General features: G+C 41.5%; 2 protein-coding genes across 5 annotated transcripts; one reads left to right on the top strand and one right to left on the bottom strand.

The window, feature by feature from the left end:
- Nucleotides 1-22,730: 22,730 nt before the first annotated feature.
- On the bottom strand, nucleotides 22,731-37,796 carry LOC106824484 (zinc finger protein 266-like). Of its 4 annotated transcripts, none has more exons than XM_070491931.1 (7): nucleotides 37,168-37,796; nucleotides 34,500-34,647; nucleotides 27,090-27,175; nucleotides 26,353-26,479; nucleotides 25,631-25,792; nucleotides 25,023-25,105; nucleotides 22,731-24,529 (listed from the first exon to the last, which is right to left on the bottom strand). In XM_070491931.1, the coding sequence occupies exons 6-7, from the start codon at nucleotides 25,023-25,025 to the stop codon at nucleotides 23,174-23,176; spliced, it is 1,359 nt and encodes a 452-aa protein (XP_070348032.1). In that variant the 5' UTR covers nucleotides 25,026-25,105; nucleotides 25,631-25,792; nucleotides 26,353-26,479; nucleotides 27,090-27,175; nucleotides 34,500-34,647; nucleotides 37,168-37,796; the 3' UTR covers nucleotides 22,731-23,173. The 4 variants fall into 4 exon arrangements, with proteins under 4 accessions (XP_070348032.1, XP_044608663.2, XP_070348031.1 ...); XM_044752728.2 differs by having other exon boundaries at nucleotides 25,631-25,714; XM_070491930.1 differs by lacking the exon at nucleotides 34,500-34,647.
- A 6,407-nt stretch (nucleotides 37,797-44,203) lies between these two features.
- Nucleotides 44,204-53,288, top strand: LOC106824487 (olfactory receptor 7D4-like). Its single transcript, XM_070491932.1, has 2 exons — nucleotides 44,204-47,779; nucleotides 51,148-53,288. The coding sequence occupies exon 1, from the start codon at nucleotides 45,596-45,598 to the stop codon at nucleotides 46,634-46,636; it is 1,041 nt and encodes a 346-aa protein (XP_070348033.1). The 5' UTR covers nucleotides 44,204-45,595; the 3' UTR covers nucleotides 46,637-47,779; nucleotides 51,148-53,288.
- Nucleotides 53,289-54,565: the final 1,277 nt, after the last annotated feature.

Raw genomic sequence — 54,565 nt, 5'->3', positions numbered from 1 at the left:
ACTTCTATTATAATTTTTAAAGAGACATCTAAAACCTGATACAGTAATATTGAGAAATAAAAGGAAAACAATATGCTATAGCTACATAAAAATCCATCAAAATAGATTTTAGTGGAATGCACATTCTTTTTTTTTTTTTTTAAGATTTTATTTTTCCTTTTTCTCCTCAAAGCCCCCTGGTACATAGTTGTATATTTTTAGGTGTGGGTCCTTCCAGTTGTGGCATGTGGGACGCCACCTCAGCATGGCTTGATGAGCGGTGCTATGTCCGCACCCAGGATCCAAACCGGTGAAACCCTGTGCCGCTGAAGCGGAGTACACGAACTTAACCACTTGGCCATGGGGCTGGCCCCAAGAATGCACATTCTTATGCATCAAAAGTTACAGATAATTTTGGAAAGGTTCAATTCACCAAAAAACTATAACAATTCTAAAATGGTATGCACCTAATAACATGACCTTACAAATACAGCAAACAAAAATAGAATAAATGAAAGGAGAATTAGAGAGCCAAGATTAAAGTGGAATATTTTAATACAGCACTCTCTGGACTAGATAGTGCAGAGGAACAAACATTCAACAGCCATCAAAGACTGGAGCAAAACAAGGAACAAGCTGGACCCATAGACTCATATAGCACTACTGATTCTAAGGATAAAATACACATTCATTTCAAGCTCACATGGGACACTTATGAAAACTGAGCACAAACAGGCCCAGAAAGCATTTCTCAAGCATTTCCAAAGATTAATACAATTGTCTAAGTACAATGCAATTCAGTTAGGAATCAATAACAACAACATAATAAATACATGATATGTTGGAAATACAGAAACACATTTTGAAAGAAACTACCTGTCAAAGCACAAACTGTAATAGAAAATAGATATTTATAACTGAAAAGTCAAAAAAAAAAAAAACTTCGTAACCAAACTGTGTTGGAGATTCAGCTACAGCAATATAAAGATAGTCAAAGCCTAAAATGATTACATAGTAGGAAAGAAAAAAGTCTGAAAAATAATGGGCTGTGCATTTCATTTTAGAGGTAGAAAAAGAACAACAAAATATAGTCATGCATTTCTTAATGATAGGGATACATTCTGAGAAATGCATCATTTTGTCATTTTGTCCTTGTGCGAACATCACAGAGTGTACTCACACAACACTAGACGGTACAGCCTACTACACACCTAGGCTATATGATATTAATCCTATGGGACCACCTCTACATATGTGTGACCACATATGTCATATATGTGGTTCATCATTAACTAAAATGTTGTTATGCAGTGCATGACTATAAACACAACAAAACTAGAATGAAAGTAAAAATAAAGATAACAAAAATCCACAAAATAAAACGTTCAATGGATTGAAATGTGTCCCCTCAAGATTCACCTCTTGAAGCCCTAATCCACGAGGTCATGGTAGTTGGAAATGGGGGCTTGAGAGGTAACTAGGTTTAGATGAGGTCATGAGGGTGGGACTCCCAAGATGGTATTAGTGCCCTGATAAGAATTTGTAGCCAAATTCAGTGGGTTTGTCTCTCGGTCAGTGCAGAGCCAAAAAGCACAGCCAAGGCAGAAGTAGGTGAAGAAAAGTCTTATTGCTGTGCAAGCAATGGAGAACAATGGGGAGAGCTCCCAAAGCAGTGTCTCTCTGAGGTCAGTGCTGGTGGAGACGTTATACACGAGGGAGCAGAAGATACAAGGTTTATTTGTAACAATTGTGTACCAACTGTGTTCATTTAAGGCACATGTGTAGCTCGTATACATGTTGTTACATACACCCCATGATCTAAAACTGGCTGTTTGGACCCTCCCAGAGGAGGAGAATTTAGGATGCAAATGCGTTAAGGTAACTTTAGGATAACTGGTGCTGGACCAATTGCCAGAGGTCCTCCTGCAAATGTGTGAGTTTCTCTGCAAGATACCACATCTGAAAAATGGGGACAGTAACTTCTGAAATAGAACTCATAGTTTCTTCTTGTCTGAAAAACATATGAGCTGTTAGTCGTTGGTTGTTGATCAGATCCTCAGTAACCCTTCTTTTGCCTGGTTCCCTGGTTGCAACACCAGGGAGCTTGCTGGCTTTCTCTGCCATGTGAGGACAGAGAGAAGGCATCATCTACAAGCCAGGAAGAGAGCTATTGCTAGGAACTTACCTTGCTGGCATTAGATCTTGGAATTCAGCCTTTAGAAAGTGAATTTTTGTTGTTTAAGCCATTGTTTCTATGGTATTTTGTTATGGCACCTGAGGCTACTAATATAGAACACAAACCAGATATACAGTAGATTAATCAAAGCAATTTTCTTTGAAATGAATTAACAAAACCAGATAAATTCTGGCAGGATTAATATAAGAAAAATGAAGAGTCATGAGAAAATGAGAGTAAGAATGAAAAAGGGGATACAAAAGGTATATACTTACAAAAGCCACAAATACTAAAAAGATAAGAAACTATAAATTTTAAAATAGGAAACTTCTTGTAAAACATAACTTGCCCAACTGACTTAAGATATATTAAAAAACTTAGCAGTCCTACAAATGTAAAGAAATTTTAATCCTTGCTTTTTTTTTCTGCTTTTTCTTCCAAATCCCCCCCCCCCCCAGCACATAGTTGTATATTTTAGTTGTGAGTACTTCTAGTTGTGGCATGTGGGATTCTGCGTCAGCATGGCCTGGTGAGTGGTGCCATGTCCACTCCCAGGATTCGAACCAGTGAAACCCTGGGCTTCCCAAGCAGAGTACGTGAACTTAACCACTCGGCCATGGGGCTGGCCCCTAATCCTTGCTTTTAAATTATTCCAAAATATGAAAACAAAACTAATAACAACAGCAAGAACTAATCCAGATTCAGATGATTTTGCCAGGAAATTTTGACCTATATAAGAGAAACAACTCTTCTAGTACAGAAATTAAGAGTTTAGAAATGGGGGAGATACTCGTATCTTTATATAAAAACCAGGGAAGAATAGAGTAAGAAAAGAATACGACATGCCAATCTTACTCAAAAAGACTTGTAAAAAACTTCTGTAACATATCAGTGCATAGAATACATTTAGGTATAAAAAAAGATAATCAAGGCTGGCCTCGGCGGCCTAACGTTTAAGTTCAGCATGCTCCACTTCGGTAGCTTGGGTTTGGTTCCCAGGCACGGACCTACACTGTTGGTCAGTGGCCACACTGTGGCAGTGGCCCACATACAAAATAGAGGAAGATTTGCCACAGATGTTAGCTCAGAGTGAAATTTCCTTAGCAAAAAAAAAAAAAAAAAAAGAAGGAAAAAGAAAAGATACTTCATTATGTTGTTCAGTTTTTCTAGAATTATAAGGTTGCTATAACATTTGATATCAATTAACTCACTATATTATTTATTTATTGATTTACTCAAATTTAGATGTCTATCATAGGCAGATACAGTTCTAGAAACTTGAATGAGATCAGCGAACAAATATGATCATCTCAGAGGAATCAGGGGAAAGCATTTAATAAATTCAGAAGGCAATTGTGAGAAAGCAAATTCTCAAACTATGAAAAGTAGGATAAAGACTAAATCTTATAAAATCTACAACAACAAATACAGTGAATAGTAAAAATGGAAGGCATATCCCGTCAGCATTAGGCAGAAAACAAGGATGCTGCTTTTACTAACTCTAGTCATTAAACGGGAGGTCAGTAAAGCAAGGAAAACATAAATTTTTTAAGTGTTGAAATGGAAAAATTAAATAACCATTAATTACAGAAGATATTATTGCCTCTGCAGAAAATTCTCAAGAATATTTTAAACATCAATATTTTTAAGACAGTTAACAAGGCTGCTAGATAAAATTCAGTATACAAAGATCAACTGCATTTTATATATTGACAATCAGAGCAACTTAATTTAAAAAGTGTACCATTTACAAGTAAGAAAATTACAAAATGCTTAAGAATAATCTAATCAAAATATGCCGAGTGTTTTTTGGAGAAAATTGTAAGATACTGAACTCCTTTGAGGAGAATTTATTTTTTTACCTTGTCTTCATCTTTTTTTTTTTTTTTAAAGATTTTATTTTTTTCCTTTTTCTTCCCAAAGCCCCCAGGTACATAGTTGCATATTCTTAGTTGTGGGTCCTTCTAGTTGTGGCATGTGGGACGCTGCCTCAGCGTGGTTTGATGAGCAGTGCCATGTCCGCGCCCAGGATTCGAACTGACGAAACACTGGGCCGCCTGCAGCAGAGCGCGCGAACTTAACCACTCGGCCACGGGGCCAGCCCCCTTTGAGGAGAATTTTTAAAAATGGGGAGAAATACTTTGTACATGGATTGAAACTCCAATACAGAAAACACTCCAATTCTCCTTAAAATGATTTGTTTAGAGTTTCAGCAAATGTCTAATAAAAAATGGACCTAGTATTTTTGGAGGAACCTCAGAAGCTGATGTAAAATATATACAGATCTGCCCACAACTTACTAATCACAAAAGAAAAATAGGAACTGCACAATGCAAACATGAGACATGTGCACCACTTTACAACAGGTGATCAAAACTAACATCACCAATGATGGGAAAAGTGAAACCACAGGCCTTTCTGTAGTGATACCCTTGAAATATACATCTCTTTTGTGGTATTCAACCCAAAATTCAAAACCTGAGTCTAACTGTGAGGAAACTTCAGAGAAACCCTAATTGACAAATGCTCTCTAAAGGAAATGGCTGTGTTCTTAAAAATGGTCCATATCATAAAAGAGAAAGAGAGAATAAAGAAATGTTTGAAATTGATTAAAGAAACATGACCAGTAAAAACAGTACATCACTCTGCACTAAGGGGACATTTTGCAATAAAGGACATGGGACAGCTGATAAAATAGGAATATGGACTACAGATCAGATAATATCCTTGGTCTTGGGAAACGTACTGAAAATCTTAAGGGGTAAAGAGGCATGATGTATGCAACTTACCCTCAAATGATTCAGGAAAAAAATCTCAAATATGGGGAGAGGGAGAGAGAGAATGAATGAGAAAGGAAAAATAGCAAAATGTTAAAAATTACAGAATCTGGGTAGAGCTATACTGGAATCTCTTATACTAGTCTACCAAATTTTTCTCTATGTCTGAATTAAGCTCAAAATTTTAAAAAGGAGACAAGAACAGACAGGACACTCATCAAGAAGAACAACTACACAGGTGAATAGCCCTATTGGGCATTAAGAAATATAGTCAAGAGCCAGCCCTGATGGTCAAGTGGTTAAGTTCGGTGCTCTCACTGCTTCAGCAGCCCGAGTTCATTTCCCAGTGGTGGAACCACAGCGCTCATCTGTCAGTTGCCATGCTTGGTGGTGGCTCACATAGAAGAACTAGAAGGACTTACAACGAGGACCTACAACCATGCGCTGGAGGGCTTTAGGAGGAAAAAAAAGGAAGATTAGCAACAGATGTTAGCTCAGGGAAGATCCTACCCTGAAAAAAAAAGAAAGAAAAGGAAAAATAAATATAGTAGAGTTAATATAATAAATACACATGGTATTGATGCAGAGATTAGACCAACTGACCAAAGAAACACAGCATTAAGCCCTGAAACACCCGGATAAATACAGAATTATTTCAGTGGCTGATCTGGCCCTGAAGTTCAGCAGGGAAAGTTGAGCTTCTCAATACATGGTCCTCTGAAAATGTTATATCTATTGGAGGAAAAGTTAAATTAGACACATATTGATGCTATACACAAAAATCAATCCCAGATGGATTAAGGACATGCGTTTGCAACAAAAGCTATAAAAATTTTGACAAACAAGGTAGTAGAACATACTAATAACATAAGAGTAAAAGAAAATTTCTAAGATAAAGGAAAGATTGAATAAATTTGGCTATGCCCAAATTAAGAAATCCTCTTCTGGAATTTAAAATTATGGACTAAGAACAGTTTAGTGGATACCAGGGGAAAGGTGGGGTGGGGGGTGGGCACAAAGGGTGAAGTGGTGCACCTACAACACGACTGACAAACATTAATGTACAACTGAAATTTCACAAGATTGTAACCTATCATTAACTCAATAAAAACAAAAAAGAAATCCTCTTCCTTAAGGAAACATAAAACTGAAAACACATAAGGTAGAAACTACTGCAGCCCTGTAACTCACAAATGATGTGTTCCACTTTGTCTAATAAAAGCCTTAAAATTCTTTTTAAAAAGACGAATGATTAGAAAAATCAGCAAAAGACATGACCAGCTATTTCTCCAAATAGCCAAAATATTTGTAAACATGTTCATGCCATCAGCAATCAGGAAAAGTCAAATTAAAACCACAATGAGGAATCATTTCAAAACCACTTTGGGAAAACATTGCAATTAATGAATAAGTTTGAACATGCACAAAGGGAATGAATCCAATTACAAAGTCAAAAATCCATCATGATAGCTTACATAAATAGTTCACGAATTACCCAAGGTAGGTAATATCTTGTCATGGGATATGTACATAGGTAGTAAAACCTGTAAAGAAAAACAAAGCAATGGTGTATTTGTGCCTGGATCTTAATTTGTAAAGGTAACAGAGTGAAGATACAAACAGATTAATGCCATCAAAAGAAAAGTGTATTATTTACAGTCCCAAGAGAAGGGTCATGGGAAGTCACGCAGGGCTCATGTGGGAGCACCAGAGTCAGTTAGGAGGCAGAAGCAGAAGTGAGGGGAAAACAGAGGTCACAGACTTTATTGGGGTGCCCACTGGACAGACAAGGCAGGGCAGAGTAAACAGCTTAGGATTGGCTAGTTTGAATATTTCTGCAGTCTTTGGGGCAAAGGGAGGTCCAGAGTTGTCTGGTACCTGGTCCTGGGTTGATTGAGAGCAGGGGAACTATTGGCTTGGTGTGTAAGAGTCGGATAAAGAAGGTGGTTGGACATGTTTTCTTTCAACTGCTTGGTGTGCACATGAAAGACAGATGCCAAAGCATATTTCTTACTATCTTTAGGAATTAGCTAGCTCTGGGAGGGTCAATCTCTCACCAGCCAACCTGATCCCAAAATCTGAAAGCATCATCCTATACAGCAAATTAAAATCGTGAATAATAAAATTGGTACTCTGATCATTTGACACCATACTAAGGAAAGTGTAGGGTGATGAAAGTAGAGATTTTTAGAAGAGGGCATAAGTTGCCCTAAACACCATAGAAAACATTTCATTATAAGAGTAAGAAGGGGGAACATTGGTAGGAGAATAAGGAGTCATTGTGGGCCAGCCCATGTTCATCTTTTTCATTATGTATGGCATTACTCAAGAAAAAATATCTGAAGTTTTTGTTGGAGTATCTAACAATATCTTGGTGGAGTCATAAAATGTGTTAAAAGTATGAATCTGACAATAATCAAAGTTGGCAAGTCTTGTAGATATGTTGTTAGAGGGTACGAACTAAGTTAATGAAGTATATGAAAAGATTAGTGGTTTTGTGTGTAACACAGGGGAAGTGTTTAGAGACGCAGGGCAGAGGTCATGGTGGAAGGCTGGAGGGGCATAGCAGGAGAAGGCACTGGGAAGACAGTGGTCCTCTTCCCAGGGGGTCAAGGGGTTGACTGATATGAGTCAGCTATCTCCTGAGGAAAGCAGTAATTTTCATTAATTTTTAGAAACAGACAGGAGTAACCTCTATCAGATTTCCCCAGAGGTGTGGCAGGGCAGGGATGTAGGTTCTGGTGGAGAGCAGGGAGCACACCAGGATCATGGGCTAAGCAGCAGGCTCAGAAACATAATAGAATCCGTAGACATGAAAGGAAGAAAAGCAAAATTGTCCTGTGTCTAATTTGTGCCTTAGGTGAAGGAGTCCAAGAGTATCACAAACTGGGTGAAGTCTTCTCCAATGGCAAGGTCTTGTGCTGGGGTAATGTCATCTGAAGCCATATCATTGCTAACAATGAGCTTCTGGGCCACGGTGATGTCATCTAGGATGTGGGACTGGGGTATCTTCTGGGATATGATACCCCACTCAGGTTGATGTGGGACTCAGCATTTGCCATGTTTGGTTGAAACAGTGACATACATGGAGGGTTTGGGCATCTGGATTAAAAATCAATCAAAGTACCCAAACCAGTAGTCTTATGACCAACAGGCAAGAGAATGGTGTGTACCTGTGCTTGACAGGTTTTTTCTGTTTTTTGTTTTTTTGTAAGTTTAGCCTCAAATGGGTCCCATATCAGAAGAGCAGATGCCTAGTCCATAAGACACTTTATGATTGATGGGTCCCAGAAGAGTTTGCACTCTTGATCTGTCCTCCAGCTCTTATGGGATTGGAAATTTATAAAGATAGGTTAAGGCTCAGGGCAAGATAGAGATCCACTTAGAGGTCCATTGCTCGAACTGGAATTTTAAAAGGAGTTATTCGAGGAGATCACGTCTCGCAGTTAAACTGGCTGTCTGGGATCCATGAGGGTCATGAACCTTTATTGAATGCTTTTTCTAAGAGCATGATATTGTGTAATTTGAGAACTGAAATGTGTGCCTTGGTTACTATTAGCAATGTGTGTAACTCTGAAGGGAGTAAGGAGTGTCCTGACAAGGCCTATGTGTCGTGGCCTCAGTATGTGTAGAGATGTGTAATTTTGATTTAGAATCTGAGTATCTGTGAGGTAAGAGATTCCCAGAGATCTTGACCCTGAAAGGACAATTTTTAGGCAATGGCCTAATAGTTCATAATACATGTGAAGATGGAGCCATTTGTTGGCCAGGGCGTCAAGAGCCAAGATGACTGCCTGAGGTCTGGCCAAGTGTATTGTTTTATGGATTCCTGTGTTTCACTGGAGACATCCTGGTTAAGAGGGGGAAAGCAGTAACAGTCCACTGTGCTCTATCACATATGATGGTCAGCAGTGCCATCCACATAGTCCACAACTCTCACTGCTGTTTACTTGGTTAATCCCAAGAGGTTCCCCAGGTAGCCAAAGGAGAGATTACTTATCTACTTCTTCCGCAAAACATAGAACATGTACAATTGGGTTATTCAACGGAAGAGTGGAGATAATTGCCTCTTTATTAACTAGGTTTGTATAATAAGTTTTAAACCTTGAAAGTCCTGTTTTAACTCACATTGGGATGTAATAATTATTTTAACAGAGTGTCCCTAGGGCTCCTGTCTTATCAAGACAATTAGTGCCAAAGACTTACCTTAATTTAAACTTATTTTTCTGTCAGGGCGTCCATGTCCATGATGGCATATTTGAGGGCAATGGGGACTATGACTCTGGGAAATTTAAGCAAGGCTACAATTAAAGTGAGGCATACCTATTTTTCCTCTACTTTATTTTTAGTTGCTTTTTAAAAATGATTGGGGAGTATGTTTAAATGTAGTGGGATCCCAGGTGTAGCTGTAATTTGAGTCCCAGTATTGATTAAGTCCATGATGATTTGTCAATTAATGCATTTTAACAAATAAAGTTAATTTAGAAGTTATGTTGTAGAGGCACGAGAATCAGTCAGTGCACTTTTTATCTTTTTGTTATACATGTTTTTTAGTATATAAATTTTGTTACATATTTCTTACGTGTCATAATTATACATAACTTACTATATAAGTTATTAGTATATACATTTAATACATAAATTTTGGATTTCCAATTTGGCCAAATCATGAGTCTTTTTAAATTTACAATTTATATTCAAATCAATAATTTATTGATTATAAATCTATATTAAAATATCATACATATACAAATTAAACACACACACATATATATAATTTATGTAGTTAAGCTTTATTTTTCTTCCCCAGTATCTAGAGGTTTACCTGTCATTGTTATTTTCAAATCAGTAAGTAATGTAAGACCAGCATTATGTTTGCTAGATCTGGCATTTTCTCTATTCTTATGATTTCAAGTTTCCTTTTGGGGAGGGAGAGATGTTTGTAGTCACCTAAATCCACAGCCTTTTTACTTTTCTTTCCTTTTGTCTCCTGTCTGATCCTGAGATGAATCGTTTTTTCCCTTTTTTTTTTTTGTATTTACCTGATAAGCTCCTGGTTGTCCTGAGTGGCCCCTGCTGTAAATGACGGCCTCCCTTTCTAGGGGGTCCCTATCAACCTCAGAGCAGCTTGGGATTACATCCAAGAGAAGAATGGTGCTGGAATCCTGATTCTGTGATAACTCCGTTTCCAGAAGGATGCTCTTAGCCTGTTGACAGACAGCAGCACTCAAGAGTGGCCGAGTGCACTGACCAGGAGATTTACGACCCCACGAATTGAGAAACCACCTCATGTGTCTTAGGGGAAGCAAGAACACAATGTTCCTTCTCCTTTTCCTTTTTCGTTAAACATTGAGCCATGGTCTCCATGGATGGGATCCCTTCTATCCTACTGTGTCTGGGAGTGAATTGTGACAGAAAAAGCAAGAGATGTGCCTTTAAAGCAGAATTTAAACTTTTCAAAAGCCATGGTTTTGGGAGGAGGGGGCTACACTAGCTACTGACCAGTGGGAAGGGCCTGTCCAAATTTGGAATCAAATGGGTGAGTGTCTGCCAAGGGTCACAATGCTCACGGGAGAGAGAGTCAATGATGTTTCTGATGGCCTGTCAATAGGGGACCTAAATTACCTGGGCCTTGTTTGTCCACCATAGTAAGAGAATTTTCCCTTTAAGGAGCACTGCCTGGGGCTCTCTGCCCAGCCCCTCAGCCCTCCATGGTGGCTCCTGCTGTGGGTCTAATGGGGTTCCCAGGCCAGTGGATCAGTCTCAGTGCCCTCAATGCACTCTGAGGGAACACTCCTTGCCTCCCTTTCCAAGAAGTCTTCACTGTGCCTCTGTCAACCTATGCCGATTAGCCTTAGATGCCTTTGTGACCTCTTGTCTAGTAGGACATTTTGTCACCAATAAGGTGTCATTGGAGACTCCTCATATCCCCAGTCTTACTACACATAGTGAGCAAGAATCTGGGTCACTCTCTTGTCAATTTAGGACAGAAAACCATGGCAGGACAAGGCTGACACAGCAGCAGGCAGTGAGGGCCAAAGCACAAGGGCTCCACAGCCAGCAGTTGCCTCCCAGGCAGAGCTCGCTGTTCAGTAGAGGCAGTTAGTGAGCCAAGAGCAGGCTAGAGGCAGGCCCATCCACTGAGCAGTGAGTCACCCAACTTGCTGCGTGAAACGATTTGTGCCTGAGTCTTAAATAATGAAAGTAACTGAGTGATGGCACAGAGAGGTTAATACCATGGAAGTTTATTAGTTACACAATCCCAAGAGAAGAGGGCACTGTGCAACACAGGGCCACAAGGGGAAGCACCAGGTCATTAAGAGGGAAAGGCAGGAATGAGAGGAGAGCTTTGTTGGGGTTTCTGCAAGTGAAGGCAGGCAGAGCAGGGTACAGCTTAGTATTGGCCCATGTGAACAATTCCAGTGGGCTCTGGGGCATACTGGCTGTGTCGCTAGCTGTCTGCTACCTGGCTCTGGGTTGATTCAGGGCAGGGGCAATACTGGTGTGAGAGTTAGATGAAGGAGGTGGTTGGAGCATGGGCTCTGAATTGGTCAGTTGCATCAGAAAGGCGTGCTCCCAAGCAAGTGGTTTACTCTCTGTAGGAGGCAGCTAGCCCTGGGAGGGGCAGTCTCTCTCCAGCCACAAAGACTCCAAACATATCAAAAAATCATAATATACAAAGAATTTAAAACATGATCCATACAATGGTTAATACAAAGTTCAAACACCAAGGTTTCCTCTCGGATGGAAGAATGTGAAGCAATATGAAGGAGACACTCGTGGGTAAGGTAATCTTCCATTTCTTGATCTGGAAGGTGTGTACCTGGGTCTCACCATTCTGTTGTTTATTATCAGCACACGTGCACTCACACAGTTTTCTGTACGTATGCTATAATTATAAAATTTAAGAATGGGAAAAATCACAAGACAGCAGCATAAGTTGTAGAAATGAAAACACTGCATTGGTAATCAGAAGAAATATAAAATAATTTAATCTGTAGCTAAAATTTCAGACTGGACTTTAAAATCCTGTTAAAATGTTAACAATCACAATAACTAAAACCAGAAAGGTAGAAAAATAAAATTTTAAAAAATAAGATAACAAACATGAATGATGTATGGTAGGCAGAATGGTCTCCAAGAGATATCTATGTTCTCATTTCTGGAATCTGTGAATGTGTGTATTAACCACATCTTTAATTTTCTGTATTCTGATGGTTTGACATGTAAGAGGCCTTCCTGACCCTGGAGGGACTGCCCCTCCCAGGGTTAACCAAGTCCTAGAGACAGTTAAAGAAGACTCACCCCAAGAACACTCCTTTCACATGCCAACCAACCAATCCAGAGTCTATAACCCCAAACCCCTCCTTTACTGGGCTCTCAAACTCTGGGCAACTATCAACCTATTTTAGTAACCATAGGGCCGGGGGCCATCCAGGGACAGCCCCTGTGCCCAAGAGCCTGGTGATATTCAAACTATCAAATCTTAAACTTGCTTACCCTTCCTCACCTGTCCCTTCCCCAGGGCAACCACAATAAAGGCTCTTGGCCACATTCCCTTGTTCACACCGCATCCTGACCAGCCCCAGTGTTTCCCCACATAGACCCCCTGCATGGCCTGCTGTGTCTCCTATTTCTAGAGAACTGTTGAGTAGGATAAACTTCTTCCTCCTTGACAGTCATTTCCATGTCCATGTCTTACCATACCTGATTAAGTCAAGTCCCAGGGACCCTTTAAACAATACGTGAGGTCACATGGCAAAGGGAAATTAGGGTTGTACAACAGCTGACCTTAAAACATGGAGATTATCCTGCACTGTGCCGCTGGGCCCAGTGGAATCTCAAGGGTCCTTAAAAGTAGAAGAGGGAAGCCAACTAGGAGAATGAGATATGGGAGGATGAGAAGAGTGTGACTAGTGTTTCTGGCTTTGAAGAGATCCTTTTAGGAGTTCTGCTTGCCAAAACCACCAGATAGCAAATTATTATTGTTTTATGCTATTACCTTTGCGGTAATTTGTTACAGCAGCTATAGAAAAATAATACACAACGGAAAGCTGATATGTTAAGGTATAGAGTGGAAGGTCTAATGGAAGTGTCTGTTGGGCCAGCCCGCTGGCACAGTGGTTAAATTCGTGCACTCTACTTCATCAGCCCGGGGTTCGTGGGTTTTCGATCCTGGGTGTGGGCCTTCACACCACTCATCAAGTCATGCTGTAGAGGCATCCCACATACAAAACCGAGGAAGATTAGCACGGATGTTAGCTCAGGCCAATCTTCCTCACACACACACACACACACACACACAAAGTGCCTATCGTTATTGTCTGCAATGCCTACCCATCCTCTTTTCTCAGGGATCTATCCCAAGGAGGCATTAGCACACCCTGCTCCAGAAAGACAGCTTTTGAAAAGTCCCCAACAACTGTCACGGTCAAATCCCATTGTCATTTATATCACTCCATCAGCAGTCCACCAGCCACTGCTCCCTGCCTTGGGTTCACGGACACCAATCTTAATTCTATTCCCATTTTATGGCCCTCGACTTCTCAATATATTTGCTACTTCCTCTGATGACCCCAACTGCTAAATCCAGAAGTTTCTGAGGGCTTGTCAATCCTTGATGAAGTCATCTAACCTACTGGTATTAAGTGCCATCTATACACTGATGACATCAAGTATAAGGGCTCAGCCTGAGAAGGTACTGATTTTTCTCATGTGCCAAGAAGTCTTCAAACAGGCAGTCCAATGTGGCAGGGACCATGAAATCATGGCAGGAAAGTGTCCCTGTGTTTTTCAGCCAAACCATTTGTCTGCAGCTTTTGTCTTCATAGTGCAAAATTTATCATCCAGATTCCAGGAAACATCTGATTGACAAGAAAAAAGGGGGAAGGATGAAGGACAGTAATTAAAGAGAAAAAGCCAGATGACACTGTCTCTTCATTTTTCTGAAGATTTTATTTATTTCTATTTTTTCATTGAGGTATAATTGACATATACCATTAGATTAGTTTCCGGTGTACAGGGTAATGAGTCAATATTTGTATGTATTGCAAATGACCACAAGAAGTCTAGTTAATATCCATAGACTGTCCTCTTTTAAATGGCTCTCCTCCTGTCTCAGGTATTGATCCTACTAAATTCTAGACTGAGGGGTCTTAAAAGACCCCATACCAACCTTTACAAGCTGCCATGTCTCCCCTTACTGTTATAGGAGACTTAAGGATTCCATGTTGACTGAGACTATTTCTATGTTTACCTCTACTCACCCATTTCCCCCTTAAATTTACATTTCTTGACCATTCTTCTCTCCCACAAAGGTTGGCTACCTTATCATGGGCAGATAACATCCTGGGATCCAGCGACAATAGGATGCCCTCAGTGACCCCTCACAGCTCTATTTTGAGACCCTCAGGAAGAGGGTACATCTGACTTCCTTGCTCCCAAAGCTTGCCACACTTCTCATCATATTAAGGCTGGAATAAATCCTCGTGTCTCCTTTAGGGAGACATTAAGGGACATAAAGGATTAGGGATTTGATCCCTTGCAGGAAGTAGAAATAACACCCTCAGCAACAGCAGCAGGAATGGTGTGGACCACCACAAGAGGCTACAACAAACTCCACTTAGGGAACGCCAACTATATCCCAAAACGACCAGGGAAGAAATTCTTATGCTTTCCGTGGAGTCCTCAAACTACACCTAGACAGTCAGCTGGGCCAAACTCCTATGGATGTGGAGATAGAAGCCTACCACAGCCACGACCACCCCACATTCCCCTGGCAACGGGAAACCTCTCTGGGAGAGAGGCCACAAAAATGACAAAGAACAAATTTATCAAACGCAGCTGTTGGCCCTTATCGGGGCTAGCTGTGTTCGTCTGTCTGCTCTGGGTGCTTGGGATAGTTTGAGAGCCCCAGGCTCAATAATTTTGACCCGAGGATTACAACAAGCCCCTAGACAATCAAATGTGCTGCCTTAACAATTGGATATTTCAAAATTGGAAATATGGCACCTCTCCTAAGTCTCCACAGATCCACTTGCCATTGCACTTGGCTAGGCTGGCACCTCGGCGGGCACAGCAGAACCTCACCCTAAGACAAAGGGCACATGTGAAATGGCCAGCTTGGAGAGCCTGCAGGCAGGACCACTTACAAGGCCAAGTTACTACATATGAACACATTTTAGCTGAGGTGACTCCGAGTTCCCTCTTACTGACATGTGCCCAGGTTACCCCAAGACCTGGCCTTAATTTGCAGCCAGGCTCCCATCATGACCTATCTGGGCAAAATCATGGATTTCTTTTAAAAACCTTCACGCTGTCGAAAATATCCTTCAAATACGATGGAGAAATAAAAACTTTCCCAGATAAACAAAAATTAAGGGAGTTCATTGCCACAAAACCTCCTCTTCAGGAAATCCTCAGGAAAACCCTCATTCCTGAAAAATCCAAAAAAGGAAAGGGGCTACAAAACCAAGAGCAGAGGAGATAAGTAGAAGGACAACAACAGAGAGTAGCAGCTCTACATCAGAACAGATTAAACCATGGGACGAGAAACAAAGGAAACTGAAGAAAAGCGGAAAACAAGACACAAAATGGTAGTGGTAGGCCCCCACATCTCAATAATCACTCTAAATGTAAATGGATTGAACTCCCCAATCAAAAGACACAGAGTGGCAGGATGGATCAAAGAACAAGATCCAACAATATGCTGCCTCCAGGAAACACACCTCAGCCCCAAAGACAAACACAGACTCAGAGTGAAGGGATGGAGAACAATACTCCAAGCTAATAATGAACAAAAGAAAGCAGGTGTCGCTATACTAATATCAGACAAGGTAGATTTCAAAGCAAAACAGATAAAGAAAGATAAAGAGGGACAGTATATAATGATAAAAGGGACTCTCCACCAAGAAGACATAACACTTATAAATATATAAGCACCCAACACAGGAGCACCAAAATTTGTAAAGCAACTCTTAATAGAACTAAAAGAACACATCAACAACAATACAATAATAGTAGGGGACCTCAACACACCATTAACACCAATGAATAGAACATCCAGACAGAAAATCAACAAGGAAATTACAGAATTAAATGAAAAATTAGACCAGATGGACTTAATAGATATCTATAGAACACTTCATCCAAAAACATCAGGTTACACTTTCTTCTCAAGTGCGCATGGAACATTCTCAAGGATAGACCATATTTTGGGAAACAAAGCAAGCATCAATAAATACAAGAGAGTTGAAATAATATCAAGCATCTTTTCTGATCATAATGCTATGAAACTAGAAATCAACTACAAGAAAAAAGCAGAGAAAGGTGCAAAAATGTGGAGACTAAACAACACGCTTCTCAACAAACAATGGATCATTGAAGAAATTAAAGAAGAAATCAAATTTTATCTGGAGACTAATGAAAATGAGAACACGACATACCAAATCATTTGGGATGCAGCAAAAGCAGTCCTAAGAGGGAAATTCATCGCAGTACAGGCTCACCTCACTAAACAAGAAAAAGCTCACATAAGCAACCTCAAACGACACCTAACAGAACTAGAAAAAGAAGAACAAACAAAGCCCAGAGTCAGTAGAAGGAGGGAAATAATAAAAATAAGAGCAGAAATAAACGATATTGAAACAAAAAAGACAATAGAAAGGATCAATGAAACAAAGAGTTGGTTCTTCGAAAGAATTAACAAAATTGACAAACCCCTAGCCAGACTCACCAAGAAAAGAAGAGAGAAATCACAAATTAATAAAATTAGGAATGACAGAGGAGAAATCACAACAGATACCAATGAAATACAAGAGATCATAAGAGAATACTATGAAAAACTATATGCCAACAAATTGAACAATCTGGAAGAAATGGACAAATTCCTAGACTCCTACAATCTCCCCAAACTGAATCAGGAAGAAATGGAGAATCTGAATAGGCCAATCACAAGTAAGGAAATAGAAACGGTAATCAAAAACCTCCCCAAAATAAGAGTCCAGGACCAGACGGCTTCTCTGGAGAATTCTACCAAACATTCAAAGAAGACTTAATACCTATTCTCCTCAAACTGTTCCAGAAAATTGAGAAAGATGGAGAACTCCCTAACACATTCTATGAAGCCAACATCACTCTGATCCCCAAACCTGACAAGGACAACACAAAGAAGGAGAACTACAGGCCAATATCACTGATGAACATAGATGCAAAAATCCTCAACAAAATTTTGGCAAACCGATTACAGCAATACATCAAAAAGATTATACACCATGATCATGTGGGATTTATACCAGGGACACAGGGATGGTTCAACATCCGCAAGTCAATCAACGTGATACACTACATCAACAAAATGAAAAACAAAAACCACATGATCATCTCAATAGATGCAGAGAAAGCATTCGACAAGATCCAACACCCATTTATGATAAAAACCCTCAGTAAAATGGGTATAGAAGGAAAGTACCTCAACATAATAAAGGCCATATATGATAGACCCACAGCCAACATCATACTCAATGGACAAAAACTGAAAGCCATCCCTCTGAGGACAGGAACAAGACAAGGGTGCCCACTTTCACCACTCCTATTCAACATAGTACTGGAGGTGCTGGCCAGAGCAATTCGGCAGGAAAAAGAAATAAAAGGAATCCAAATAGGTAACGAAGAAGTAAAACTCTCGTTGTTTGCAGACGACATGATCTTATATATAGAAAACCCCAAAGAATCCACAGAAAAACTATTAGAAATAATCAACAACTACAGCAAAGTAGCAGGGTATAAAATTAACGTGCATAAATCAGTAGCATTTCTATACACTAACAATGAACTAACAGAAAAAGAACTCAAGAACTCAATCCCATTCACAATCGCAACGAAAAGAATAAAATACCTGGGGATAAACTTAACCAAGGAAGTGAAGGATCTATACAATGAAAACTACAAGACTTTCTTGAAAGAAATTGGCGATGACATAAAGAGATGGAAAGACATTCCTTGCACATGGATTGGAAGAATAAACATAGTTAAAATGTCCATACTACCTAAAACAATCTACAGATTCAATGCTATCCCAATCAGAATCCCAAGAACATTCTTCACAGAAATTGAACAAAGAATCCTAAAATTCATATGGGGCAACAAAAGACCGCGAATTGCTAAAGCAATCCTGAGCAAGAAAAACAAAGCCGGGGGAATCACAATCCCCGATTTCAAAACATACTACAAAGCTACAGTGATCAAAACAGCATGGTACTGGTACAAAAACAGGTCCACAGATCAATGGAACAGAATTGAAAGCCCAGAGATAAAACCACACATCTATGGACAGCTAATCTTCGACAAAGGAGCAGAGGGCCTACAATGGAGAAAAGAAAGTCTCTTCAACAAATGGTGCTGGGAAAACTGGACAGCCATATGCAAAAGATTGAAAATTGACCAGTCTTTTTCACCACACACCAAAATAAACTCAAAATGGATCAAAGACCTAAAGATTAGGCCTGAGACAATAAGTCTTTTGGAAGAGAATATAGGCAGTACACTCTTTGACATCAGTTTCAAAAGAATCTTTTCAGACACTGTAACTCCTCAGTTGAGGGAAACAATAGAAAGAATAAACAAATGGGACTTCATCAGACTAAAGAGCTTCTTCAAGGCAAGGGAAAACAGGATTGAAACAAAAAAACAGCTCACTAATTGGGAAAAAATATTTACAAGCCACTTATCCGACAAAGGGTTAATCTCCATAATATACAAAGAACTCACACTGCTTAACAACAAAAAAACAAACAACCCGATCAAAAAATGGGCAGAGGACATGAACAGACATTTCTCAAAAGAAGATATGAATATGGCCAATAGACACATGAAAAGATGTTCATCATCGCTAATCATCAGGGAAATGCAAATCAAAACCACACTAAGATATCACCTTACACCCGTTAGATTGGCAAAAACATCCAAAACCAAGAGTGACAAATGTTGGAGAGGTTGTGGAGAAAAAGGAACCCTCATACACTGTTGGTGGGAATGCAAACTGGTACAACCACTATGGAAAACAGTATGGAGATTTCTCAAAAAGTTAAAAATAGAAATACCCTATGACCCAGCCATCCCATTACTGGGTATCTATCCTAAGAACCTGATATCAGAAAACTCAAGAGTCCGTTGCACCCCTATGTTCATCGCAGCATTATTTACAACAGCCAAGACGTGGAACCAGCCTACATGCCCAGAAACTGATGATTGGATAAAGAAGATGTGGTATATATACACAATGGAATACTACTCAGCCATAAAAAAAGACAAAATTGGCCCATTTACAACAACGTGGATGGACCTCGAGGGTATTATGTTAAGCGAAATAAGCCAGTCAGAGAAAGACGAACTCTATATGAGTCCACTCATAGGTGGAAATTAGTATACTGATAAGGAGATCTGATCGGTGGTTACCAGGGAAAAGGGGGGGTGGGGGGAGGGCACAGAGGGGGAAGTGGTGTACCCACAACATGACTAACAAAAATGTACAACTGAAATCTCACAAGGTTGTAATCTATCATAACATTAATAAAATAAATAAATAAATAAATAAAATGTACAACTGAAATCTCACAGGGTTGTAATCTATCATAACATTAATAATAAAAAAAAAAAACCTTCACGCTGTCTCACTTACATTAAGTTTCAACGTGATTTGGGTGAATGAGCTCTGTGGTGAGGCTCAGGGAGCATGCACGAGCAGGCCAGGCCTCTGCCAAATGCACAGGATAACCCACAAGATCCCATTGACTTCTGCAGTCCAGTTCTCATGCCCAACAATGCCAGCAGGTCCTCCAGACTGCCCAGGGACATTTTAGTCTTAGATCCTCAAGTTGTGAACCCCTAGCAATCTGAATGAATACTGACTGGGGAAGGCTATCATCACCCTAGCCCAAGAAATCACTTCTGCAGATGACAGCATCTCAGATATCATCTCCAATGCCACTCCTCCATTCCCTGGGACCACCACAGAGGATCCCATGCCACCCACATGAAACTACAAGCCCGTGCCCCTCAATGACCAACTTTACCACGGAGCACTGCCTCAAATAATGGGACCTAAATCAGAGTGACTTTCTGGATATTGCTGCTTACTTGCTTTCTGACCTTGCCTTGCTCAAGAACACCTGCAAAACCGAGTTTTGCCCCTAATAACTATGACTCCATCATAACTCATGTTCTACCTCTTTGGTTTTAAGGGCAATGCCTTTGTAATTCTCTGAAAACAAAGGTGCCCACCACCATTACTACTGTATCTTGCCTACATGCCTCCCTAGAGGAAGTCCCCTCCCTCTGTGCACTCCTAAAAATTGCAGGAGACCCTGTTGGCCCCCAGCACATACCACCATGAGGCCTCCACTCACACCCACTCTCTCTCTAGCACGAGAACATGCAGCCCAGGACTCCTGGGCCGCATCACAGCACAGAGCCCTGAACTTACCCCTCCCCCTCCTGCTCCTCCCTACGGCCACAGCAACACCCCTACCCTCTTCATCCAGATGCTGAGATCACGGCTACTGCTTGAAACACAGGACACCATTGGACTTGCCACGATCACTCTCTTCACCAAGCCATACACGTCTATCCAGCTGATGTCTGTATTGGCAATGACAAATACTGGACTACCAACTTCACAGCCAATGGCCATCTGTTCCCACCATGTATTCCTCTCACTCCCTTCAGGCTATCACTCATTGCTCACAATATTCCTGCCTGAGGGTAACATTTCACATCCACACTCAGGGACAGTACCAGGTACAGACTCCACCTCTGTGCCACACCATCTACAGATATTCCATCCTCAGCTCTTGAATGTCGCATAGTCCACTTAACAGTGACCCTCCCTTATACATCACCAGAGACAGGGCTATCAGGTTATTCCGTAGAACTGACACCTCCAACTGACCCCCTCGATACTCCATCTATTTTGCCATCCCGTTTCCCACAGGCCAGCTCTTCGTCAACTGCTTCCCCATTACTGTAGATTGTCTATTCTCATTGAAGATACCACTGCCCTTCCTAGACCATCTCTCCATCACGATTGGCAAGGCCTATTCATTATACTCAAGGTATAATTATCATTATACCCATTCAGGGTATAATCTTTGGCACGTAAGGCACCGCCTATTCCACAGTGGGACCAGCACAGCAGGGCAATTCACAGAGACCAACCAGCAAATGCTCCAAGCTTTCAACTCTCATATGACACAAACACAACCTGGCCTTGCCCTCTTAAATTAAGGTCAAAGATCAGTACCTAAAATGATTCTTAACAACCGTTTAGCCCTTGAATAACTGCTGGCAGACCAAGGAGGTGTTTGCAAAATAGGAGTAACTTTCTGTTGTTCGCCCATTAATAACGTGCCATGTGGCCTAGCTAATCAGATACGAACACTCCTATGACTATTATTAAAGATGTTTCACATAATTACACTCTACAATTGTATCATCACATAATCCCATGGCCCAGGCACCTCCCAATCTGCCATGGATTATTTCCCTGGTTCCCGTCCATCAAATGGGGAGGTTGGCTACGTGCTCTCCTTCAAGGGGTCATAACTACTGCTAGAAATAGCCTATACTCTCCTTTCCTTAATGTTGTGGATGCGTATTAGCTGAATCTCACCTTACACAAGTGTCTTCTGCGATAAAGGTCTCAGCCACCCAAGCCTGCAATGTAATCTTAACGAGTACCCCAAATACACATAATGCAAACAGTGATGTTCAAGCTTCACAGGCCAGATGTATTAACTATATTTTAAAAATCTGTAAATTGATGCCTTAACATCTACACAACAGCCACTAGCTGTTTCAAGTGAATCCTGGCTGACCCATTAATATCTGGGGACTCCAGACAGTACCGAACCATATATAATCTAAAAGTCAAAATGAATACGCATTTCTCAGGGGGAACACTTTCAAACACAGCCAGCCACCTGCAGGCCTGCTTACCCTGCCTAGCCCATTTTTCCTGTGGAAACCACAGTAAAATTGCATATTCATACTTCTGCTCCCTCTCCCTGTCGCATGGGCCCTTGGAGGTTCCCTGAGTGGCCTTCTGTGGAATGTGCTGTGTTCTCTCCAAGAAAGTGCGAGTGTAACAAAACCATAAAACTTTCTAGTTTCTCTCTCTTGATCTGCATCTGGCCTCACCATACCTCACACAACGTAAAATGATTAAAAGATAGAAACACAATTCATATTATTGCAGCTTTGAAATTGGGAATTGCGAGTCCTCCAACTTCTTTATTCTCTTCAAAATTGTTCTATTTGGGGTCCCTTGTAATTCCCTATGAATTTGAAGTTTGGCTTTTCCATTTCTGGAAAAAAAAAAAAGGCCATTGGAATGTGGACTGCATTGAATCTATAGGCTGCCAGGTTAATACTGACATAATATTTTCTCTCTATCCTTGATTACAGGATATCTTTCCATTTATTTGTCTTCTTCAAATCCTTTCATCAATGTTTCCTAATTTTCAGTGTGCAAATCCAGGTGGTTAGAAGACAATTAAGTGTGAATCCTATTGATCCACTTTTGACCAGATAGCAACCTGGAAGGTGTAGCAACTAGACCGGCCTATCAGTAGACAGAAAGACACCTCATACCCAGGAATGATCAGGGCCTAATCACAAAGGCTTCTATCTATAGGACCACTCGGAATGCTATGTATCTCAGAAGACCCCACGGTTCACAGTAAGGGCAGCATTCCCCGTATTTCCTATACTCAGTTTCTCTTGAATTACCCTATGTTTATCAAGGAAGAGAAACAATCTTACGAAAAATTTTATTGACTATACAACATTTCTTACAAAGTTTTTCTCCACACCAAAATCACAAGTGAACACAACCAGAACAATTTTCTCACATTACACCACTTGGATTTCTGTCCGTTTCTCATATATTAAAAAAAAAAATATTCCACTGAGGAAATAGACAAGGGCTTTCCATGTTTCTTATTGGTACAGTTTCCCTGTTAGTCCACACATGCCGGGTTGTGATGAGATTCTGACGGCTCTCCCTCATTCCTTACATTTCCAGAGCATCTCTCCAGTGTGGTCCTTTCATATCTTCAAAGTGAATCGGGACAACTCAGGGTTTTACCACATTCCTTACACTGACAGGATTTCTCTGCAGCTAAGTGCTTTCATGGTACCAAAAGGAAATGCGGAAACTGAAAGCTTTTCCACATTCTTTACGTTTCTAAGGTTTCTCTCCAGCGTGAGTACGCTTGTGAACAATCAAGTACAAAAAACTGCTAAATGTTTTCCCACATACATTACACTCAATAGGCTTTTGTCCAGTGTGAGTTCTAAAATGTCTGTTAAGATGTGAGGAAAGAGCAAAGGCTTTCCCACATGTGTCACATTTAAAAGGCTTCTCTCCAGTATGAGTTTTTCTATGGTCAGTAAGGCTTGAGGACTGAGTGAAGGCTCTCCCACATTTCTTGCATTCATAGGGTTTCTCTCCAGTGTGAATCCGCATGTGAACTTTAAGGGACACAGAACGTTTAAAGCCTTTTCCACATTCCTCACATTTATAGGGTTTCTCTCCAGTGTGAGTACGGTTGTGAACGACTAAGTATGAAGAACTGCTAAATCTTTTCCTACATATATTACACTCAAAACGCTTCTCTCCAGTGTGAGTTCTAAAATGGGCAGTAAGATGTGAGAAACTAGCAAAGGCTTTCCCACATGTGTCACACTTAAAAGGCTTCTCTCCAGTGTGAATCTTATTGTGGTAAATGAGGCCTGAGGATTGAGTGAAGGTTTTCCCACATTCCTTACATTCATAGGGTTTCTCTCCAGTGTGGGTTCGCATGTGAACTTTAAGGTGCATGGAACGTTTAAAGTCTTTCCCACATTTCTTACATTTATAGAGTTTTATTCCAGTATGAATTCGACTATGAACCTGAAGGTACGAGGAACTTCTAAAAGATTTTCCACATACCTCACACAGAAAGGGCTTCTCTCCCATGTGTGTTTTAACATGTCCAATAAGTTCAAAAGACTTAACAAAGGCCTTCCCACATTCCTTACACTGAAAAGGTTTTCTTCCAATGTGAACTTGAACGTGAGCGTTAAGGTATGCAGATCGTTTAAAGGATTTTTTGCATTCCTCACACTTGTAATGGTTGTTAGCAGTGTGAGTTTGTATATGCGCACCGAGGCTAGCAGAGTGACTAAAAGATCCTGAACAGTCTTTCCACTCATAGAGTTTTTCTCGATTGTGAATTCTCGTTGGTGCCTGAAGGAAACACTGATTAGCAAAGGCTTTCCCGCTATCACTGCATTCGAAGGCTTTCTCTTGCATGCTAGTTTTCCTGCACACGATCGCTGGAGTTGGGCTGATGGCTTTTCCCCACTGAGTACACAAACAATGTTTCTCTCCAGGTGAGGTTTTCTTATGCAGAGTGAGGGAGCTTTTTCCATACTGACTGTCGTCATAACTGTCCCCTCCATTTTGAGTTCTCCTCTGGGTCTTAAGACATGAACGTTCATTGAAGACTTTCCCACATTGCTCACAATCATGGAGTTCCCACCCATTGGGAATTCTTTCCTGTTGAAGAATGAAGAATGATCATTCAAAGATTTTTTAGACTCACTAATTGATCCCACCCATCTGAAAACAGAAACATCATTACGATGATGATGATGATGATGGCCATTTCTATTACATTCACACACTTCCTACCCTGTTCATTTCTTTTAAGTTGAATGATGGAATCCTTTGGCCAGAATGATATGCCATCTATTGTAATTTTAAAAGACTTCTGTACAGTTTCATGGAATTGTTTTCAAAAGTCAATGTCTAGTTATATAAGTGAAAATGAGTCCTTGTGTGAATTCTGAAGCAATGACTTTCAAGCTGGGTTTCGGAAATACCCCAATTCAACAGATGCAGAATATCTTCCCAGAGACATTGCTCTCTCGGACAAAGCCACTTATCTCAAATATTTATCAGTTATACTCATGTGCTATCTAATGAAAATCTCAATCTTTGCTGAATGTGGAAAACAAGAAATACCTCTTTTTAAACTTACTGTTCTTACCATTTCTAGCCTATTGGATGTTTTCTCCCCAAAAATATCCTGCTGAATCGTCGAGTCTTTGGTCTTAAGTTGCAGTTCCCATTCTAAAATTTAAAAAACAACAAAAAAATGTTGGAATTTGCAAAAGGAAATGCAGGCTCAAGGAGTGAAAAACAACAAGGCTCACAGTATTAATTCCAAATTAAACATATTAAACAAAAAAAGGGCAAGACAGATTTGAAGAGCATGGCTATGCCAAAAATTTTGCAATGATAAGGATGTGCACTCAAGATTCAGTAGTTGATTAAAACGAATCTATGAAAATTATGATGGGGAAAAGAGACAGACGCTATCAGGGAAAAGAAGTAGGAAAGTTATAGACAAAGCGCATATATCTAAATAAAGTTAAAGAAGCAGAACAAGTCAAAGAAGCAGCAGAACAAGTCATCCTGTGAGATCACAGGAAATTTTCATTAAATGTAAAGAATGTATGAGAAGCTGACAATGCCCAAGGTTTCAGAGACCAGTGACCTCAGCCTTCTGGAGAAAGCATGTCTTAAAGTTTCCTCATTATGATTCTGACACACTGAGATTTTCACTGGCCAGGGAAGGTCTTCACGCTCACTCACCTTGGAAGACTCCTCTCCCCGCTGTCCTCCACTCTTCTTCTTCTTCCAACCAAGAGATCAGGTCGGGTTTGAACACCTGACATTCTGTGCACAGGGAAAGACGTATTAAGAGAAAAGGCCTCCGCAGACGACAAATTTCCCCATGAATCAGGTCCTATATTTCTGATGAAATCAGGAGTAAAATTATTTCAAAAGACATAAAAATGCAAATATCCCTTCTGTACATCAAAGAGATTGGTTATCTCTTGCTTCTGAATCCTATGTTCAGATATATATATACACACACATTACAGAGCATTCAGACTTTTATTGAAATAGGAAATAAAGTAAGTATGAAAGAGATATGCATTCTCATGGAGAAACCACCACACCAGTGGTTGTCACACTTTATTTTCCATTGGACTCATGCCCAGTATCTTCATTAAAACAAAGATGTCAGGGCACAATGCCAGAGTTTCACTCACTATGTCAAAGCTAGAGTCTGAGAATGCACATTTCTAACAGAGTGATGGGGATGGTGTTAGTCCTAGAACCACAGTTTTACAGAAACCACACTGGATTAAAACCCACTAGTGTAGAGACTAGTGTTTGCTAGTGTCCCTTATGTGCAGATTTCACTCCACCAATACTGGAACGTAGTAAACACATCATATATATATATATACACACACACATCTATATATCTGTTCCATAAGAGGCTACAGGAAGGATGGCAGCCTTACCTACTGTGGTCAGGATCTTGTAGGTCTCCAGCATCACATCTCTGTATAGATTTTTCTGGGCTGGGTCCAGTAAAGTCCACTCCTCTCGGGTGAAGTGCACAGCCACATCAGTGAAGGCAACCGAGTCCTAAACCATCACACACAGGCTGGGTCAGTAAAGTAACATGTACACCAGCGTTCACTGGGGAATGAGGATGGGAGAGGAAATGGTAACAGAGGGTTTCATGGTCTCTCATCATCTCCCCCAGGGTGCAATGGTCCTATGTACTCTTCTCTTGGTCTACACTCACTCATGGTTGATCTCCTCCAGTTACAGCTTTAATGGAACCTCTAACACGTGAACTTATCTCACCACAACTAGACTAAAAGCTCTTCTCTTCTTAGTTTCCTCTTGCTGCATGGTTCTAAGCAAACTGCAGAAACTTGGAAAAGTTGATGAATGTATCAAATCTTTGAGAAATGCACACTTTCATCTTTGTTACCATGTCAGACCATGTAACAAAATAAAAAATATGCAGTCACCATCCTAAGAGACAATATTAAAGGTAATTATTGAAATACTGAGATTAGTCACAGGAACCAATATGAGAGGCTCCACTTTGGGAGGGAATTCAACAGGACTCAGTCCTGGAGTGGCTTGATTTCTTTCAGGAGCTCTGGAGACAGGTCTACCTAGAAGGAAATGTGTCTGTCTGGTGGTATTATATGTTATTTTGTAGGACACACTTTCTAATTACCTGAGAACAGTCTGTCAAACAGTCAGTTGCCATCCTTTCTGCCTCTATCTGTTCCTCAGGAAGGCAGCAAGGGTCCTTAGAAAGACCTAGGAGAAAAGAAACAAGGCATGAGGACGCAGAGATGACCACAATTCCCATATTCACCTGCCTGGAGGTCATTCCATTCTGGATTGAAATTCCCAATATCCCTTCACACTCAAGAAACCTCACACAAACACACACTACTGTCATCAAACGTCAGAGGAGTCCTGTCTCACCTGGAGCCACAAAAGGGGACTGGGAACTGTGAGCCATGCTGCCCATGAGGAAAAGCACAGTGGGTTCATTTTACAGAGGACTTAAGCCCTAAGGAATGTGACTCTTCACTCGTCAAGGCAATAAACTTGATGAACGAGATTATGCAGCCACTCTCCCTAAGGCATATGTACCAGGGAGCTGACTTAGAGCACAGCATTCTCTGCCCCACCTAAGCTCCTCCTACCTAAAGCAGCAGCACAAGTGCTTAGGTCCAGACCAAAGGACTCTATATTGTGCAGGGAGAACCTAAATGCTCCTAGAACAGTACACTCTATAACAAGAGCATCAGTAACATCAACTGCCATTTACTGAGGACCACTGTACCAGATATCTCACTAGGAGCTTACAGCTCACTTACACATTTGGCAACTTGAATACCTGAATCTACTCTTCCAACTCTAAATTCTGTATGATGTAAACACAAATCAAATATATCTGATAGATATTAGTGTCCACTGAATTTAGAATGCTTCAAATATAGATAATATCTTAGTTTTTTAAATATTGCCTTCATGCTTAATATTTTCAATATATACATGATCTGCAAACTCTACTGGATGGTACTGGTCAAGACTGCTCCTGGGCATATGAAGAAAAGAAAAATGAAATATTTTATTTGGTCAACACTCTTGAGCTTCCCTTGATGGATGCCGGAGAAGCCTGAAGCTCACATGGGCCTCCTTTTAAGTTCTTATCACTGTCTTATTCCTTTATTCTTTCAGTAAATAACGAAGAAGTTAAGTCCCTGTACCAGGCACTCAGTTGAGGGCACTAACCTATACAGAAAATGTCCCAGGCATTAAGGACCCAACAATCCTACTGGAGAACATAGACAATAAAATAATAATTGATATAACAATTCATCGCTGATATGGGAAAACAATCAAGCAGGTGAGAAAATAACCAGTGTCCTACATACACATGTACATATAATCACATATATTCTATTGGTTCCTGAATAAGAAAATGGAAGAAAAGGGAAATAATCATTAGGTCTTCTGAATCTGACCCTAAAAGATTAGAGAAAGCATGTTAATGTTTTTATAAAAGAAGTCAGGATACATTAAAGCCTTGGGAAGCCCCCACAGGTCTTGGTTGGAAACACTCAAATCAAACAGGTCTGCACTCTCCTTTTTCCTTGGCCAAAGGGCAGGGCCGTATCACACTCCCCCAACATCTGCCTATTGTACGAGCCTCTTTCAGATGGTGAGCACCTTTTCATTTCACTTTTCAGTTCGTTTTCCACCCAATTGGCTTTTATATTTATTTGTTTCTTCCACAGACTTCCTTCATGTGTCTTAAATCATCCTTTAACATTCTGTATTTGAAGGTCATCTTCTTTCTGTTAAAAATCAGTAACTTCTGGTGTGATGCCAGCATCACAGCAGAGCATATTGTTCTGTCTCGCCCTTCTAAGTTCCAACCAGTAGGACAGGCACAGAACAACAAAGGACTCTGCACAGCACACCAGAACACCTGGGAGAGCCATACATCTACACATGTGAAGGGGGGCTGACTAGACTTCCTGTACCTTGTGGAACCAGGAGAGCAGTGGCGGCCGCTCCTGAGACTGGAAGTTCCGGGAGCTGTGGCCGCACCTCCCATCAGAGAATCCCAGAGCTGAGGTAGCACAGACGAACGGAAGCCCCAGGAGTCCAGGCAGCCCACGCTGCTGGAGGCACCAGGGAGCACTGCAGGCCCATGACCAGAGGCTCCGGGAAATGTGATACCTGTAACCCAGCGCCCTCCCCCTACCCTGGTGGCAGTGCCTCTGACACCAGCCCTTCCAGCAGCAGGGGTTGCATCCAAGACTCTGATACCCTCTGGAGTGGCAGCAGTGCCCCTGGCCTGAGATTGCAGGAATCCTGCTGGTGTAGAGACCAGAGGCTGCAAGAGTCACAGCGACACTCATGGCTCAGCCCCACCCTCTCCTCAGGCAGTGGCAGGTAGCACCATCAACTGGAGGTTTCAGAGCCACCAGAGTGCCCAGAACTCAGGCCCCAGTGGTGTTACACCAACACTGGCCCTGCCGGCAGGTGGTGCTGCATACAACACCCTGGGTCCCTGATAGTGGTGGTGCCTGTTTCCTGAAGTTCCAGGACCCATGCAGCCACTGGAGACCAGAACTTAGGGACCCCAGTGGCACTTGTGACCCAGGTACTCCTTCCCTTGTGGTGGTGGCAGTGTCGTCAATGAACATGGGCAACCTGGTGGCAGCGGCAACACTCACAAACCCAGTATCCTGGCAGCAGCAGAGTGCTGCCAGCACCCCTGGATAACCCAGGAGCAGCAGTAGAGGGGGCACATGCGGCAGCAGTGTCTGAGCCCATGGAGAGCCCAGAGACCCAGGAAACAGTGACAATGGAGCCAATGACCCCAGTCCTCCCCAGATGCACGTGCAACTTCTGTCCCCTCACTCATAGCAGTGGTGCCTGCAAACCAACAAACCAAGACCTGGCAGAGATGCCTGTGACCCCAGCTCCTGCCCTGCTCTCCCTGTGCCAAGCTGCAGAGGGGGCACCCCCAACCCAGGCAACCCCAGAAGCAGTAGAGGTGCTCTTACCCCAGTGACCATACAGGTGACACCCACAACTGCAGCAACATTGTAGGCAGCAAGGAAGCAGCAACTACAGAGGCACAAACAGCACAATGAGGATACTGATGACCCATCTGGCAGAGACAGTGGAAGGTGGAAAGCACAGGCTCTCAAATACGACAGAAGCAGCTCAGAACCAAAATAAACAGCTTACCCAGATAAGAAATATGTTTCCTACCCCAAATGCACCATCAGAGCAACAACTCAACCACTGTTAAAGAACAAAACGAATCCAGCAGCATAAAAAGAATTGACATTTCTCTAGCAGCCACACTTAAAGTCATGGAAGACTGATCTAACTGACAGAGAATCCAAGATGGCTGTCATGAAGACACACAAAGGCTTACAAGAATACTAAGAAAGACAGCTTACTGAACTGAGGAATAAAATGAATGAACAGAAGGAATCCTTCACCAAAGAGATGGAAAATTAAAAAAACAAATAAAATTCTGGAGCTGAAGAGCAGATAAATGAGGTTAAGAATAAAGTAGAAAGCACTGGAAATAGAGCAGAAGATATGGAAGAAAGAATTAGCAAGCTCTAAAGTACAAATCTAGAAATGATTCAGGTGGAAGAGGGGAGAGAAGTAAGATTTTTTTTTTAAGATTTTATTCTTCCTTTCCCCCCGCCCTGAGCCCCCAGTACACAGTTGTATATTTTTAGTTGTGGGTCCTCCTAGCTGTGGCATGTGGGACGCCACCTCAACATGGCTTGATGAACGGTGCCACGTCCGTGTCCAGGATTCAAACCAGCGAAACCCTGGGACACCAAAGCAGACCACATGAACTTAACCACTCGGCCATGGGGCCAGCCCTGAGAAATAAGATTTTTTAAAAATGGAGAAATTCTACAAGAACTATCTGACTCAATTTGGAAAACCAACACAAGGATAATGGGTATCCCAAAAGGAGGAGAGAGGGAGAAAGGAGCAGAGAGCTTATTTAAAGAAATAAAAGCTGAGAACTTCCCAAACTCGGGGAAAGAACTGGATATACAAGGCCATTAAGCTAATAGAACATCTAATTATCTAAATTCAAAACGACCTTCCCCATGGCACACTGTATTAAAACTGTCAGAAGCCAACGATGAAGGAAAAGTATTAGGGCAGCCTGGGAGAAGAAAATAACTTTCAAAGGAAGCCCTATTAGGTTATCAATGGATTTCTCAGCAGAAAATCTATAGGCTGGGAGAGAGTGAAAGGATATATTCAAAAGACTCAAGGTTAAACACTGCCAGTCAAAAATGCTCTATCCAGCGAAGCTATCCTTCACAGATGAATCGGAAATCAAGGCTATCCCCAACAAAGAGAAGGTGAGGAAGCTCACCACCACTAGACCTGCCTTACCAGGAAGCATGAAAGGAGCCCTCCTGCCCAACACAAAAAGGCAAAGGAATACAAAGTGTTGAACAAGGTGATAAACAGACAGAATCAGTAAACTGCAACTCGGTATCAGAATAGGATAGAAAATAATTATAACATAGGGGCTGGCCCGGATCCTGGGTGCGGACATGGCACCGCTTAGCAAGCCATGCTGTGGCAGGCGTCCCACATATAAAGTAGAGGAAGATGGGCATGGATGTTAGCTCAGGGCCAGTCTTCCTCAGCAAAGAGAGGAGGATTGGCAGCAGATGTTAGCTCAGGGCTAATCTTACTCAAAAAAAAAAAAAAAACAAACAAATGCTAAAGAGAAAGAAAACATTAAAAATAACCACAAACACTTAATTGGTCATAAACTCACAATACAAAAAGGGATAACTTGTGACAACAAAAACATAGAAGGGGAAGAGGAAAAAGATGGAATCTACATAGAAAAATGGACATAAGATGCGATCAGCAGAAAAACGACTATCTCACCTATGAAATCTTCTATACAAACCTCACGGCCAAGTGTCAGAGATGCTGTGGAGAAAAAGGCACCCTCATATACCGCTGGTGGGAATGTAAACCGGAGCAGCCACTATGGAAAGGAGTATGGTGATTGCTCAAAAAATTAAAAACAGAAATACCATATGATCCAGCTATTCCACTTCTGAGTATTTCTCCAAAGAACACGAAAACATTAACTTGAAAAGATATATGCACCCCTATGTTCTTGTAGCATCAACCACAATAGCCAAGACTTGGAAACATCCTAAGTGCCCAGCAAGGGATGAATAAAGTGGTGCATATATGTATACAATGGAAAATTCAGCCGCAAAAAAGACAAAACCTTCCATTTGCAAATAGGTGGATGCACCTTGAGGGTATTATGCTAAGTGAAGTAAGTCAGATGGAGAAAGATAATTACCACATGACCTCACTTATATGTCGAAGACACACACACACATACACACACCCACACATACAGAGACCAGATTGGAGGTTACCAGAGGGAAAGAGCAAAAGGAGTAGAGAGGCATATGATGTGTAAGGTGATGGATGGCAACTAGACTTGGTGGTGAACACGATGCAGTCTATACAAAAGTCAAAATACAATGATGTCCACCTGAAACTTATATGTTATAAACCAATGTGGGTGCTATTAAAAAAAAAACAACAATAACCTTTAATAAATCAAACACAGACCAACAAGCCAAATGCTGACACAAAATGGCATCTGAATGACGAAAACCACTGAAAGTTCCACACTTCATTATCTACAAACCAGCATCACCCTCACAACCTCTCAGTCCTTATTCTACAGTTCAGAAGACCCAGAAACACATAGGTTACAAAATCCGTGTGTCTAGACTCACACTATAACTGTCCTTACTACCGGGGTCTCAAACTGGGGGTCCTCGGGCTCAGTAGGCCCAAGAATCTGTTTAGTTAGGTGGTGTCTGCACAGAATGCTTTTCTTTTCTTTTCACTTTGTAATTGAGGTTCTAAAAATATACAATTAAACACACACATCTTAAGTATTTAGTGGATGAGTTTTGACAGTCTCATGTAATCCCCAGCCTAAACAAGATACACAACACAGTTCTCCCTCCACACAGCCTTCTTGCACCTTCCAGTCCATTCCTTACCCCTTGCTCCCAGATGAGCAATTTCTGAGTTCAGAAAGTTACTAGACACACTATTCTCTATTTGCACATTAGGCAGCTTACATAGCATTTCCAAAGTACATCCTAATTGATCCGTCCTCTATTGTTTGGTTTGACACTATGGGCAAAATATATTAAAATCTCCCCCCAGAATTGTGGCCTTGTCTATTTCTTCTTCTCCTTCCGTCAGGCAAAGCTTTATATATTTGAAGCAATGTTACTGAGCGGATAGACATTTAAATATGTATATTTTTGGAGAAACAATCTTTTATCATAAAGAACTCTCTAGCTGTACTAATGCTTTTTAACACTGCTGTCTGACATCAGGGTCAGCTTGCTTTGGAGAGGTTTCTTTGCATCATGGGCAGCATCATGTCTGTTTTGGATGCCAGTGTCTGCCAGTACAAAGAGCGGCACAGGACCTGACTCACTGAAGGCAGCCAGCGACTGGGGATGAAAGGCCAACAGAGCTTTCACATCACTTCTTGCCAATAGGAAAGACATTCGCAGAGTCACAAGACATCCTCATCAAGCTTATCTTCAGACTCCTGACCAACTGTTTCACTATGGCACAGCTGGCTCATTGGGACACCCAAGTAGCAAAGGGAGAGGGTAACATGGATATTTCCAAGCCACGTGGAGCCTTCAGGTGCTGGCAAACTGTATTGTCAGGGGAGTCTTCTGGTCCTTTACCTGTGGAGTGATGCTAGCCCCCAGATGCATCACTGTTTATAAAAAGTCAAAGAGGAGGGGTTACTCTGGATGTTCAGCCAGGGAATCAAAGGCCTGATCCGGGTAGGAGAAGGAACCTCCAGGTGGACTACAAGACCACTCTATGTTTATTAACACAAACGTTTGCTAAGATTGATAATAACACAGTGAATTACTGATTCTGATTAATTCCTTGAATGAATGTGCTATTCACAAAATTAACACACATCTATACTTTCTCTTATTTTCTCTTGATTCACATCATTTGAACAGATACCACTCATTTTTCCTGTCAGGTATACACTGAAGATTAGAATCTTGTGTCAGCTTTTCCCACAACCAAATAAAAGGCCTCTACCGTCAAATTCAGGAGTAATCCTTGACACACTCCCCTCTCTGAGCCTAGAAATGTTATCAACCAAATACAGAAGGTTTCCCATCTCCTCCTGGAGTCCCTTCCCACGTGGCTAACTCTGATGCATTGTCTTTTTATGACTTAAATATTTATCAAGTCCTGTACCTTCACCTGTTCCCTTATCAGGAGAGAAAATAATACCATCCTCTACTTTAGCTCCAGAACTCTAATCAATTTGTAATAATACATTTATTTTCTTGGAGAGATGTTTGTCTCCTCCGATAGTTTACAAGTTTCCTAAGCACAGCCATGGGTTGAATTTTTTCACTAAGCACTAACTAAACATTCAAACATTCATTAGGTGGGGGTATATCCTCCAACAAACAAACAGATGAAGGAAATGCCTGGATTCTTTCTCTCTTACCTTCTACAAAATTCTCAAATTGGGGCCGGCTCTGTGGCCGAGTGGTTAAGTTTGGGCGCTCTGCTGCGGCGGCCCAGGGTTCGGATCCTGGGCGCAGACATGGCACGGCTCGTCAGACCACATTGAGGCGGCATCTCACATCCTACAACTAGAAAGACGTGCAACTAAGATATACAACTATGTACGGGGGGGTTTGGGGAGATAAAGCAGAAAAAAAAAAAAAAAAGATTGGCAACAGTTGTTAGCCCAGGTGCCAATCCTTAAAAAAAAACCTCTCAAATCATTTCATTTTGTTTTCCATAACAATCACCCACCATCTAGGTTCCATGATCATGTTCCAAAACTTCTTCATGATAAGAGTCTATCTTGACTCCACGCCTTGACTCTCATCTTTCCTGAAGTCCATTCCCAAAGCAGGAGTTAGTGGGTTCTATTTAAGTTGTAATTGATTGAAATCACTCTCCTGCTAAATCATCTCAGAAGATTCCACGGCCTTAGAATATTGTCCAGAGAACCTCACTCCCCTGTCCCTGCTCTCCACTCTATCTCCCACCACTGTGTCTGTTCCGCTTCTGCCAACCCTCTCTCCTCAGTTTAAGAAATACACCAAGGTATCAACTATGCTGGATTTTGCTCATCAAGCTCCCTTGACCTGAAATTTCCTCACCCCCTCACCCACTCTACAAATCTCACAATAGCCCAAGGACCCGACCACGTCAATCCTACTCAGGCTTTACTCACAACTTAAATATCAATCCCTCCCAATACATATGACCAGCTCATATTAAACCATTCTGATGTCCAAATCACAAACTTGCCAGTATTCGTTTAATATCTGTATTCCCAAAGAGATTGGAAGCCCCATGGTGGCAGTACTATGTCCATTTTGATCGCCATTGTTTCTCTGTCCCTGACACACATCCTAGCTCATTAAAGGAATTCAATGACCATTTGTGGATTGAACTGTCATTCCCCACAAGAATGTTACAGTACAGTATGCACAAATAAAAGGAACACAAAAATAGAATTACTACCTAATAATCATGTAAAACTCACACAAAATGCCTGCATAGAATATAATATAAACCAAACACTGCACTTCTTAAAAATTATTTGAATATTTTTACTCAGGATGAAAGTGGACAGGTATTCTATTTGAAAACAAGTGCCTTGAAGTGAAAACTAAATTTTTTTCGTTATGGTTCTTCATATTTTTAGACATGTTTTTAAAAAGCTCATTCACAAACTACCAAATGGCATAAGACCTGTAGAAGGAAATTTGTAATATCCAGAAAAAGTAAATATATATTTGCCCTTTGACCTAGAAAAACAACCTGAGAAACTTGCCCTGAAAATACACCCCCACAAATGCGAGACAACAAATACAGAAGTTTATTCACTGCGGGTGATTAACAGACGCTAAGATAATTATCAGAAAGGCTGTTGGGGAACAAGATATTCTGAGTATCAAAATATGACCCCACATAGGACTTTTGTATTCACAAGGAAAAGTCCACCTTTAAAATAGAGTGCTCTGCTGATCACTACCTTAAGCAAGTGATCAAAGTTGGCATCACTAACTGAGGGATGACATAAATTTCTGACCTCCTGACAGAATGCAATTTGATCTATCCATCACTTACAAATATTGTGAAATAATCTTCTGAAGCCTCTACACCAGGAGCTGGCACACTTTGGTCACAGGCCTGTTTGTGTAAATAAAGCTTTGTGGGAACACAGCTGTGCCCAATTGTTTCCTTAGGTCTATGGCTGCTTGCCCAGTACAAAGGCAGAGCTGAGTAATTCTCACACCTTATGGCCTGCAAAGCAACAAGTACTTACTATCTGAACCTTTTCAGACAAAAAGTTTGCCAACCTCTGCTCTGGACCCAATTACCAGTTGAGGAGAAATGGAGGAAAGGTTTACACACACCAAGAAAATTAAATCAGAAATATCAAAATGCGTGACTTTCCATAAGAATGTGTATGATTCTTCAAACAAGAGCAACTGATCTAGGTTAACGATTAAAAGATATAAACAACGGCCATATATAAACCTTGATTGAGTCCTAGATCCAAAAACATATTTTGGAACAATGTGGAGAGTTTTAGTTTTTACTTAGAGTGCATATTTGATGACATTAGTCTTTTTAACTATCCTGGGTGAACTAATAGTATTATGATAGGATAATGTCCTTATCTTTGGGAGATGAATAACCAAGTATTTAAAGGTCAAGTATCACGCCTGCAATTTATTTTCAACTTACTTTCAAATAATTACCATAAAGTGTATTTGTCTATGGAGGGAGCAAACATGCAAAGTGTTAACAATGGTGAATCTACTACAATGATCACTCACTGCATTAAATGTTCAAATTTTCTGTAGGTTTAAGATTTTACAAAAGAAAAACGTGGGGAAAAGAACACATTTAGTGCAAATATCCTATCAATGGTAAACTGAACTATTCTAGAACTGGTGTCATAAAGTCTCCATCTTTTTCTTCTGGAGGCCCCTGACTAAAGCTCTGTGGGGATGGATGGCCCTAGCAGCGCAGAAAAGACAGCTGAGTATTCTCGCTTTTCTTTAGGTGAGACACTTACGGTCAACATCTGCTTATAATCATATACACAAACATGCTCACCCCTGACACCCAAGAAACTATCTTACCTTCATGTAATACTCAAAAACGGAAGCCGCAAAGACAAGGCCAAATTCTCCGGTGACACGTTCTGTCGCCCAGGAAAAGCAGCAGAGGCCCCTGACCCACTTTCCCCCGGACTCACAGCCACACGGCGGGGTCGCAGGTCCTGAGGACCGGAGGGCGCGGGGCCTGAGCAACCGGACTGGCACAGCGGAGCTGCTTCTCCTTCTGGGGAAAAGTCTCGAAGGTGACGCAGAGGCTCTGACCAGGGAAGCGCAGGGGACGCCAACGCCCCGCACGGCGCCCTTCCCGCCCCGGCTCAGCGCGGGGCCAAGCGGCCGGGCGGACGAGCGGAGGCCCGGCCTCTCTACGGAGCCCCTCGGGTCCCGGGCCGCACCTGTCCTTTAACGCCCTCTGCGCGCCCAGGGCCCTCCCTTCACGGGCCGCACCGAGGACGGAGGGACCCCAACGCTACAACGTAAGCCTCCCCAAGATGCGCGGAGTCCCGGGGCAAAAAGACGGCGCGAAGTGGTGACGCCACTTCCGCCTCCAGGGCTTGGGCTGTCAATCACGTCCGTCCATTTCTGGCAGTGAACTCGTAGTTCTCCCCGCGTGGGTGCCGGTGGGCCCTGGGTCGCTCCGCGCGGGGCTGGGGGCGGGAACAGGCCCCGCCCAGGAGGTTGAGGCCAGAAGACGGCCTATGGGCGGGGCTACGGGCTGGGGGCGGGGTTGGCGGCGGGACGTAGCCCAGCGCTGGGTTTAGACGTCGGAAGGGAGAGGCGAGGGGTGGGGACTCACGTCGCCGGGTGCTCGTCAAAGGCTGCTCCGCGGGACTGTTCTCAGCGTCTTGGAGCCGTTACCATGATTCTCCCTTAATAATGTGCCTGCCAGTCCATGAGATGGTCTATCGTCTCCATTCAATCCATCCCCTATTTAAGCTTTATTTCCCGTATTTCTTTTTATTTACCTTGGACACCATGCTGACCTCTGATCTTTGATTCTTTTGAGTTCGCAGTGTATTCACCTCTTTCATGCTTTTTTTTCCTTCTAGTATGTATTTCTGGTTTTTATTTTTCCGATCTTACCATTTGGTCAAGGCCCCTCATATTAAATTGTGAAATAGCACTGATACCAAGTTTCCTAACTTAGGAATGGTTCTAGAGTTTCTCTAGTAATCATGCTGGCTATGGGTCTCAGTGAGTGACCTTTGTGGAGTTAATAATGGTCTGTTTAAGTCTGGATTTACTAGAACATTTTACCAAGAATTGTTCATGTGTTACTGCCCAAGTGGGCTCCTCTGCTTATGGCAAGACTTGCCAATAGTCAGGAGGCAAGGTGGTAGGCGAGAAAGGACTTTATTACAGCTTGCTAGCAAGAGGGAAGATGGCCAACTCATGTCCAAAAGAACCATCTCCCAGAATGAAGACTATAGGCCAGTTACATATGGACTGGTCGCCAGGTGGGGGAGGTGGCTGCTCTCTGGGTGGGGCAGATATCTGGTCCCAGTTCCTGATCGTCCTTTGTTTTGGTGGATGTGTGTCAGAGAATTGGAGCAATGCCCTAAACCCTGATCTTTCAGTTGTCATTGATGATGGCTATCAGCACAGGCTCTCTGCTTGGGGGTCATCACATCCCTAAGGAACTCAAAAGAACAAAGTTATCTTAAAGCAGCTGGGAAGGGCCACAAAATCTACAGAGCATGTCTAGGCTAGTTAGTCAGAGGTCACTTAAAGTTAGAATATGGTTTCTTTTCTACAATATGGCTTCCCTTATGTCAACCTTGTGTTGAGCTGGTATCACATGTGCATTATTAAATGTCTTATGCATCTATTGAATTGATAATTATTTTGCTACATCAATGTTTCTTCTGTTGCTGTACAAAATATTTAATTTTTATGTAGCCAAGAAATTCTTTTTTGAAAAACAATTTCTGGGTTTCCTGCCTTGCCTTAAAAATTCTCTTCAAACTCTAGATTACATTCAGATTTCCTAGTTTTGTTTATTGTAATAAAGTGTCATTATTTTTAATGACATTTTAGTTTTTAATCCTCAAAGAATGTTTTCTGGCATGTGCTGTGGAGTAGTGGATCCAGTTTTTTTTTTCTGCTAGAAAGATGGCCACTTGGTATAGTATCATTTATTGATGAAATGTTGCGGGCTTGGTGAGCTGAGGAGTCAAAAGAAGGGTTTCTTGGACTCTCAAGTTCTGGTAGTAGTGCTCCTTTATTCAGAGAATAGCAGGGAGTAGCATGGGGACAGGACCCATGGGCAGTAAAGAGCTTCAGGCGTGGGGACGGGACCCATGGGTAGTGAAGAGCTGCCGGCATGGGGACAGGACCTATGGGCAGTGAAGAGCTGCAAGCATGGGTTGAGGGTAGGGTTAAATTTAAGGCATAGGTGTGTGAGTTATCTCTTTACAGGACAAAGGAAAGATTATGTAAAAAAGTCATTAAATGGTATCAGTGTAGGTGGGGTCTGGTTATTGGGGGGTCCTATAACTTTAGATAAGAAACAGATCAGATCAAGACGTCCTATGCTTCCCAGGAGGATGATATAGATCAGGTCTGAATGTAGGGCAAGTCACCTTGGGTTTCTCTCCCTGGGGCAGCCTTGATCCTCATCAAAACTATCCTTGACCTACTGATTTGAAATTCCACCTTTTTTAAACAACAAATTCCTATATATACCTGTATCCATTTCTGGACTCTTCCATAGCAGTAATATTTACTTATGCCCATATCATACTCTTTTAATTACACTAGTTTTATATTGTTTTAACATTAAAATTAAAACTATAATGGTAGCTAAAGTTTGTTGCGTCTTACTACTCTAGGTGCTTCAGAGATTAAATTTTTTATGCTCCTAATGACGTAGCTTCTCATGATTTTCTCTTTTGTTTGTTTTTGCAACAGCTATAGTGAGATATAATTTGCATGCCATACAGTTTACCCATTTAAAACTATACCATTCAGTGTTTTTTTGTATGTCCACAGAGTGGTGCAACCATCACAATTTTAGAAGGTTTACGTCACTACACAAATACCATTTGTCTGTCATACTCCTGTTTTCCTACTCCCTTACTATCTAAGTTGCCAAGAACCTGCTTTCTGTCTGTATAGATTTGTGTTTTCTAGACATTTCATGTGAATGAAATCATACAATATTTTCTAATTGCTGTGTGGTGGTATATTATCATTTTATGTAGGTCCTCTGTAATTTTTTTTTTTGAGGAAGATTAGCCCTGAGCTAACATCCATGCCCATCTTCCTCTACTTTATATGTGGGATACATGCCACAGCATGGCTTGATAAGAGGTGTGTATGTCCGGGTCTGAGATCCAAACCGGTGAACCCCAGGCCACTAAAGCAGAGCACACGAACTTAACCGCTACGCCACCAGGCTGGCCCCCGATCCTCTGTAATTCTTTAAGCAAAGTTTTGTAGTTTCGGTATACAAGTCTTTTACCTCGGTTAAATATATGGCTAGGTGTTTTATTGTTTTTGATGTAATTGTAAATGGCGTTTTTAAAATTTCCTTTTCAGCTTGTTCCTTGTTGTATAGAAGCACACTGATTTTTCTGTGTTGATATTGTACCCTGAGAGCTTGCTGAATTTGTTTATCAGCTAGAGTAGTTTGTGTATATGTGTGTGCATTAACCACACATCTTACTTTTCTTTGGCTGCACAATGTTACATTATACAAATGTACCCTCATTTATTATTGTAGTTCCCTAATGACTGATGGTTGGGTTGTTCCCAATATTTTTATATAACAAACAGTGCTGTGATGAATAACCTTGTAGGTAGGACATTTTGCATAAATATGAGTGGACCTGAGTGATAAGTTCTTATCATTGAAATTGCTGAGTCAACTCTAAAATCAGAAACAGCGCGAGGACATTGAGGGATAACAACAAGGCATGTTAATATAACTGCAAATAGTTTAGCATTATCTCATTAACAGTAACAATTTTATTATTATTTCATAAGCCAAAACATTATTTTGCTGCCATGCTCCCACCTTATGACGTGTTTCCTTGAAAATAGGCCTTGAACACAAAGGCTGTGTGCAGATTTTTTTTGGGGGGGAGGAGTCAATCCCAGGGAGCAGGAGTACCAGTAAAGGGAGTGAAACAGAAGGAGGGAAAGCCAATGAAGGCATCATTATCATTTTGATCCCTCTATGGGTGACTGGTGCTCAATGCCATCAAACCCTTCTGAGGTGAATTATGAAATGTGTCTCAAAACTTTCCACCAGGTAGGTGAAAAGACATCAGCTCCTGTCTTCTATTGGCAAAGGGTGATCCTAGAGGGATTAACATCCCCACATTTCTGAGTTGCACATTTATGAATACAGAGCAGATTCCCTCAGGTGTCCCATATTGTGGTATCAGGGATGCTTAAGGGCAGGAATCAGGAGGAATATGGCATGGGCCTGAGGCAGGTGCTGTCCAGTTGCAGCTGTGCAAAGCTTTCACAGGCTCCATTGAAATAATTAAAGAAGATATGGCTGGGGTACAGAGATGGGGCAAGAGGATTTTGAATTGGTGCCTCTCTTAGTTGGCTAGGATTGCCATAATAAATACCAAAGACTGGTGACTTAAACTACAGACATTTATGTTCTCACCATCCTGGAGGCTGGAAGTCCAAGATCATGTACCAGCAGGTTTGGTTTCCTCTGAGGCCTCTCTCCTTGGCTCGCAGATGGCCGCCCTCTTGCTGCCTCTTCACATGGTCATCTCTCTGTGCACAAATGCCCCTGATGTCTCTCTGTGTGACCTTATCTCCTCTTCTTATAAAGATATCCCTCAGATTGGATTAGGGCCCACCCTAATGACCCCATTTTAGCTTAATTACCTCTTTAAAGACACTTTCTCCAAATACAGTCACATTCTGATGTACTGGGGATTAGGGTTTCAACATATGAATTTTGGGGGCTCACATCGTAGTCCATAACAGTGCCCAAGATGTGTGTAATTATACCCTTCTGCAACTATTCCCTTTTATTCATCATGTGGGAAACATGCTATCAAAACCACAGTCCTTGTTTCCTTTTCTATCCCATTATTTACAGTACTATTAGATCTGGATTTTTGTTTTAAAGAAGCAAATTACCTAAATATTACATTTCAGTAAAATGTATATGAAAAACAAGACATTCTGAAATTACCAGATGGATTAATGGAAGACACAAGGGGAAATCCACCCTACGAATTTCTGACAGTTACTAATGTTCAGGTTGTGTAGATAATGTTTTCTATCAGGCAAAGCCTGTGAGAAAGAGCAAATTGGAAACAGGTTTGCACTCCCAAGTTCATTTCTAATTCTAGTATTAACATTGTTGTGATTGATTTGTACCTTTGAATATTTATTACCTGACACCTAATAAGTACTGGTGTGAAGTTTGAAACAAAATAAAGGCCCATTTTCTTAGAACTTACATTCTATTAGAAGGAAGAAAATAAACTAATATATAAATAAATGGTGAAAATAGAGACTGTGATGAGTGCTAATAAAAAAATAAATGCTAATCAGGAAACCTATTTTAACATAACGTTGTTACTTAATGGTCTAGAGCAATTCCATGTGTGGATCTGTTGATGTCAATTGTGCTGCTCTCTCTGATATAACATGTTTGGAAGGAGAGAAGGAAGGAAAAAGGAATGAATGAAAAACGCTGAGTTTGTTCTTGGAAAGGTTAGTTTGATGTGTCAATCAAATACTCCACTAATAATAGTACCCCGCTAACTACCCCAGTGGCACGTGTTGGTCTGGCGTCCTGTCTTAATGGCAGTAGTGGGAGAGAGAACTGGGCTTACAGAGAAGCAGGTCAGAAACACAAGGTTCTGCCCGGCTGAGTCTCACTCATGATCCTTCATTCTCAGTTTAAGCCTCACTTCCTAAGGGAAGTCCTTCCCTACTCCTGACCCTCATGCATCACAAATAAGCTCTCCTGGGACATATATTGTTGCAGGTCACGATTCAAATGGCTGATGGGGTGGACTGCAGTGAATCCTGTGCTGTGTGGCCCACTTCTCCATCAAAACTAAGGCTTTTTCTTCCAGATGCAGGAAGTGAAGCCACCTGACAGCCCTCAGTCCTCATTGAGAATTGCTGTAAGCTAAAGGAACCTGCACCTTTCAAGGTCACACCACTCAGATCTCCTGCAGTGGGGGTATAACTGACTGACAGCCATATGTATACACCACAGTGTTTGCACTGAGGTTGCTCCTGGGCTGCCCCCAGCCACTGTCTGAGCACAGCAGGGTACCAGTGCGTGCCCATTGCCATAGTCACACAATGACATTGTTGATGAGGATCAGTTACCCCTGCCAGGATGGTAATGACTCTTCTTGGCATGAGGGACATGAAGTGCCAGGCAGCAGAAGTTTGATGGGATTTTGCCATGTCTCTGGAAGTGTTATCCCTTTAGGAGTCAAGATCTCTAAACCTTCAGAGGCCAAAGGTTGGAGCCCTGAAGCAGAAACTTCCCAAGAAACTCACTGGGAGTGATGTTAGCTGGGGTCACTTCCGCTTCCAGTTTTTGATTTCTGGACCCATGAATTCTATAAACTGGAGATACAACACATTATGATTGTCATTGATTTGGAGTGTACACTGCATCCTGTGAATTATGCAGCCAGAATGTCCTGTGTGTTCAAATGCCTGCACTAAATATGATCATTCTCTTTGAAATTAATTGTTCCCATATCTTCCATTGATTTTTTAAAAACTAACCATACTCCATACTCCCTCAAGGCTACCTCTTTACCTCTGTCCTCCCTTTCTCTTACACATTTTATAGGTGGTTTCTATTTGCCACCTATGTTTGCTCAATACTCACTCTTCAACCCACTCTTCCTGGATTATTTCTGCCACTGAGCCTCTGTTTAGACATAATAAATGGAGCCTCCCTAGTATCAACGAAAGCTTCCACCTTGCCAGCAAATGTCAAGGGACATTTTCTATCCTCATTTGGTTAGTCCTTTCAACAAAACTGAAACTATTAACCACTCTGTTTTTCTTCAGGAAGGACCTCTTCGCCTCCATGAGATTGTGGACACCAAGTGATCTCTAGAATCGTGAAAGATTCTTCAAGGGAAGAACATCACAGAGAGTTGGTGCCTGGATTTGGTTCTTGTAGAAATTAAACTTTCCTTAGGGGACAGCTTGTCACATTTAAGACAAACAAAAGAAAGAAGAATTTCTTCTTGGAAAAAAATCCATTTTCCATCACTGTTGCCTACACAGTCACAACACTGGCTGAAAATTTTCCATTGTCTCGTGTTTGTACCCAAGGGAGCTGAATTGTTTGGAAGGACGAAAGTCAATAGAACAATTTATTTAATGAGGAACTCTGAGAATTCAACCCTTGAGATGATAATAACACCTCCCTCTTGACCTTTTCCTATAATGCTCTGATTCCTCCCTAGGTGAAAACCCAAATGGGCTTCCCAGGGACAGACCTCAGAGAACAGAAAGCTTTAGTGTTAACCATCAGAGAGGGTCATAGCGTCGCAGTGAGCGCTGGTGGAGTAAGAAGGAAAAGAGGAGAGAAAGTGGGTACTGGGCGTTACATCTAGAGTAACGAGACTGGGACAGTCCCAATTTATTTAGTCTATGAAGGTGAAGTCTCTGTTCTCTGAAGGTACTTTAGTTCCCACTGAACTCAGGCCTTTCCAGCTCTTGCTCTCTTTCCTTCTCTTTCTTTTTAGAATCTAGAGCCTCTCTCCAACAAGAGTTAGATTCTGGAGAGTCTCTATCTCTTCTCTACTCTTTCCCGTAATTGTAGGCTCCTGTTGGATTTCCTGTGTGCAATCATTTATCTACTAACTACTCACTGGAGATCTATTATGCACCAGGTATCGTCTTTTCTTTTCCCTCATGTGATTGGATTTTAAAATTATAATCTCTAACTATTTTTGCAGCAGATTTGACTTGCTGATATCACATAACAGCTCTGTACCGATTGTTAACGTTGTTTAACTTTAGTGTTCACAATATCATCTGCAAATATTATAATTATTTCCGATGTTTGGTACTCAGGCTAACTTCCTTTTCTTACCTTACAAATCTCTAAATGTTCAGGAGAATGTTGAGTGATGGAAGTTGAGTAGACTATCTTGCTCTGTTCACGAATTTAAAACAAATATTTTTTTGTTTTCATGTAGAATATCCTGTTGGCTGCAGTTTTAAAACAACCATTCTTTACTGGGTAGGAAGTTGCCCTTAGTTTCTTTATTTAGCAAGAGATCTGTCCTGGCTGCTACCCACAGTAATGACTGTTACATTTTCTCAAATGCATTTGCTATTGTGATTATGGTTATGATTTCTCTCCATTGACCTATTTTTGTGGTGAATTATGTTAGCAAACATCCTAGTATTAAACTAGCTTCCCATTCCTAGAATAGGTATTACTTATTTGTGACGTATTATTCTCTTAAAGTTGATATGAATGCATTTGATTTCACTTTATCATTCCATTTTGTGTCTATATTTAGGTGTATGTCTACTGAACCTTGGTTTTGCCTCCTTCTCCAGCAGACACACCAGCCACATGGAAGCAGGAAACCACACAGGAGTATCAGAATTCCTCCTCCTGGGTCTCTCAGAGGATCCTGAACTGCAGCCCCTGATCTTTGGGCTGTTCCTGTCCATGTACCTGGTCACCGTGCTCGGGAACCTGCTCATCATCCTGACCATCAGCTCTGACTCCCATCTCCACACCCCCATGTACTTCTTCCTCTCCAACCTGTCCTTTGTCGACATCTGCTTCATCTCCACCACTGTCCCAAAGATGCTGGTGAACATCCAGGCACAGAGCAAGGACATCTCCTACATAGGATGCCTCACTCAGGTGTGTTTCTTTACACTTTTTTCTGGAATGGACAATTGCCTCCTGACTGTGATGGCCTATGACCGGTTTGTGGCCATCTGCCACCCCCTGCACTACAATGTCATCATGAACCCACGCCTCTGCAATCTCCTGATTCTGATATCTTGGGTCATTATTTTCTGTATCTCCTTGCTTCATATTCTGCTGATGGTGCAGTTGACCTTCTGTATAGGCACTGAAATTCCACATTTCTTCTGTGAACTGGCTCAGATTATCAAGTTAGCCTCTTCTGACACTCTCATTAATAACATCTCCTTGTATGTGGCAACTGCCCTGCTGAGTGTGTTTCCTCTCACTGGGATCCTCTTTTCTTACTCTCAGATTGTCTCCACCCTAACGAGGATGTCCTCTGCAGGAGGAAAATATAAAGCATTTTCCACCTGTGGGTCTCATCTCTCTGCAGTGTCCTTGTACTATGGGACAGGCCTTGGGGTCTACCTCAGTTCTGCTGTGACCCATTCTTCCAAGAGAAGCTGTATCGCTTCAGTGATGTACACTGTGATCACCCCCATGCTGAACCCCTTCATCTACAGCCTGAGGAACAAGGATGTGAAAGGGGCCCTGGGAAGGCTCCTGAGCCGAGCATCCTCTTGTCTGTGATGGGTCACTGGCCTCAGAACTAACTGGACACTGTGGGCCCCAAAGGCAAATGTTGCAAATTTAAATCTCCTGGTTCTTTTTCTCCCCTAAAACACATGCTTGATTTCTTCAGTTTCCAAAACACCCATGACTTCACTTTTATTTGTTTCTATTAAGTTCTCCTAAACAGCTCCCACAGTAATTCCTTCTTGACTTCCTGCTTATGTGCTGTCCATAAAGTTCTATGTTTGGTCAGCTGTCTTGCGGCCAATCTTAAGATTTGTAACTTTATATTTAAAGCACTTACCATGTCAAGTGCTGGTGTGGTTTCCCCAAAAACTATCCTCTCAAGCTTTGATGCTCTTCACCTTCACTTGGTTGTGTGTTTGTTTTCTCCAGAAGAAATGGAATGAAAATCACACAGTCGTCACAACAAAGTGCTTACTGTATCAGACTGTGCTTGTTTCTTCACGTGTATGATTTTATTTCATCTTCGAAACATTTCTTTGAGATATTTTCTTTCATTCACCCCACTTTTCAAAAGAAGAGACTGCGATTGAGTTGGACCATGGCCTGGCTAGCTGACGGTGACTTTACTACCCTACTTTTCAGAAGAACAGTGATGTGATTTTCAATTTCAAAGTAGGAATGTGGATTTGGAAGCTGGTTTGTTCAGGTGATTGATGGTAACATACCACCTAGAATATTGCTTCATTCTTTATAATGAATAATTACAATTGTTCCAAGTTCTAGAAGCCCCCTGCATTCATTGGCTCATGGCCCCTTCCTCCATCTTCAAAGTCGACAGTATGGCATCTTCCAATCTCTCTCGAGCCCTCCCACCTTCCTCTTCTAAGGACAGCTGTGATTACATTGAGCCCACCCAGATAATTAAGGAAAATTTTCTCATCTCAACATCCTTAATTTCATCACATCTGTAATGTGCCTTTTACCTCCACGTGGAACCAGACAAAGAAGCCAGCAGCTCTCACAACTCACACCTGGTATCTTCAATCCTAAAGAAGAACTGGATTTATTTCAGCTTCTCATGTATAAAAAAAATCTCAGAGAAAGAGTCTGATTGACACAATCATATCCACTTTCACCTGGGACCAATCAACTGTGGTTAGGATACAATGAAACTGGCAGCCACTTCAGAGCCATGTATGTTTATTCAGCTTATCAACCCTGTTTTTCCTGAGTATTTACTATGTGTCAGTCATTATTTTGGGCTAAACTCCAAAGGATAAAGAGGATCAGGAGTGTAGCGAGGGCAGGTTGTCACTTATAAAGGATGGTCTTCAAAAAACTCATTGAGAAACTTACATTTGTGAAGACAGTGAATGACTGAAGTGAGTACGTATCTGGGGAAAGAGTGCCCCAGGCGGAAGGTAAGGTTACTACAAAGCCCTTGAGGTGTGAGGTGGCCTGGGGAGAAAGTGGCTGGAGCAGAGACAGTGAGGGGAAGCACAGTAAAAGAGGACAGTTATCGGGGACTGATCATATTAGGCTTTCTCTGCCCTTGAAGGACTTTTGCTTTTATTTATGCTGGGTTATCTGGGGAGTCATTGCACGGTTGTGAGCAGACATATGGCATGATCTGACTTGGGATTTTAAAAGATTGTTCTGGCTGCTGAGTTGAGAATGGATTGCAGGCTGAGGGGAAGCCAGCTTGGATCTGACAGCAGCATGGCTGATAATGTATAGGAGGCTAGGAGCAGGAGGAGATAGAGTGTCAGGATTGAGAAGTGGTCAGTTGAGCTGTATTTTGGAGGAGGAGCCAAGAGGATTTGTCAGTCAGGATATGGGTGTGAGAAAAAGAGAGGAAGCAAGACTGACTCCAGGGTTTGGAGCCCGAAGAACTGGAAGAATGGAATTGCCTCCATTGAGACACGGAGGGCTGTGGGTGGGGCAAATTTGGGAAGGAAAGGGGACATCAGAAGTTCAGGTTTTGAAATGTCAAAATTGACATATTCCAAATGGATAAATATTATATGATTCTACTTGTAAGAGATGACTAGAGGAGTCAAATTCATAGAAACAGAAAGTAGATCCGTGCATGCTAGAGGCTAGGGGAAGGGGATGAGGTGTTAGTACCTAATGGGTCAGAGTTTTGGCTTGGGAAAAAGAAAAAGTTCTGGACGTGGGTGGTGGTGATGGTTGCTCAACAATGAATGTACTTAATGCCACAAAATATTAATAAAATGGTCCATTTTATGTTATGTAAATTTAGCCACATTAAAAAAAGCCAAAGTAGCACAAAATAATGGAGAAAGATTGTGAGATTTCATCCAGATAATATTTTCTGTATCATTATAAAATAATAGAGAAAGGTTGGGAGTTTTTAGATAAAAATTTTAAGATTAGTCCTCAACTGGCTTTGCTGGTTTTCTAACCCATGACAATATTGACATCTTGGTCTATATAATTATTTGTCGTGTGGCACTGTTGTGTGTATGGTAAGACTTTTGACAGATTCGTGTCATCTGCCCACTAGATGCCAGCACTGAGTTGTGATAACCAGAAGTGTCTGCAGACATTGCCAGTTGCCCTGTAGGCAACAAAGTCGGCCTGATTGAAAATTGCTGAAGTAGAGCAATTGTGTGGGTGCCTGAGTTGATGGTGGTAGTGTTCACAGTATGAGAATGACAGGAAGAGCAATATTTTAGGGAGGATAAAACATGATTTGAATCTTGGAAACGAGGTAAAGGACAAGCAGAACATCCCATTGGTGCTGTTATCTCAGAGGTCAAATGTATTGGTGTGGCAATCATCAGTCTGCCTGGGTGCAGCATAAATCAAGTAATTGTGCAGAGAAAGGGAGAAGGCTTTGCTTAGAGAGTCCGGAGTTAGAAAGAAGCTGATGCTGAGCTGAATCCTACCTGTGATCCTTCAGTTCTCAGTTATAGGGCCTCACTGGATATATGCTCTCAGTGAACACTGTATCATTCATCACAACATTAGCCACCACCGTGATTAAATAATCAGTTGTATAATTATTTCCTAATGACTGTCTTTTTAAAACCTCCACCTGAACTTTGAATCCCATCCCTTTCTAGCTCTGGGGAGAATTTACGCTATCCCTTATCTTTTCTTTATCCTCTATATTCAAATATCTACATGCAACATTATAATTTCCAAGGTCATGGGGATGTTCCATATTCCCATTTCTTTCAATGAAAATGAAACTCTCTCAAAGACCCATAGTCCCTTTTAGACATTGCACCAACATTTGGAGACTATGGTCTTCCTTGAAACTTGCATATCTACTCCACTCACTCTCTCTCCAACCAACTCATCTGGGGTCTTTCTACCTCCATCACAATTTCTCTCCCTAAGGTCTTCCGTGACTTCATGTCCCTGATAAATTTTAAGGGATATTTCCACTCCTCAAAGTGATTAACTTTTCAGTAGCAATGTCACTAATGGCTTCATTCTCCTTCTAGAAATAGGGACCTTCTCATGCATTTCATCTTTGTAACAATGGGATTCTGAGAGTCAAGTCTATTGGGCTCCTTGTAACATTGATACATCCCAAAGGGAGAAACTTTGAAATTAGGTCCTATGAAGGAGAGGCAAGAATTTGGGCAGTATCTTAAAGACACCTGGGAGACTTCTTTGAAAGAAGAACAATAAACTTTTTTAACCTCCAGGGGAATAATCTTGTTGACTGCAAATGTTGAATGTATGAAATAGAGAAGAAATAATTGGAAGAAAGAAATTTGCCTCTTTCCACAATTATCTTTAGGGAAACGGAAGTGGCGGAAAGTTTTGTTTCTATTTTTCTCCTTCCACTCCAAGGGAGCTTGATTCTCTAAAACGTAGAATGAAACTAGAACAATTTATTTAATGAGACTATCTGAGAATTCAGTCCTGAAGGTCCTGGAAACATTTCATAAGCTTCCAGTGTCCCCAAGGTAAACCATATTGGGCATCTGAGAGATATAGGTTACTAATTCCCTGCCTGGAGCATCTTCCTGTACTTTCTGGGGAGAAGTCACTGTAGTAGGAAGAGCAGGGCCACCAGGGGTTTCCATGATGCCATCTGAAAGAGTCAGTGTTTCCTAGCAAAGGCTGGGAGCGGGGCGGGGGAGGGGAGGTGTAAACAATGGAGGGGAAACTTTTATTAGATCAGAGTACTAGGGACACAAACACTCTCCAAGTGTCTCCAGACCAGGAGCATCAGCATCCCTGGGGAGATTGTTAGACATGCAAATTCTTGTCCTTCATCCCAGATCTAGTAAATCAGAAACTCCATGGCCAGGCTCAGTCATCTGTGTTTAATAAGCTTTCCGGGTGGATCTTATGCATGGGTAAAATTTGAAAGAACTGTCCTAGGGCCTTGTTGAAGTAGATGATGAAGGATCCACACATGGCTGCATCTTCAGAGATCTGAGGGGTCTCCACCTTCAAAATCTTTTTTTTTTTTTGAGGAAGATTAGCCCTGAGCTAACTACCACCAATCCTCCTCTCTTTGCTGAGGAAGACTAGCCCTGAGCTAATATCAGTGCCCATCTTCCTTTACTTTATAGATGGGATGCCTACCACAGCATGGTGTGCCAAGCGGTGCCATGTCCACACCCAGGATCTGAACTGGTGAACCCCAGGCCGAAGAGAAGCGGAACGTGCAAACTTGACTGCTGCATCACTGGGCTGGCCCCAACCACCTCCAAACTCTTATCATCAAATAATGATGCACTTGTCTTTTACTTTACAATGCGTATGTCCCCTTTCTTTTCTTATCGTATGCATTTGTGTGAATTACCAGAATAAAATTAAATACTTACAGTTCACAGCAGTGTAGGGGAGGAAGAAATATTTCTCTACTCTCTAGATTCATCTGGCTGGTCTAAGAATTAAACTGACAGGAGACAGAATGACAGGAGGAAATCCAACACGTTTAATAACACGTATACATGCGAGAAACACAGGAAAACTGAGTAACTCATCAAAATGGCTGAAGCCATTTCCTTAAATACCATCTTCAGCCAAAGACAAAGGAGGATGTTGAAGGGGGCAGGTAGTGGTTAGAGATTTCAAAGGGGAAGCAGACAATCACACAGAGATGGAAAAGCAATGTGTGGTGAAGAATTGTTTGACATACGTTGTAAAGACAATGGGACATGGGGAGGAATTTGATCAAATGGGCCTTGCTAGGTTCCTCCCTGTATAGCGTTTTCGTTATCTATGGTAATAACGCCTTCCTGAAACAGGCCCTCTTTCTTAAATTCTTCTAGGGAGTTAGGAAGAATGTCAAATTTTCTTTCTAAATCTTTTGTTCTTAAAAATAATAAAGCCAAAGAAACATATTTTTGGGTGGCAAATTCTGATCTCCCACAGCAGCAATTCTTGCATATTCATTGTCATTTCTTAATGCTTCCATGTTCAATTGAACATTATGTTGCACTGAAAAATCCACATTACTTATCACTTGAGAGATATATCCTCATTTTCCTACTTTGAGAGCCTGCATCTTCCCACACATATACACATACCACCATTTGCATCAATGATTGTTAAAATTTATCAAATACATTTTGATTCCTATAGAACTTGTCAGATTTGGTATTGATATATTTGTGCAATTAAATTAATGTAAATAAGTTTCCTAAAGTTGAAACATATTTAAATTCCTGCAATAAGCATTATTAACCCATGATGTATTGTCCTTTAGCATACTGATCAAGATAATCTTAAAAACAAACAAAAATACAAACTCATAGATACAGAGAACAAATTGGTGGTTGTCAGAGGGAGTAGAAGAATAGATGAAAGTGGTGAAAAGGTACAAACTTCCTGTTATAAAATAAATAAGTCCTGGCGATGTAATATATAGTATGTGACCATAGTTAAGAATATTGTATTGCATATTTGAAAACTGCAAAGAGCGTAGACATTAAAAGTTCTCATCACAAGAAAATTAATTGATAGCTACATATGATGATGGATGTTAACTAGTTTTATTGTGGTGATCATTTCCCAAAATATACAAATATCGAAGCATTACTTTGTACACCTGAATCTGACATAATGTTACATGTCAATTACATCTCAATTAAAAAAAATGATGCAAACATCCCTGTGAATGGACTCTAGTGAATGCTGTGCTGCATCGCCCAGATCCTCCTTCAGGATTAAGGGCTTATTCTTCCAGGTGCAGAGAGTGCAGCCATCTGACAGCCCTCAGCCCTCAGCCCTCAGCCCTCTGCCCTCAGCTAAAGGAAGTTGCCTCACTCAAGCTCACACCACTCAGATCTCCACCACTCAGGAGCGTATCTGACCAACAGCCATCTGCATCCCCCGCTGTGTTTGTGCTGAGGTTGCTCCTGGGCTGCTCCCAGCCCCTGACTGAGCACTGCAGGGTACCAGTGCATGCCTGTTGTCATAATCACACAGTAATGTTTGATGATCAGGGCCAATGGCACCTGCCAGGATGATGACTCCTCTTCTTGGCATGAGGGACCTGAAGTGCCAGGCAGCAGCATAGCTTGAAGTTTAATGGGACTTTGACCAGCTGAAGTCAGAGATGTGGAGAGCTGAAGCACAAACTCCCCAAGTGGCTCACTGGGAGTTAAGTTAGATGTGGCTGCTTCCACTTCCAACCCTTGATTTCTGGACCCATGTATTGTCTAAGGTGGAGATATGGCACATCAGGATTGGCACTGATTTAGAGTGTATACTGCATCCTGTGAACTATGTAACCAGATTGTCCTTTGTGTTCAAACGCCTGCATGAAATATGATCTTTCTCTTTGAAATTAAATATGTTCCCATATCTTCCATTAAAAATTTTTTTTTAACTCTCCCATACTCTCTACTCCCTTTAGGCTATGTTTTACCTCTGCCCTCCCTTTCCCTTACAAATTGTATAGGTGATTTATATTTATCACCTTTGTTTCCTCAATACTCACTTTGCAACCCACTCTACCTGGATTATTTCTGCCCCTCCCCCTCTATTTAGAGGTAATAAATGGAGCCCTCCCTAATATCAATGAAGGCGTCTGTGGTACCAGGAAATATGGAGAGATATTCTTCCGTCTTTGTTTATTCCTTTCAACAAAACCAAAATTATTAACCACTCTACTTTTCTTCAGAAAGGACCTCTTTGTCTTCGTGACATTGTGGACACCAAGTGATCCACAAAATCTCCAAAGAGACTTCAAGGGAAGAACATCACGGAAGGTTCGTTCCTGGGTTTGGTTCTTGCAGAAATTACACTTTCTTTAGGGAGTAGTTTGTAATTTCTAAGTCAATTCAAAGAAAGAAGAGGTTTTCCTTGCAAGAAATAAGTTCATTTCCCCCCTTTGCTGCTTGCACACACAACATTGGCTGAAATTTTTCCATTCTCTTATCTTTGCAGCACAAGGAAGGTGAATTGTTTGGAGAGAAGACAGTCAATAGAACAATTTATTTAATGAGAAGCTCTGAGAATTCAACACTTGAGACACTGGAAACTTTAAACATGTTTCCGTTGCCCTTTACTTATAATTCTCGATCCCAGCCAAATGCAAACCCAGTTGGGCTTCCCAGGGGCAGGCCTCAGAGAATAGAAAGCTTCAGTGATAGCCATCACAGAGGGTCAGCGTGTCCCAGTGAGGGCTGGGGGAGTAAGAAAGAAAAGAGCAGAGAAAGTGGGTACTGGGCTTTCCCTCTAGACTAATGAGATTGGGACAGTCCCATATTTGTTTATTCTGTGAAGGTGCAGTCTCTGTACTTTGAAGATACTTTCCAGCACTTGTTCTGTCACTTTGTTTTTGGAATCTAGAGCCTTTCTGCAATGTTATTTTCCACAGTCTCCACCTCTTCTCTTCTCTTTCCCATAAAGTTTAGGCTTCTGTGGAATTTCCTGTGTCCAGTCATTTATTCACTAACTACTCACTGGAGGTCCAAGATGCACCAGATATTGTCTATTTTGTTCCTCATGTGATTGAATTTTTCTATCATATTCCCT

The sequence above is a fragment of the Equus asinus genome, chromosome 20, assembly GCF_041296235.1.
Source record: "Equus asinus isolate D_3611 breed Donkey chromosome 20, EquAss-T2T_v2, whole genome shotgun sequence".
Taxonomy (NCBI): Eukaryota; Metazoa; Chordata; class Mammalia; order Perissodactyla; family Equidae; genus Equus; species Equus asinus.
Note: the sequence above shows the minus strand (reverse complement) of the source record. Positions and strands in the feature narration are given on the sequence as shown.

What these genes read in the sequence shown, in the direction of transcription:
- LOC106824487 (XM_070491932.1), top strand. Translation starts at nt 45,596, where the DNA reads ATGCATTTGATTTCACTTTATCATTCCATTTTGTGTCTATATTTAGGT.
- LOC106824484 (XM_044752728.2), bottom strand. Translation starts at nt 27,122, where the DNA reads ATGGCAACTGACTGTTTGACAGACTGTTCTCAG. An exon ending in GTTTGACAGACTGTTCTCAG is followed by an intron (nt 26,480 to 27,089) that starts GTAATTAGAAAG and finishes GTGATGGTTTAG; the next exon opens with GACTCGGTTGCCTTCACTGA. An exon ending in GGGGAGAGGAGTCTTCCAAG is followed by an intron (nt 25,106 to 25,630) that starts GTGAGTGAGCGT and finishes TTTAAATTTTAG; the next exon opens with AATGGGAACTGCAACTTAAG.